At 44.3% G+C, this 52,771-nt stretch overlaps 1 protein-coding gene across 2 annotated transcripts; it reads left to right on the top strand.

Annotated features, from left to right (window-relative positions):
• The first annotated feature begins 32,396 nt into the window (after positions 1–32,396).
• RASGEF1B (RasGEF domain family member 1B) lies at positions 32,397–52,342 on the top strand. 2 transcript variants are annotated; one of them, XM_010215152.2, is made up of 14 exons: positions 32,397–32,517; positions 34,808–34,990; positions 36,375–36,497; positions 37,017–37,154; positions 40,267–40,479; positions 40,578–40,652; positions 41,949–42,044; positions 42,576–42,678; positions 43,410–43,489; positions 44,615–44,710; positions 48,330–48,425; positions 49,653–49,776; positions 50,511–50,583; positions 51,565–52,342. In XM_010215152.2, the coding sequence occupies exons 2-14, from the start codon at positions 34,814–34,816 to the stop codon at positions 51,587–51,589; spliced, it is 1,419 nt and encodes a 472-aa protein (XP_010213454.1). In that variant the 5' UTR covers positions 32,397–32,517; positions 34,808–34,813; the 3' UTR covers positions 51,590–52,342. The 2 variants fall into 2 exon arrangements, with proteins under 2 accessions (XP_010213454.1, XP_088387742.1); XM_088531616.1 differs by lacking the exon at positions 50,511–50,583.
• Positions 52,343–52,771: the final 429 nt, after the last annotated feature.

Genomic DNA, 52,771 nt, shown 5'->3' with positions numbered 1-52,771 from the left:
AGAAATTAGTAATAAAACTCTACTTGGTGCCAGTGGGGCCACTTTTGCCTGTATTTTAGTGACAATGTGAAGAACTGGGGAGAGAAGGAGGGAATTTACTCTTGCCTAGGCAGCATCTTGTACCAAGTGTGTCAACTTGTGCTGCAAGGCAAGTTCCTTGACCCGATGGCTCTGCAGCCAAAAAATGGAGCAAGCCCTGGGGCGCAGTAATGTGTGGAGTTAGGGAGTGCGTGAGAGCTCACATAGCAGATTCATCACAGTTTATTGTAATAGGAAAAGACATGGGAAAAGAAGGGTTTTGGCATGCGAATCAGAAACTTCAACTGCGCACGAGAAGGATTCTAACTTTTGGGCCTAAAGGAGAACCCGCAAGGAAACAGGAAAGATGGATTTTGTTCAGCCTGACAGGCTGACAGGGTTATCGGATCAGTGGTGATGCTGTTAATGTTCTTGTACATAAAAAAGCTGAGCAGAAAAGACAGGAGCCTGGAACCTGCTCTCAGTGCACTGGATAATTTCATAAAAGAACAGGCACCTGAGGTGCTCTATCCTTACAAATGAGTTTTTTAAGGATATACCCATGAACTCCTTCAGCAGCCATCTGGAAAAAAAGCCATTTGTCCCTTTGGAAGGGCAAAAGCAGCTGGACTTGATTGCATCAGGACTGTGAAGAGAGGGGAGTTGGCAGTTACCCAAGAACTGGCAGATCTTGTTCTCTGCCAAGCCCAGTGCTACCTGGAAAAGAGTTCGAGGCTGATCTTCAATAATTAAGTAACCTTGTCCTTTGGAGCGTTGGCAAACACCATAATTTAGTAAAACAGGAAAAGATGATTTGGGACCGACGCTAGGTAAGCTAGCCAGGCAAGTTTTGAGGTTGCTTGCCTTGTTCTTAGCACATACGCGTGGTTTTAGATGAAGCTAGGACTGTATCAAACTTTTCTCCTCCTTTGCTATTTCCAGGAGGAAGTAAACATTTGCAAAACAGACTGAAGGAAGAAACGGGGAGTTTGAATTGCTGTGAACCAGAGGCCTGTGGCACACGGCTGCAATGAAGAGAGTGAACAGGAGAAACTTTAGGATCCTCATTTTTGTCCATTTGTTGGCTTTCTGCAGGCAGAGTGTTCACTGCTTCTGTCTCCACGGAAATCTTCCTCCCTTAATTTCTTCCTGTGGTTGTGAGGGGATTTTCCTTCCTGCTGAAGGCAGTGGCAGAGCCCCGGCTGCAGGAGGACACAGGCTGGGACAGAGCCCCCAGCTTCTTCGGAAGCACCCGCTCAAAAACATCACTCTGGGCATCGCTTCCACAGCCCTCTTTAGGTTTTGGAGATGAGTGACCTTTAATGCAGCGTGGCATCTGAGCATGATGGCAGCTCTGCTGTCACCTGGCAAATGCCAAGCAGTCCTGCTGACGCTAGCCAGAACCCCTGGGAGAAACTATGGGCACAGGTTACAGCTCTTCAGTGCGATGCTCTTGCCATGTATTTATTAACCTTATTTATAAGATGTTTTCCATTAAGGAGAGATGGTTTGCAGTAAATACAGCAAAATGACCAGAATTGCTCTGGAGACAAACTCTGGAGGACTGAGCTTACCAAACTCTTTGCTAGTTCCAGAAATTATGGGATATAAAAACACCGAACGAGCTTTAAATTCCCCTGAGAGCTTTAAAAATTATTAAATGTCAGGGTAGGCTTTTAACTGCTCAGATTTTGGTAGAGTCATTTAAATTGTCTCCTAGCTTATGTCATTCTGTTTGAAAGGTCTCTGCAAATTCTGATTTGAGGATGCGAAGCCTAATGGGTCTTTAAATAATTCGGTACAGGAAAAGAAGAGCAGGGCCCTTTCTGACAAGCTGCATTTGTAACATCCCCAGTGACTGCTGAGGGAAAGATCCTGCGCGGCAGGAACGAGTCTAAAGCCGTCAGCACTGGCACGGCCGACGTGGGTTGTGTTTTTCCACAATGTTGAGTTGTTCCAGCCTCTTGTCAGGAAACTTCAGGGTACGGACTGTATCAGTCAGCTTTATTATTAGCCAGGGGTTACTGCTGGCCATCAAATGCTTACAGAGTCAAGTAAACACATTGCAAAAGAGAACATTGGGGCATAACATTTAATGGGCATGCAATTGAATTTTTTTTCATGGAAGTAGGGGTTTTGGAACACACTGCACCCAGTATGTTAAAGTGTCCGGAGAAGGTGGATACTTCATCCCTTGAGCTACAGTGGACAGGGTTTTAACAGGTAATGAGATGGAGTTCCAGTTTGCTGCATTACAGAAGTGGGTCCCAGGGCATTGCTGCGCTCTGCATGGATTCTGCAGGACCTTCCAGGAGTCTGCAGGAGTGTTTGGGTGTTGAATTCCTAATCTGGGCTCTGCTATAGGGCTCTACTATAGGTAGGGATATCGCCTGGTGTTTTGAAACTTGAAATCCTGCAAACAGGCAGGAACAGCTCAGCTTGAACCAAATCACTGCCGGGGAGATGTTTGGCCTCAGAGATGCTCTTTATATGTGTTCCTTGGTGTCTCAGGGATTTAAGCAAAGGAATTTATTTCAGGGCCAGAAACCTCCCCTGCTTAGTACTGCTCTCTGGAAGGCACTTTTTTAGCTTGTCCCTGGCATTACTGGCTAGCCACCAGATCTGTACTATTACAATGCCAGATCCAGTGAATTGCTTCACTGCAGACTTGTCCCACCGGCTCAGCCCTCAATGTGGTTCAAGGCCTTACCCCTCTGGCCGTGCAATGGATCTTACCTCAAAGCAGATTAAGGTGAAAATACAAATAAAGGTGCTTACTTTAAGAATATATGAGCCATTGGAATAATAATAATAAAAAAATCAAAATAAGAGAAAACCCTTTACTGGTGCAGGGTATTTACTTTACAGCCCTTCTGTCTTTCAGAAGTCTTCCAGGGCTTCCATTCACATTCCCTCTTCTTCCACCAGACCTTATTTACCACTGAAAGGCAGCACTATGGTACTGCTTTGTCAGTGCAGATACGCGAGTGGAAGGTCATATGCTACCTTCCATATGTGGGTGATTTAAGGACTTTCTGGCTCAACAAAGGGATCACTACTCCCATCTTTCACCCCACGCCTTAACTCCTGAGTATGTGCAGACAGCTTGTTATGTCTCTTGAATTGACCAGTATGTTTAACACCCATCTCTACATTGGCTGTCTGACTAGATGCAAGTGTCTAAGCGGAATAAATTCAGCTCACCTGTAGGGTTTCAATGTGGTCAGACATGATGGTGATCAAATGTCTTGCCTGACAGATATCTTGGAAGAAGGGAGCCCCTCAAGATCTATTTTGGATGGATTGTCCTAAGCCTACAGATCTGTCCTTGAATCCTCTTTAAATGTGGTTGAGCTTGTTATATTACAGCTCGAAATATATAGGATCTTATATAATGGGTTATCCATACTACTTTGCTTGTGTCACAGCTTGCATATGCAAGCGTTACGAACCATGCAACTGTTTCCTTTCTTTACAGATCGTCAGAAATATTGCTCAAGATAGAGTCTATTTGGTGAAATTTGAATTTGGGATTCAATTTTCAACTTACATTTCTTCAAAATAAGTATTTCAAAACCCAATACTTCTTTTAAGGCTAGAAAAGTCAGCAAGACAAAAGAAGAAAACCACAAACCAATGATTGCCCAGTGTCAACTCTCAGCAGAGCTAATGTTTGAGTTTTTAGATGATTTTTAAGTATAAATCTAGGAAAAGAGGCATGACAAAGTACCCAAGAAAGTGCAGGTTGCACTTGAGAACTTAGAGGGGAAGTATGAGCGCTGGAGGAAACGGGTTTCATTTCTGAAGGACTTTTGTGCATGTTTCGTTTCTGGCTTTGAATTTGAATGAAACCAAAACCCTTGATACAAAGCTCAGCTGAAACCACTCAGTTCCATCTCTTTTGTGGTCTAGTCATACGAAGTTAGCATATTTCTCATCGTTTTTAGCCAAAAAGAAAATCTAAGTTTCATTTGAAACTTGGTGAGCATTCACTTGGAATTAGGTTCCAGTTTTGAGCTGGTTTCATGAAATCTAGCTGAAATTTCATGTTTATAACTGAACTATAGCAAGTAATGGAACATACCTGATGGGTAAGACTTTACAGGCCAAACCTATAAGTCAGGTAGCGGAGCTGCCTGGCGACACTGCGTGGAATTCTTTCCATATTAAGTGCTCATGTGAAAAGCTGCCTCACATCACCCCTGCAGCCACGTGGTGGAGGACTCAGTGGTCCTTCCAGCCACAGCTCTCCAGGGAAGATGCTGCTCTTAGAGTTATGGGCTGTGTCCACAGTGAGACCTTAATGAAAGCGCTACTGTGATGAGAGCAGCGTGCTCAGAACCATTGCCACTCCCTCCATTTAGGCTGGGATGATAAAAATCATCCTCTGCCAGTGTCATTTTGCTTGAAACATTCTGCCGATGTGGCTGTGTCAGGGGGGGAAAGCAGGGATGTCACCACCCCACATCCTCTGTCATGGGCCATCCTAGCAGGCGGATGTGGAACAGCCGCCCACACTAGGATGCCTGCCAGGCCTTGCTGAGGTGACAGTGGCACTTTGCAGCATACTACATGCAAACACTGCATGCTCAGAGCAGATTGCCCCCACATCTGTGCTGTCTCTGTCGCTGAGGACTTGCTTTCGTATTATCTTGAATCTAGATGTACATGGTTACCAAAAGGAGCAATTCCTCCCATCCCTCTTGCCCTGCAGTTGTGGTCCTGCCTAGTCACTGATGCTCCTGGATGGCTCGAGCAGCTGAGGCAGCACAGCCGTCCCACTGAGAACAACGGCCATGCCTGCCCTTGGTTCCCTTTGCAACCCGGGTTCTGTGCTGAATCAGGCCTGTCATAGCTGCTTCCCATGCCCAAATATAAGGCTGCTTGGTAGGCTGCCTGCAGCACCTCGGTGCCAACGTACTAACGCTGTCCTCAGTGGGGTTAGTTCAGACTTACTTTGGTGTGAGTGCGTGCACGAACCAACAGCCTCGCAAAATGGGATCCTGACAGTCGGGAAGACATAATCTTCATAGGAGGTGAGAGATCTCTCACTAATGACAGGGCCTAATCACCGGCTGGAGGTGTGCATGCATCACTGTCAAACGCTGTCATGGCTTTAGGCAGAAGATATTTTGATGGTTACAAGCTGCTGCTGGTTAAAAATAGTGCAGTGGCACTAAAGAGATGGCACTGGTTAGATGCCCAGAGACACCTTTTAGGAGAAACGGACCTGAATTTTATGTATAAAGGAAAAAAAAGTTGCCACAAAAGGTTGCTTAGTCTGAGCCCCTTATTATTTTTTTTGTCTGTCTTTTTGTGTCTCTTGCATATTGTTGAAGAAAATCCTTCCTTTGCAGTTCAGCATTTAAAAGAAAAATACTATGCCTGCCAAGAAGCAAGACTATTTTTATTAGTGAAATTAATAGGATAAAGATACAGAGCAGAGATGCACATTCTCCCATTCTAATATTAAAGATGTATTTATTTTGTTTTTCTGGACAAAAGCAGAAAAATTTCAGTGCTTGTCTCCAACGCCCACGCATCCTTGCTTAAAATTGGCAAGTTAGTAGAATCTGCATCGATTGACACTAAAGTCCTAGATTTTAGGGCATGGTGAGCCTGTTAGCTCCAAATGTACAGATTTCCCCTTGCTTGGCTGAAGGCAGGAATCTGCTTGTGCAGTAACTGAGGGGATAAGGGAGAAAAAACAGTTTGAGCCTTGAGGATTCTGTGTAAAAGATCATAGGCAGCTCCTGCATGGGCTTCCTTGGCCCTGATATTAAGGCAATACTGTCTGTGGTGATTCCAGCTTGAATTTCCAGGCAGCTTGTGTTTCTCTTGCCATGCTGGAGCCTGGGATCAGAAATCCACATGAGAATCTCAGTTTACATTTTATTTGTTCTGGTTCTCCGAAGCAACAAAGGTGATAAATGTCCAGACTGTTAGCTCTAAGGCATCAGAACCCCGAAAGTGACTACAATAAATCAAAATGGACTCGGTAAGATAGTTGGGTTTGTTTTCTACTAGGCTTTTGCTACTTTGGAGGCTTCCCCGTTGTTTTTGATGAATTGACGGGTACTTTTCCTGGCCTGCTTCCCTTTCTTCTTTGCTATCAGCACCATGAGTAATAGGGTCCTCCATGCCAAGGCTCTGTCAGAGCAGGTCTTCTGTGTCCTGGCCAAGTTCTTTTACGGTGATACAAATATGTGCTCAATGCCTTACTGCAAAGTATATTGCTCCCCTTGTATGAGATACATCTGCAGTGAGTCTGAATATCAGAGCTATTTAGGCCATACCTGTACAAATGGATTACATTCACGAATTTGATCCTGAAGGAAGTGTAAAGAAAAAGGAGGATCTCTTGGGTTCAGGATTTGTGTAGCGAGGCCTGCTTATGGGTAGTGTGTGCACATGGTTTAACTTTTGATACCTCCAGGAGTTTGCAAACCTCTCCCTTCTTTAAAGACTGCATACTTCTAGGTTTAACTATTGAATTTAAGTTCTGGTCTCCAAAATGTCCCAAATTTAGGGTTCCTGGGAGCTTCTCAACACTTTATGTCCACAAGTGTTGTTATAGAGTAACAAGTGGGGAACTAGCTAGTACATCTGCATTCTGCATAGACAGGTACACATACTGCATGGTTATTTCTGAGTAATCTTAGGATTAGTTGATAACACTTCTTAATTTGCTGAAATTTAATGAAATTTAAAACATACTTGAACCTTCTGGTAAGTACTTAGCTTTTCTTGGATATGCAAAGGGAAAAGTTCATATCATGGCTTTATTCCCTAAGAACTAGAACCAGTAGACACACGGATAGATTTGCAATAGTCTCCATAATTTCAGCCAGTGCCAAAGCACCTGCCAGCTTCAGATATATCTGGAGAGGGCTGTTAATAAAATCTTATTAAGGAAAATTAGTAATGGATATTCTGATAGTTCATGTGGAGAATTATAAATGAGAGAGCCTCTGCATTTCAGAGTGCTATCGTATTAAACAAGCTGGCTGCCTTCTGCTTGCATTTCTGAGTGTCCGAGTTGGGAATAATTGACAAAGTACTTCCAGTTTGTGATTCAAAAGCAATGTTCAGCTCCGGTGCCATATCCCAGATCGGTGGTTATGAGACAAGGTGCCTTAGGAGCCAAGCCTGAACACCAGACTGGCCAGGAAGCAAAGAACATCTATCTTCCACATGCCAGTCTTTCAGTGACTTCCTGCAACCAAGCGCTCCAGCCTCTCAGATGCCCTCTGAATACTTGATAGATTGATTGGTTTCTTGTTTATGCAGAAGGATCACAAAAGGAAAAAAAGCTTTCTGGTGTCACCATCCCACATTTGTAATATCTGTGCTACCTTTCAGCACCAGCACTGAAAGCAGTTGAGTGACATTAGTTCTTTTCATTTTTTATGTTTATCTCTACGTATCTACTTCTGCATATTTTTTCTCCTCCTTTCATGTGCTCAGGTCATTGCTGTGACTCAGAGCAGGGCAGCTAAGTGGGATAGAGCTTGGAAGAAGTCAAGGACACTGTGAAATTACTGAGAAGTCCCATGTTTCGGAGGAAGTGTAATTGCATGTTTTTGTGGAACTGAATTATATGCTGGTGCAAGATTAGTCTTAGTACAGTGTTAGCTTGAGTGCGGCCTCAAATTCAACTCTTGCCATGAGGAAAAGCAAAAACAAATAGATCTATTAGGCTTCCTGATGGTTTAGGTTTGAGGCTGGTCATTGATGTGTCTTGGATTATTGGGGCACAGGGAATGTAGCCGCTCTGTGCACCTCAGTAGCAAGGAACACCCTGCCATCAGGGCTAACACTTGAGAGGCTCATGCGCGTGAGCACCTTGGGCTCACACTGGATTGAGGAAGTGCCTTTGAAAACATACAGATACCTTGGGGTTGCAAGATTATATTTCTGTGAAGAGCACCTTGCATGCCAACATTAGATGTGTAGCATTAACTGACACACATTATTTTCTTGCCTCTGAGACATGTCTTATGAATCCTGATGACTTGTCACTTGACACAGCCTTTTAATTACAGCTCCTTGGTGGTGTTGGTTGGGTGTTATGAACTTTCACACTGTGGGACAGTAAGACCTGATCTTTCTTCAAGGAACCAGGTCTGCCTTTTCTCTTAGACATTAACCTCTCCTTGCTGATGTACATGGGTCCTAGCTGTAAAAAAAGCATTCACCAGCATAATGCACAAGTAAATACAAGCCATGGCCACCATTTGAAGAAGAAATATTCTGGAAGTCACATTGCCCAGCTAGCCAGTCCATTTGGAATAACCTGCCCTGAAAGTCATCTGTTTATTATCAGTCATGCCTTCCATTTGGTTACCCTACTGAGTTGGTGTTTAATCCCCAGGATGTAATTGGTGATACAAGCTACAGACATGCAAAGGTCTTTCAGTGGTCTGCTGCTTCATGGTCAACTTGTCATCCAAGCTTGGTTTGGATTTTATAGAACTTAGTTTTTATTTAATTTAGTTTTCTAATATGTTTTGCATTATTTACAATCCGTTCAGTAGCCTGTGCTTAGAGGCAAGAAAAACATCTCTTCTCTGGGAGAATAGATGATACTCGCCTTAGGATTAATATGTGGACCAAAAAAACTGTCTGCCCTGCAGATCTGCTAGGAAACCACAAACTAAGAGAGAGAACTAAGAATACACTTTCTAGACTGGGTTAATTGGATTTGATCACTAAATTTGTACGTCTGTAAGCCAGCTGGGTCTGACAGAGTCAGACAGTCGGGAGGCTTATGTCTTTCTCCCCAGGGTACATTTACCTCGGGTTTGACTCGCTCTTTAGAAGGTGAGGATCTGAGATCTGACTGTGCTCAGCTCGCAGGTCACTGCTGAGGTTTCTCGAGCCTCCTTGGGCACTTTCTCTGAATCTCAGATATAGCTGAGCTCTGACAAGTGAAGTGAGGAGTAAAGAGGGTGAGAGCAGGCTGTTAGACTTTAATCCTAAGCAGCACTGAGTTTGGGATCTGTGCAAAGCAGTTAACTCCTGAATTCACCCTTTACATTTCTGAAAGTGTTATTACACCTTAGAGACCTAGAGGTTGGTAAATGGCTTGAGAAAGAGGTAGCTGCAGTCAGGATTCCAAGGCTTCACAACCCAGAGAGAACTTACGAGCGGACGCAGACACACTTCCCCCTGTCTACCCAGCCGTGGTGAAAGGAATGAGGCCTGCGGAGCCCACTGGGTTTTCCCTGAAGCCCACATGTTACTTGAGGAGGCATCAGAGGCAGCCCCAGCCCTAGCTAGAAGAGACCTTCCTAAAATGTGTCCTGGAAAAATAATACAGGTCTCTGGGAGTGCCGCCTACCTGCCACACCAGCGGCCTTCCTAACGCCAGAAGGAATGTGCTGGTGCTTTTCCTTGCCTGGTAGAATTTTGCACATGGTTTATGCCCTGTCTAGCAGTCTTTTCCTTGACTTTCTATACGCAGATGTATTCGTGACAGGAGGGTTATTTCATCACTTCCCCTTTCTGCTTCAAATAGCAGTGACGGTTACTCGAAGTGAAGGCAGCCGGTGCTGCCTTCATGGTTATGGTGCTGCCACATAGCCAAGGTTAGGAGGAGACAGTCATAGCCTGAAGACTCGCGAGAAGCTGAGCTGGTAGCAAAGAGAGGGCCAGTTCATGGAGGTATAGACATGTACCTTGCCATTAGCAAAGCAGCTTCCCATCTCCTATCCCAAGTGGGGCTGGAAGGTATTGAGACTGAGCCAGAGAGCCCCTCAAAGCCCGTGTTTCTGACAGTTATAGCTACAAAAGCAGGTGCATGTTCATCTCTCAGGTATTGTTCTGTCTCCATGTTGGCCAACCCCTTCTTCACACAAGCAGGAGCTCAACTACAGGCTTTGTGCTGAGGTTGTGTGTAGAGGTTGCGTGTAAAGGCTGCAGATGTGTCAAGTATAAAGGACAGGACCTAGAGCCTTTGAGGCCACCACGTCTCCCATCCTGGGAGCCGACCTCACAGCTGCTGCAGCGTCACAGTGACAAAGTGGCAAATCCAGACTGTGAAGTCTGGATTTTGGTTGCAGGAATGAAACTTTCCCTTTGCGCCAGGATGCAGACAGAGTCTGGGGTATTAATTGAAGGAAGTTAAAGATGGAGAGGGGGAGGGAGGCTTTGAAAGGAAGTGTGCGGTCGGGTGGTAAAACTCGAGCAAAGGAAGTATGTGATATCCAGAAGGGATCAGGACACTGATTGTATCCACATGTCACAACAGAGCATAAAAAGAGACAGAACCAACTCAAACAGGAACAGATTCAGCTGTTGCTTTGAGAGACCCCCAGGAGGTCTCTCACTAAGATCCTCATCCCTCAGAAATGGGACTTAACTCCATTTCTCTAGGAGCTCGCTCTGCCTGTTCTGAAGCCTTCGTTTAACCCCTTAGCCAGAAGCCGTTCCCAAGGTGTTCTGCAGACTGCAGGTCATTTTGGTGGGGGAGAGACAACCAGTTGTTTGTGGCAGATTGTAATTCAGCTTTCAGCTCCCTATTGTTGCTTTTCCTCCTTTTCATCTCTCATTATGTCTGCAGGGCTAAACATCCTCTTAGGAAACAGCTCGAGAGGGTTAACCCATCAGAAGCAGAGGAACCAGCTTTCCTATTCAGTGGTGGGACTTGAGCCAGGAGCTCCAGAGTTCCCTTCCTGCACATCAGAATCAAATGCGAAGGGCACAGGATTACGCTGCAGCCTACACTATAGCTCTATAATGCAATATAAATTTCTGTTGTAACCTCTGAACTTGCATTCCCTGTTTTTTATATTCAAATAGATGGGAAGGCAGGAAGGACTTCGTAAGACTTGCAGCAGGAAAGGGTCGAGACTTGGCGCTTGTTGTGGAGCTTTCTCAAGCAAATTCTAACAAAATCGCTTTGTTGAGACTTACTGACTTGTCAGCCAAATTTTGTTTTTAATGTATGTTAATGAAAAACAACCCAAAGAATGTTGCATTTTGAGCCCTGCACTTGCCCTGGTATAATTGCAGGTGTCAGAGGGGTAGCTGTTACCTTCATTTAGAGCTAGTTAAATGTAGCACATAAGAAGCAAGGTAGAAAGCTGTAATCTCTTCCATTTCACTTGAACAGTTTGAATAGTCTTTTTATCATTTTCTGCATTAACTCTTAAACTCTGAAGCATCAATATAACGTTCAAATTTGTTGCCCTTATTACGATTTTCACCAAAAAATGGAAATATTTGTAAGTATCATCAGTTAAAGAAAGCTTTGAAGAAATACCAGCAAGATTACTTTTTAAAATTAGCTTTGAACAGCTGTTGTGTTTCAAAAAAGTACATTAGGAAGCCCATTACATGCATTTGTACGTATATTTTCTGCAGAGTAAAAAGATCACCCATGTTTGTGAATTGGTAGCTGTCACCTACCTACATCTGAGGCACCTCTCATTGATGTAGCTAGACGTAAGTGATAAAATGCTATTTAAAAGCTATTTTTTCGGTCGCACTTCCCAATACAATACAGAACTAGCAGGAAAGCAGTTTTCAGCAGTGCACTGGTCGCTCATGCACACACATACAATAACGACACGTGCTGATGAGAGAAGGAGGGACAGCGAGGTGTGGTGAGAGAATCCTGTTCTCTACTGTGAGCACTAAACTCACTCCCTGGTTACCATCCAGAACTGGCAATGTCAGATTTGACACACGTGCATGGCAAGCAGAGAAAACTACTTGCAGCTTGGCTTTCTGTGGGAACTAATGCACTATGGATTAGTTGACGACTTGGTAAATCAAAGTATTATTTATTTTTTCCAAAGAGAAATGGAGAAGTGAGCTGGTTAACGTTGTGCTAGGTCTGGGCCCAGCTGAATTATCACCTATTGGCCATTGTCTGAATGTGGCACCTTGGCAAGTGCTGTCCCTTTGCCTCATGCTGGCCTCCAGAGGGGATGAAAATACCTATCTGCCAATTTCACAGAGGCTTTATAAGAAGAAGTGTTTGTGAGGCCTTGAAGAGGAAGGATGCATTGATGTACTGGCATGTGATAGTCTCTTTATTTTCCCTGGTGAACACTTGTGCTTGAGTAAAGATACTGAAAAATTTTAGGGACATCAGTATTAGTACCTGTGCCCCTCAGAGGATTTTGTTGCTTTTGCTGAATGAAACAAAACCCTGGAAGCTTTTGGGTTGCTTGTGCTGAGTCTGATAGCATGTTTAAAGGCCAGTGCTGCCTGATCCTAAGGTGAGCAGGGCAGACAGGAATGTTGTCCTGAGCCACAGAGGACAGAAAAGCCACCTCTGCCGTGGGTGGGGATCGGAGCCTGGCCTGGTCGGCTCAGTTACACTGAGCCCTGATCTTCTGGATCATAGTTTTGGGTTTCCTGCTTATAGCAGAAGAACACACAAGAAGTCTCGTAGTAACTAGGACCAGCTGTGGGAGCCATGAACTCTTCCGAAGGGCTTTCTGGCAGCCACGTTACTCTTTTCAGTTCACGTATCAGCTCTCTGAAGTAATTTTTCTATCACCAGCTCTGCGGATAGATGATATGTTACAGCATTGGCCACCATTCAAAGTTGTGTTTGTTCCTTGCTGTAATTTCCAGGTGATGCCACAGAGATGTGGCCTATTCCTTCATTAGAAAGAACGTTTAGGTGCCAAAAGTGCTGCCAAGTCCTGGACAGCTGGGGTATCAGAAAGGCAGCTCAGGGGCTTTGAGGAAAGCAGGAGCCTTTACTTGGGTTGGGAACTTGAAGTTGCTTTTTACGTGCTTCAGGGACCTTCCGAAAGCCTTATTTAAAGTTTCTGTTCTCTAGGCGCATGCGGTGGTTGGCCAAGTATTACAGTTTTTAGTTTTTAAAGCTTTGCGGAAGCTGCACTTTCAACCGGCAGTGAATCAGATCCGATCAGGTGCTAGAAATCAGATGAGGAGAAAGGGAGTTTCACTGACCAACTCCTTGAGACTAAGTAGAGTTGAGCCATCAAAAGCCTTCAGAAACTTGATTGAACAAGTTTTGAAGATTGAACATCATCTCAAGACGATGCCTCAGATGTCTTACTCAGCTGGTAAGACTCACAGCAGTTTTACCAAGCATTGACACATTTTTTGCTATATTGGAAGTCAACAGAATAAATAAAAATATTCTGGTTGTTTGTAAGTTGAGGAAACCATGTCAGAGTTGCATAGAAGTCAATAGATAAAGTTATGTTACATTTTTAAGCCCTGTACAGGGGAGTAAAACACCCACAGCACTTGAGGACTGGGCACAAGAGGAGGCAATGAGAAGATGATGGGCATTTGCAGTCCTGTAAGGTGCTGCCCAGGGCAGTGACTCAGCTGCTGTTGGGAGCTTAGTCAGGGCAACATTACTTAGCTGTATGTTTGTCCAAAGATTTCAAGTGGCTGCTGTTCAGGAAAATGAAATATTTTCACATGTTCGAATCTGTCACTCTGGCTTTTTAGGCTAATCTGTCATTCTGGCTTTTTAGCCTATATGTTTGAGCTCACTCTGGATGCCCACAGCCATGTGCCTTTTCTTGCACTGTTCAAGCCTACAGACACCCAGGCTTTCGCTTCTGCACTTAAGAGCTTCATCCTCCAGATGAACAGATGAAGGGAAGCAGAGGCACGGAGAGGAAATAAGGCACGCACAGCCACAGAAAGCAGCAGACAGAAGCAGGGACACATTGCTCCTTCCTTTCAGTTCCTCAGGGCTACCACTATCCACTGGCAGCAGTGACTTCAAGATTTCTCAGAATACTTTCTTCCTTTTTCCATGCTGCCAGACATACGTCCATCAATTTTGTGTTCCAGTAGCTCTGACATCCCACTTTGAGGGTCAGAAAGGGGCCTGTGAGGTTTCTAAAAGTGGAAAACTTTTTTTTTTTTTTTTTTTTAACATAGATTATCCTCAGCAATCTGTACTTTGGCAGTCAAAGTACTCTGCACTGGAGAGTGAACTGTACAAGCCATACTTGGAGCGAGGACAGTAACTTGTGCTAAATTCTCAGAAATACTTAGAGCTCTGCTGATTTATACCAGCTGCCTATTTGATCAATGGGTAAAAAATGTTTTATTGAAATTTGCCAGTAATGTAAAAATATTTTGGGACACTGCTGTATTCACTTTGAAAAGTGAAACAGAAATCCTCGTTTTAATTTTCATAAAATTCTTTTCCTGCATGATCCAAGGGAAAAGGGACTAAATGTGTCCTGTATTTGTCATCTCTGCTTTCCTGTGTCTGAAAACCAGGACCCTGTAAGCAGTGAGACATATGGGAGAGCCAGAGATAATGTACCCAGCCTCCCTCTCTGCCTGTTCCTTCTCCCAAACAGTTGAGAGAGTAGGTGAACAATCTTAATACAAAAATGGGATTGCCTTTATTTGTCATCTGCTTTTTCTAGCCCTAGCCTTGGGTCATATATACAAGCTGCTCTCTGTTGCCATTAAACTGATGTAAAACCAAACAAAGAAAAGGAAAACAGATTATTTCACCTACTAGGATTTATTTGGATGTAAAGGAGGAAAATATCACTAAGATTTCTGATAAACTCTTATGAGTTGGCCAGTCAAACTGAATTGCTGAAAAATGACAGGCTAATTCTATTTTTTGCTGCACTATGAAAGGTGAGTACCTCCCCCCATAACCCAGAAAACTGGAAAAAGTGGACATTTCCAGCAACTTGTTTTCATCTCCTTTTAGCATCACTTCTGCTCTTAACTTACTGTGGTGTTTTTGCATTCTGGTGCTGCCTGTGCCATTGCTTAGGCACAAGGGAGTTCATTAAAACAGCATATCAAACTGTAAACCTGCATTTATCTCTATTCTTTTAATTAGTCTCCTGATGTCATTCTCTTAATTGCCTCTCACAGTGATATTCATCCCAACGTTAGAGTGAAAGGCACTGAGAAACATCTCACGTGGTTGTGGTCGTGCTCTCGTAGAGCAGTACAGCTCTCCTAAGTATACAGCAGCCGCAAGGCAATAATATTTGGACACTATTGTAAAGAAAGGGAGAAATTAGACCCTCCAGTGTAACGATCCTTCCTTTAGGCCTCTTGCCCATGTATCCACGCTCCTGTGTCCACTCTGAGGTGTGTAAATGTTTCATGAGACCCTCTCTTGGCTCAGCCCCTGTTCATGTGAGGTGTGTGCACAACAGTTTGCAGAAGGTGAATCTGTCTCTGGCAGGGTGCCTTTTGGTTTTATTATATTGCAAGAGGCAAAAAAAGAAAAAGAAAGAAAAAATGCCACTGAAAGCTAGTAAACTGACACGGCAGACAAGAGTTGCAGCCCCTCAGGAGTGTAAGTATGTCTGCAAAACCATATTTAGACAAGTATTTAAGCATACACTATTTATTCCATTAGGAGACTGTCTGTTTTGAAGGGATTTCTGTTGGGTAAAGTAACCTTTAGAACAGTTTTTAAACAAGTCTGACTTGCTTTAGAAAATGAAACAGTGAAAAGACAAATACTGTCAGCGTGAGCTACTAATCCGATGCTGTTTCATGTATGATGTTGTTGGATTCATTTTCTGCCCATTAAAAATACTGAATACATGGCCAGCCTTTGCAGGCGCAGAGAACCACAGGGGAAAAGACAGTGGTACCGGTGACTATTCCTTCTACCCTACTGTTTTTCCAGCAGATTTGTGCAGGAGGAGATGCCTCCATGCGCTGCCCGGGCTGGTACCTAGAGATGGAGAACGCTTGGGTTTGGGAAGGCTTCTTTTGAAGGCTTGGAGCCAGCTGCTGTTCTTGCTTTGGGTGCAGAGGCAGCTCCGTTTTCTGTGTGTGTGTGTGTGCGCGTGTGCACATGGCGGGGGCCTCGAGAAGCTTTTTGTGACGCTGGAAGGGGACAGCTGGCTCCTCAGCAGGCAGCCTCTCAAATAAGAGGAGGGGGAGGCAGTTCTCTGGTGGCGTTTTATTCCCTCTTGACCAAGCAAGCTGGCAAAAAAAACAGGAAAAAAAAGAAAAAAGGGCACTTGTTTTCAAAAACAATCTGAAAATCTCCAGGGGAGAAACAAATTCAGTTTTCCGTCTGAAACACATCTGGGATGTCTGTTCATGAACATGGATTTCGGGGGGCTGATTTTGGACTTCTCATTCTTCTTTGGGGAGGGCTCTCGGTGTTTCTGCAAGTGAAATCCTCGCAGAAGAGGAGGGCTGGTCCCCATGTAGCCGGTGATGACAGTTTTGAAACCGTGGCCGTCTTCCTTTGAACGAGAAAGAGGTCTCAAATTCCTTTCCTGTAAGCCATGAAACTACTTTCAGCCATAATAAATCTTCCGGGTTCAGCACTGGGCTGCAATTAAGTTATCACCTGAAATGCACCTAAAGCTGCTTCTCTTATGTTTCAGGGCTTCTCTTTGCTCACACCGTCTGTTCTGCTGAAGTCTTCTGCAGCACATAACAGGGGGAAATATCCCATCCGCCTTCACAGGACAGCAAGCCCAGAGAAATCCATGTGCATGTCTTATCCGCACTTGAAAACAAAAGTTGTGGTTTGTGAATCCTTTGAATCCTTTGCGCGCTGATTGTGGGCCAGGCTGATTGAACTCAATCCAAAGACTTCAACGGGGCACAGTTCTCTGTCAAACATCTGGGTGGCCCAGCAGGTTTCCTGCAAGTCATCTGGTGCGGATGCCTCTTGGCTAACTGTTGCTTCGAGGTTTTGTCTAGGAGCTGTCGCTGCTGCAGGTTAAAAGGATGAAGTTCCTCTGTGAAATAGTCAGGCGGGGTTGGCATGGTTGGAAGCAAGGGAAGGGAATGTCTTTTAAGCCAATTTGTTGTTTATCCTGTCAGCCTCTCAGAGTGGCTTCATGCTAAGCGCACACATGAGAGAAGGAAGTCATGTCTTCATATAAGCTATGGCTTGAATCACGCATAACTGGATGACTTTCTGGTTTTGATAGGCTATTAAAATTGAGAATATTTTGTCCTCATGATACCAGTAGTGGAGTAAAGCTCCCCTCTTCCAGTTCAGCAGTTCAGGAAGAGTTTAGGGATATTACCTAACACAGAAAAAAGGGGTCAGTTGTGGCTTTGGGAGAAGGCTCATTTGTTTTTTGTTTGTTCCTTTTCAGAAAAACTTCCTTTGTTTCTGTTTGCTCTTCCCTGCAATTTCCAAACCCAAGGGTCTGTTTTTCATTGCCCCCATCCCAGGCCTATTGCAGCGAACAAGAAGACAGTCAGGGGCTCCCTGGTTATGGATGAGGCCTCGCTGTCTGGAATGACAAAAGAGGGGGCAGTTCCCCAAGCAGATCATCTGCTGCTGCCCTCACCCCTAGAGCAGCCCCACGGATGGCAAAGCTTAGGGAACCAGGGGCTTTTTGGCTGCCTGTACATGCAGTGGGTCCTACAGCGCATTGTTATTCAAGCCCTTAAACCTGTGCCAGACTGTTAATGTCTTAATGCGTATTCAAGTGTCAGGGAGGGCTGGCAGATGTCAGAGTAAATGGGAGGCTGTCTGCAAGGAAATGGCTCCCCATTCAGCGGGCAATCACCAGGGCTGTGAGGTAACCAGGCCCAAAGGAGGAGGGGGCAAGAGAAGGTGGGGTCGGAAATGGTGCTGGGTGCTGGGGATATGGGGGAAAGCCTCCAGCAATAGCAACCTTAGATGAGGAATTAAACAGAAATAGACCCCCAAATCCTGTTTTTGAAATGCTACTAAATAAGGGGCTTTGGGCGGTGGGTAAAGCATCAGGAGCGTGGCATGGATGCGGTCGGAACCATTGGCAGTTATCCAGCAGCAACCCAAGTCAGCTCACGTTCAGCAGTATTCCCATTTCCCCTGCATCTCTGCCTCACACATACGCTGTCAGTAGGAACTTTTGTCCACAGATTGAAAAAAAATACTTGGCAAGGCATTTTACTTCATCTCTGTAGCCTGCTTTGCCATTAGGAATAACTCCCAGGAGAACCATTCCTGGCAGCCAAAGGCGACTTGTGGATCGGGATTCACTTCTCTTGGTGCTGGATGTTCGGTTATACATATTGCACTCTGAAAGTGCCTCAGTTTTTTGCATCTTGAAGACAAGGCTGAATGTGTCAAATTTGCAGGCAGTTGTAAGGCTTTATTTATCAGACACTTTGGGGCATTTTATATAAGTAGGAAATCTAATTATCCCACTCTCTAGAGTTTCTTCATTTGGGTTCAGTCAAGTAGAGGCCACCAAGAATGCAAGTGTTTGCAGTGAATAAAGAGCTTTTCCTCTTAAGAATAAAAACCGTGATTAAGCCCTACTGAACTGATATCACCTTTACTCACTTCATCTGCCTGTGTGTAAGGGTCATCAGAAACAAGTGAAACTTATGCCCTGAGCTGTACTTGCTTGGATTATTTTGAGCTTTGTAAAGCATCTTAAACAGTTCTGTCAGTTATCACAGAATCACAGAATGCACACGCAGGGTCACCTAGAGCACGTGGCACAGGGTGGCATCCAGGCAGGCTTTGAACATCTCCAGAGAAGGAGACTCCACAACCTCTCTGGGCAGCCTGTTCCAGCGCTCTGTTGCCCTCACAGTAAAGAAGTTCTTTCTTGTATGGAGGTGGAACTTCCTGTGTTTCCACTTAACACTCGTTACCCCTTGTCCTGTCACTGGCCACCATGGAGAAGAGCTTGGCCACATCCTTCTTACAATCACACCTCAGATACTTGAACATGTTGATCAAATCTCCTCTCAGCCTTCTTTTCTCCAGACTAAACAGGCCCAGCTCGCTTAGTCTTTCCTCATACGACAAATGCTCCAGTCCCTTAATCATCTTTGTGGCCCTATGCTGCACCCTCTTTAGAAGCTCAATATCCTTCTTGTACTGAGGAGCCCAGAACTGCCCCCAGTACTCCAGGTGCGGCCTCACCAGAGCTGAGCAGAGGGGCAGGATCCCCTCCCTCGACCTGCTGGCATGTTCACATGGGAGGGCACAGAGGGGGCCATTTCCTCATTGCATATATCCATGCATAAATAATCTATAGTATATTTACAAATACGTTAGTATAGGCAAAATCCTGACGTCGTTCATCACAGCGAGTGTTTCCGCACTGCGTTAACATGCAAGAATTCAGTAAGACCTTTACGAAGTGGTTTATAAATTGCCTTAAAGGAAGGTGTTGCTGCTTGTGCTTGAGAGCTGACGTTTCTTCTCCCACATAATTTCAGCCTTATCTGCTTTTAGTCACAGATACCTCACTCTGGCACTGACCAGTACCGGGGAAAGGTCAAGAAGATCAGCAGCTAGATAGGGTGAAAGAGAGCGCAAAGCTGGTTGTTCGTTCACCTTAGGCCGGAGTTGTGTTGTTACAAGCCATTCAGTGTTGTCATCTTCAGTGCTTGCCTCACACGGAGGTTTCACAGGAAAGAGCAGGACTGAGTGATGCCTCACATGAGAAGGCCTCGGGATACATGACCCACAGCTCAGATATGTTTCCTCCGTCATTTTGTAGAGAAAATTACCATTATTCAAGGATGTCGATCTTTTCCCCTCTGGTCCCCACTCAAGGCAACAGTGAGGCTCAAAGCTGAATAGTTTTCAAGAATTGATCTTCCATGTTAGGCAGAGGTTGTGACAAAGTTAAATGACAGAAGTACCATGCCAGGCTCCGAGGTGGGGAAAAAAAATGATTTGGATCCCTCTTTATTCCAGTTGCCTTGCAGCCTGTGCAGGATCAGTGTATGGGCTGTCCACAGCTTTGTGACAGATTATCTTCCTTCAAAAGGTAACTGTAACAAAAAAACAAACAAACAAACAGAAACCCCAAAACAACAAAAAAGGCAGTAATAAACACAGAAAGAGAAGCAAAATGATGGATTTTTATCTACCAGCATTTCAGGAGAGGATAACACATTCGAGCTGAAATCTGCATTCAGTCTGTAGTTGGGCATCTGCGATGGACAATTTTAGCTCAGATTGTTCATGTTTTGACAAAGCTGTTAACAGCAAACCCCCTAAGTCTTATTGCACAAAAAACAAAAAACTGCATCTTAGTTTCTGCCCATAACTTGAGCTGTGTGCTCAAGTGTTCTGCGTGTTGCCCATCTCTTAATCACCCACCCACATGCACTGGCACTGCTCCCCCACTCTCTTTGCCTCTTTCCGAGCGTGCTTGAATCCTCCTTTGTCAAATCACTGAAGCATCTGCTTCATTTCAAGCCTGCCGTGAAGGCCACGTTTGTGATCCGCTGAGCGGAGGCCCCTAATCTAACTGCTTACTTGGTGAATTGTGTCATCTTGCAGATGATGCTATACTGGCTGGAGTGGCCGACACTCCAGAGTGCTGCACAGCGGGACCTAGACAGGATGGAGAGTTGGGCAGAGAGGAACCTCATGAGGTTCAACAAGGACAAGTGCAGGGTCCTGCATTTAGGGAGGAATAACCCCAGAAACCAGTACAGATTAGGGGTTGACCTGCTGGAAAGCAGCTCCGTGGAGAGGGATTTGGGAGTCCTGGTTGACAACAAGTTAACCATGAGGCAGCAGTGTGCCCTCGTGGCCAAGAAGGCCAATGGGATCCTGGCCTGTGTCAGGAGGAGCGTTGCCAGCAGGGCAAGGGGGGGGATCCTGCCTCTCTCCTCAGCTCTGGTGAGGCCGCACCTGGAGTATTGGGAGCAGTTCTGGGCTCCTCAGTACAAGAAGGATATTGAGCTTCTAGAGAGGGTGCAGCATAGGGCCACAAAGATGATTACAGGACTGGAGCATTTGTCATATGAGGAAAGACTAAGTGAGCTGCGCCTGTTTAATCTGGAGAAAAGAAGGCTGAGAGGAGATTTGATCAACATGTTCAAGTACCTGGGGGGTGAATGTAGGGAGGATTGGGCCAAGCTCTTCTCTGTGGTGATTGGTGACAGGACAAAGGGTAACGGGTGTAAATTGAAACATAGGAAATTTAATCTCCATATGAGGAAGAACTTCTTTACTGTGAGGGCGACAGAGCCCTGGCACAGGCTGTCCAGAGAAGTTGTGGAGTCTCCTTCTCTGGAGATCTTCAAACCCACCTGGATGCCACCCTGTGCCACGTGCTCTGGGTGTCCCTGCTGGAGCAGGGGTTTGGACTAGATGATCTCTAGAGGTCCCTTCCAACCTCAACCCTTCTGTGATTCTGTGATTCTGTGAATTGAATCTGAAGCAATTTCTTGAAAAGCTAAAGAAGCTGTAGGTTCTGGTATCTAGTTCTGCAAATGCTGCCACTTCTGCAGGTGTCCCAGTGATTTCAGCAAGAGCTCTGTGTACGAAATGAAATAGGTGTGCAGGTATTGCCAGCCTAATGCCTTAGTTTTGAATTGATGACCCATTTGACTTTAAATCCTTTCATCCGCCTGTATCAAGAATATGCTTTGCATGTGGGATTTTTTTATGAGTACTTTATGAAATGGCAAATACATTATGCACTCTCTATTTAAAATACCTTTTTTACGGTGAATTAAGTGCTACTTTTCATTTACTTTGACCTTCCCCCTGTTTAAAACCACAGGTTAGTTTTGGCAAGCCTTAACAGCTCTTAAATGATTTGTAATCTGTTTGTAATATGGTCCTAGTTAAGGTTCCATATGAATAAACATAGGACTTAAATGAAACCTGATGTCTTCCTGCTTTATGCAGTTGAGTGCTACAAACCACAGGGTAAGGGTTTATATATTTACCCATCAGCAAATATTAGAAAACTGCTCTCAGTCATTTCCTCCCAATTTTCCTTCTTTGATGGTTCCTATGGAAACTATGGCGTTTCGGCAGCTAGATACGAGCTAGCTAAGCTGATGGTTTGCCATTGCTCTAGCAGAGAACTGTCCAGACAGTTGCTTGCTGAAAGAAAACAGAATATTCTGTTTGCATGCTTACCTTCAACATCCTTTACTTGTTTTATCAGCACGGCCTCTGTGCTCCAACCAGCATGAGGTTCCTGGGGAAACTGAGGCAAGTGATTTCTAGTTTACAACTTGGAAAACGGAGTTTGCCTGGGGCACGTAGCACAAGCAATGCTGGATGGATCAGGATTAACCTGGTATGTAACTGCATAGTAATCAATGCAGGTGCGGTGTCATGCATACACTCACCTTCAATGGGAATCAGCAAGTTATCATCCATGAGTAGTATAGCACCAGTAGATGTTTTTTGTCGTAGATAAAATGTATTTTCAAACAAAGAGCGGCAGTGGAAGCATGAAATGGGTCCATGTTCTGAGCTCCACATAGGTAAGCCAGAAATGGTTGAAATTTTTGAACAGACAGAGGAATGGGTTGTGTTAGCTGTAAAGAGATTTTCAGTCAGAGATTTTTCATTTATTGTCAATGTTCCCAAGTCCAGTGACTCTTCTAAAGCCTCACTTCCTCAAGTGATTTGATGACATGAAGTACTAAGCTTACTTTCATTCTCTGTAACTTATAATCCCTGCATTTTGGAGGATGACTGGATAGCATGAATATGCTAATACAAAGCTTAAAGGCTCAGCTACTCATCATCAAAAAAGTAACCCAAATTACCTTGAAAAATACCTGCCCATTCTCTGTCAATATTGAGATTTTGGGAGTTAGCCTCCTTTTTCAGCAGTTGGCATTTGCATTTCAAGTTGCTTTTTCTAGAATTGATGTGAAAGCCCAGGAGCCTTGCTACAATTCACTTTAGCTGTAATTTTGTCTGTATGTATTGGCTCAGAGGTTTCTAGCGACTGCTATATACAAGGATGTTTTGTCTCCAGAAGTGCAGTTGGTTGGGCAGTAAAGCATTCATCTGAACGTGAAAAATGGGAAATACGTTTGCAGTCCAAGGGACCAGTCTGTATCTCTACCGCAGTGGAAAGTGCTGTGTTAGAGCTCAACCTCGATGCCAGTTTTCATGCCAGCAAGTCCAGCCGTGGGACTCAGGTCTGCATTTTTGGGGAGTGTTACCTGCCTAGAACTGGTGGTTTGTGAGCAGCAGTCTAAGTGGATTAATCAGTCTCCCTTTTTTTTTCTTTGCTTAACTCCCTTAATCGATGTTGTTACTGCCACCGTATCAAAATGGGAGGAATAAATAAGCAAAGCATATGAGCAATGCATATTGGGCATACCCTGCTTTAGAAATGTTGACTCACAGCTGTCTCTCTCCTGCCTCCTTACAGTTTTGGATCTCCTCTGAACTCTTGCCAAATTACTCATAACTGCTTGTGTTCTTCCAAAGCAGTCCTGAGCCCGGCCAAGCGCAGCAGGCAAATTAGTTTTCTTGCTTAACGTGATACTTGTGTCAGTGCAGCCCCGTGAGCGGCAGCGCTTGCCAGGCTTGCAGTCGTGCAGCAGTGCTGATTCATAGGCAGCATGTTGTTGACTGTGCCAGCCCGGCTCTCTCTGCCAGCAAAGCCACATTTGGGCTCTGCCCTCATCAACTTGGACCACAATAAGCCAAGATGAATGTGTCCATGTGTGCAGTTACTGCAATAATCACGTCTGAAAATACATGGCAATCATCAGATTTGTGTTCAGAGATAAGGGAGGGAAGCAAAAGGAAAAGGGGGAAATTCTTGCTCTCTGGATGAAGTCTAAGCCTCTTTCAATCAGATTTTATATAGGTATGGCAACAAGAACTGTCTTGTGAAGAGTTTAAGGGATAAAGGAAATGCGAGCAAGAAGATTCATATGCAGAGTTGGTTCTTAAGAAGTTTATTGTGTTGGAAAATCTTTTAGAGCCAGGAAGAGGAGCTAGAACCATTCCTGAGCAGAGTCCGCGGAAAACACGTAGGACCGTCCCCTGACATAATTCACCCACGCTGGAAAAGGCCTAAGGTCCTTGTGTAAGGGCTGCAACCGCTGTGTCCATTTGGCAATGTGCCATGTTCCTTCGGAAGCCACGTTGCGACGTAACTTCATTATATTGTACTGTGATGCTGCGCAAAGGGGCAATGCAGGCGTTTATGAAAACGCAGCATCGTTTGGATGACTTGCGAGCTACCTCTCGGCTCCTCAGCGAGCTCGCACCTGCATGTATTGCGGGTCCACAAAGGGAACTGCGTGGGCAAAGGGTGCTTGCAGGGGGTGCTGTTTACCAGTCACCTCGCCTGGTGAATTATTTTAAAAACAGACTTTAATGTGTTCCCTTTTACAAGCTGAATTTAGAGAAACTGAAATGCTGGGGGGCAAGACAGTGCGAGTGGCGCCCAAACCCAACCTGCCCAAAGCAACGTGGGCTCCTGCACTCCTCTGTGAGCAAAGAGTCGCCAGGAGCCCCGTCTTGCCAACGCCGAGCTCTTCCGAGGCATTTTACCTCCCTCATGGAACACCAGCTCCACGCGGCCGTGCCCCCTTCTCCCGTCCTCGCCCCCACGGGGCATCACTCAACCCCACGGCTGGCAGGAAGGCCGGGCTGCTCCTGGCGCCTCCCGCCTGCCTCACGCGCCTCCCGCGGCGGAGCCGGGGCCGGGGGCGGGCCGGGTGGGCCGGGCCGGGCTGGGGGCGGGCCGGGCCGGGCCGGGCCAGGGCGGAGATCGGCGCGTCCCGGCGAGGCGGCGCGGAGGGAGCCGCCGAGCGGAGCCCCGGTCGGCGGGACGGACAGCGGCGCTGCGGGGAGCGGCTGCGGCGCCTCAGGTACCTCGGGGGCCTCCGCGTGCCCCCTCCGTGCGAGCGCGCCCGCGGGGCTCCCTCCTCCCGCGCTTCCCTCCTCGGTCTCGTTCTCTCGGCTCGCGAACTCGAGCTGTTCCCCTCGCAGGGGAGAGGAGGGAATAAAACCGCTTGGCCGCGGGCGGTTGGGGGCTGCCGCAGCCCCCTTCCCTGGGTTCAAAGGGGAGGGGGGTCCTGGTGCTGGGTGGTGTCAGCCTTCTCCAGGGGTGGCACCCCGAGGTGCTCACACTGTTTTCCTAAAAATCTCCCTGCTCCGCTGCTTTGGGTGCTGCTTTGGGTGCTCCTGAGCCGCGTCGTTATCGTAGGGCTGCATAGATGGGGGCCGCGGGTAGCACAGGTTGGGGGTGCTGAGCTCAAAGCTTGCTCACAGCCTTCCGTTTTTCTGGGTATCCGCTAGGTACGAGCGACATAAAACTTCGAGTCCGTGTGCTAAGCAAGGCGGGAACGGGGGGTGACAGCAGCTGGGGGCAGGAGGGAGAGCAGCAGTTCTTAAATGGCCCGCGAGCAACGCGTTGCCCGTCAGGTATGTGCAGTATGCTGGGCTTGGGCCAGCCTGGACGCTCGGGCAGCCATAACAACGCGCGATGCCTTCCTGTCTGCGGGCGCTCAGAGCTAAATATAGTGCCCAGAGCTAAATATAGCGCCGAGGGGCGAGGGAAACTGTCGGGAGGAGATCCCCGAAGGGAGCGGAAGAGGGCTGGATCCCCTCAAAGCAGCAGAATAGACCGGGAAATCGGAACGCGGCGGTGAGCAGAGTTACTCTGCGCCTGGAGAGCTGTCCATCCATGCACCGATAGCTGCGACTTGGTCTGGTTTTGAAGCAGGGATGAGGAAATCGCGCTGTTAACCAGGCAGGACTGAAATGATCCCCTCTGGGTTTTCTTAATCTTTTGCAAAAGAGTAAAGAAAGTAGTAGTTTATCATGGATTAATCCAGCAGCAGCACCACACGCAGATTAAAATGTTTTTTTTTACATGGTACAACAAATCGCTGTTTGTTCATGCTCTTAATAGCCTTTTTCTAGTGAGCTTCTGAGGGGAGGTACAGCATGTTACTCGTTTTATGGGCTTTCTAAATGCTCTCCTGGCAAGGCAGTAAGACATGTCACCTGTTCTGCAGATCGGTGGCCAAGCTGCTCTTTACCCCATTGCAAAATAACCAGCACAGTTGGAGGTTTGGGTCCCGTCAGCAAAGGAATGAAAACATGGGAGCCTGTTTGTGCATCCTGGAGCAGCTGGAAAAATGTTTTGTCTTGCGTGGGACCCTGGGACTGCCGTATCAGGGGTGTGTTGTGGCGCTGAGCATTTCTGGATATCAAGCGCTAGGTGTCGCAAAGAGAGGAGCTGTAGGAAGCGCCGCATGGTTGAGCCTCCAGAGCTTTGCTTTCCAAATCAGAAGGCTTAGCAACTTTTCTTGCTGTGCAGGTTTGCAGCCAGCTTACGCTGGGAAGCTGGAACGGTGTTGATTTTACTGGAGTGCTGATTTTACCAGAGCATCATTACACGTGGACAGCTGCTGGGAGTTCTTGTCAAATGACTTGGGAATGGGGGAACTCATGGTACTCCCTAGTCCTTGTGCATCCTTGGTGTGGACGTGCTGTTTTTTTTGCAGCTCTGTTCCTGGTCATTCTGTAGAGCTCCATGCATTAGCGGTGATCCGTCTCTCCCACTTGAGCAGGGGAAATGTGCCCCTGCTCTCCCAGGACATCTCCTGGGACAACAGGCCATGCAAGCACTGACAAATGCCTTTTGCTTGGCACAGGTTTGTGGGAGGGATCTGTATCATCTCATGAGCTGTTGGCTGGAAAATTAGCTTGCAAACACCAGTTCCAGAGTGCACTTTGCAGCTGCACTGGGAGCCTTACATTATTTGCCAACAGAAGGCAAAGAATCTACCTCTAGTTAAAAGCTACTGTTAATTTTTCCTTTAGTATAGCTGCTGTGGGAAGTAATATTAAAAAAAAAAAAGGCCTGAATTACTGTCATGAGGAACACGCAGGGGTGACTCTCTGTATATTTAATTAGAAAATGGGCAGGACCATGGAAGCAACACAGCTTTGTCTTTCTAGATGGCCCTAGAGAAGCACTGTGTGACTCAGATTCACATATTCTGATTGTTTTGCTTTTGATTCGTTAAACAGCATCTTCTCCCTAGACTGAGATGTTCCTCCTCAGGTTACCCCAGGGTCCGATGTTCCGCTTGCCTCTCATCCTTTCTGAAAGCAGGGCCTGAAAAACCAGACTGCAGTAAAGCGAGGAGCCCGGGAAGCTGTGACTCTGCGCTGACCGGCCTCCTGAGACATTCAGATTTGTAATTAATAAGGGCAGGGGACAAATAGGCTTGAATCAGACTGGGGAGGGGGATATTTTCGAAGGGATAATTGCTTTCGTTGGTGCAAGCTAGATGCTTTCTATGCTGAAGCAATATGCTGACCTGGCAGTACCTGTCCATCAGGGCTGGGAGTTGATCCTCCCCTTAAACATCCTGCAGAGATTTTGCATTTGTTTATGATGATCCTTTTACAACCCAAGTGGAATGTGCTTGTTAAATACCTTTCCTGCTGGGTATTTACTTAATAGGTGCAATGGTTGGCGAGGTGAGAAGACTTTGACCCCTCAGTCGGGGAGCCCAGGGGTCCACTATGATGAGCATGGGAGGTGCTGTCAAGTGTTAAACCTGGCAGATGCGTTGGTGAAAGAGATTTGTGCTGTGGCCCTGCTTCAGCTAGGGAAAACAGCCCTTTAAGTCAGCACAGGTACCCGGTTCTCCTTGGGGCTCCCGAGGGATCCAGTCTAGCTCATGGGAGCCAGCTCCTTTACAGGTCCATCGCAGCTCTAGCTCAACTCCTGTGTGGAATCCACTAGCTGATATTCAGCCCTGGTATAAACAGATGTTATACAAGTACTACTGATGTGCACAGAGAGCTGTGGGTGCCTTCCTTACTGCCAAAATGGAAGTAAGGAATGTGCTTCAGTCTAAGCACATTACTTGTACGCTTTTCATACATGTTTTCCTGTTTTGCTTTAATCAGAAATATTTCTACTGCAAAGCCTATCACTGTGAATGGCTTTCAACCAGCTGTGTGTCTGTGTCAGTAAAAAGGTTGTTATATTCTGTACCATTGGTGGCAAAGGAAGTTACTCCTGAAGCCAAAACCAGAGACTGCACCGCGGGTTTCCCCAAAGGATGACGTGTGAAGGCCAGGAAGGAGCAATGGCTTCTGCTTCTGCATCCACAGAGATGAGGATCTCGTTTTGATGAGGCTGGAGAGGTAGCTGCACCATGTAGGCTAGTGCTGTGCTTCTGGCGTTAATATACTGGCTTGCACCTTCTTTTCCCCTTTTAAAATACCTCTTGGAACTTAATGAAGGGAAATATCCCTGCCCTAATCCCTCTTTGTACTGTTAAGGGGAGGAATGCAGTAATGAGAAACTGACTTGACTAATGCCAGGTGAGAAGTTCCTAACAGTCGGAAGCAGTACCAGACCTTTCTAGGTGCCAGCTCTAAGCTCTGAGTTGATCCTTTTTCTGTTGGCCATGGATGCCCATGTGAAGGTTCATGTCCTGCTGGCACGAAGTGGGTCCCATTCCCTGGGATTAGCAGGAGCCTGTACTGTGCTGTGGGCAGTGATACTCTTGTGATGGTCCCGTGGGGCAAGCTGCTCCCGCCCACATGGGCCACATAAGCTTTCTGTTTCTTCAGCCGTATGAAAAACGGAGCAAAGGCCGTGTTTGAAGCGCACGGGACATGTGAGATGTGCTACGGAAGTGTCAGTCAGGGTGCTGATTCACTCGCGAGGCTGGCATGGCGCGGATGGCACTGCTGCTCCCTCCGTCCTCCCCACCCTGCTCCTGGACAGCTGAGCCGCCGTGAATCAGCTGCTGAATCACCCCCTTGACAGCGTGACGTCTGAAAGGCCATCGGCCCTGCCTGGCGTTCGCCTTGAAGCTCCAGCCTGCGACCCGCAGCGCTCCTCCGCGGCCCGCTCGGCACCGCGGCTCTCCGGAGGCGGTGGCCGGACCATCCTCTCCTCCGCGCTGCGCGGGAGCCCTGAGCGCGACGGGCTGCGCTGAGAGGTGGGCAGCGTGAGTGCTCCTCCCTGCGCCGCCTTACGGCCCTTTGCTTGCGGGTCCTCGGCAGGACAAACGCCCAAATTCTTTGGTGCTTTTGTAGGTGCAGCTGGGGGAATGCTGTTTTATTCTATCCCCCCTCCCTGCTTCAGGAGCTTAGAGAAAACATAAGGGTTTACTAGTGTGCTTATGTTTTTTTGGCCTTTTAATATGCTTGCTTTCTTATTTCAGGATTTTGCCATGAGTAGTTCCAGCTTGATGCTTTGCATTGCCATGAGTAGTTCCAGTTAGTAAACGATGTTTTCACCATTAAATTGGACTGTGAATTAAATGTAACACTGAGAAGTGAGGAGCTCATGCTCAGCTTGTGCTTTCATTGTGTTTTAAATAAGATGGCTAGAGGAAAGCCCATTTAGGAATTTTTCTAAAGGGAAATATATCCTAGGAGATGACAGAGAGTGGCTTGCTAATACAATCCTTGTGTCAGTTGGCTTCTGAGCAGTTGTCCGCTGCCTTGCTTTCACTCCAGTTCTCTTCCCTTAAATTTTGATAGGAAAGAGCAGTTTCTCTGGTCTGCTTTGGCTGGTCTGAGGCCTTTGTGCTTGTCTGTGCATTGAATCCATTGTGTCAATCACTGGAGCTTTGTGGGATTCCCTACGGAACGTGCAGTGGACTCAACTTTTCCGGCGTCTTAGAGGCTTGTACCCTATGCTGTGCTAATCCATCATGTCACTGATAACGAATGCTTATCTTGGGTGGCTCATGTTCTAAACCTATTAATCGGGAAAGAAATACGATGTCGGACTATCAAAGAGACTTGCAAGGTGAAACAAACACATTTCTAGGAGGACAGCTCTGCCTGTGATTTAAAAGTGCATAACAGGTGTTAGCTTGAAGGGGCACTGTCAAGATGAAGAAAGTGTCAATAAATTAAAAAATGTTCTTGCAACTGCAAAGATTTGTCAAACCTTTACTCTTTATCGGTGATATCTACTCCTTGTGCCTTGTCTTTTGGGTTTATAATTCTGGCTCTGTTGCTTTCCCTTTGTAGCTACAATCTCAGCTGTGTTGTGTTCATAAGCTACACGGGTCCTGAGGAATCTAGCTCAGCATGCGAGGAATTTAACCCTAGTCCGGAGTGAGTCAGGACCTGCTTAATTCCTGTGCCAATGCTCTCATGTCAGAGGCGGTGCCAGTCTTCAGCTGCGTCTATTTATACCAAGAATGACAAAAGAGTTTCCTTCCGCATTGAAGAGAAAGAAGCCTTTGATTGAAAAGCCATCTTGCCATCTTTTCTTTGCTCACTTGGGGTTTTCATTTGCCTTTGCAGGCTATTGTTGCCTGGCTAATTTATGGAGAACTGTATAAAATTCTTCATCCTCTGCCGTTTGGTGCAAACGAAGCGGCTCCAGACCCCGTCGGGCTTGGCCTGGGTGCGTTGGGTCTTTGCTTGTCCTGCCAGAGATGTGGAGCCACCAGTCTCTGCGGGCTGCGAGATGTGTTTGTCGCAGCCACGTCGCTGCCTAGCAGTATTGCCCACAGAAAGCTTTAGCCTTCTTACTATTATATATGGTGGGTTGCTTCCAAGTTATTATCTTGCCATTATATTCCATTTATTGTATTATCTATATAATTATATTATCCATTATGTGTGTGTGTGTATATATATATATAGTAATATTAATTCTATTATAGTCCATTTCAGCCAAGAAAAAGCTCACGTCACTTCCCTTTCCAAGTCCCGTCCAATGACAAAAGCCATTTCTAGCCCTCTGCCTCTTACAAAATAAAAGCAGTAAGAATTATTTTCTCAAGCTTTCCTAGAAAAGATGATATAGATGAAGAAACTGTGAATGAGAGGTAGGGCAAAAGTCATACTGACGGAATTATGTGGCAAGAGAAGTTAAATCATACGAGCATGGCAAGGAGGAAAACCTCAGGTGTGATAGTTTGCATGCTGAGTTTCTGCAGCTAAGCCACCTGAAGCACCGATTTGGGAGATTACAGCTCTAGGTGCTGTGAAGATAAGAAATCTGAAAAATGTCACTTCACCTTTCAGCGCCAAACCCAAAGGCTTTGTAAACAAAGTCAGTGCTCCCAGCTGAAAGGAATGCAGAGGCTGGGCTCTGTGCCTCGGATGCCTTGCTCTGGGTAGCCTGGATCATGATATAAAACGCTCTACACTTTCCACAGACACCTCAGAAACACTTGAGATAAGGCTGGACTTTGCTGGTAAGCATCTAGTTCTTAACTTCCTTTCTATATGTTACAGCCAGGGCCCATTCGGGCTTGTTCACACTTTCCCAACTCGGCACAAGCTGTTAGGATTCGTCCTTGTTTCCCCCAGCAGTCTGGATTTCCCTAAACCCCGGTTTTATTTACAGCAGCCTGTGTAGCAGGGAGGATGCCTGTTCCCTAAACGTGGCTCAGAGTTTGCATTGTGAAGCAACCCAGACTTCAGGTTTGCATCCTCTACGAGGAGATGCGTTTTGGGCTTCCTAACAAACTTGGTCGCGGTTCCTCTGGCTGCAGGAACAACCTGGGGTGTCTGGGAACGATCCTCATGTATCAGAAGAGATGAAGAAATTGGATAATGGCTTTGAAGGTGCCTTTGAGGATGGGAAACAAGCTACCCATCCTACCCATCTAGTTGGATGGCTCTTACAGGCCTGATGTGCGGGCAGAATTCTTAAGGATAAATGAAGAGAGACCAGAGCAACGTAATCTTCTACTGTTGCCAGTAGAAAACTCCTTATTGCTTTCGTCACAGAAAACAGCAGTAGCAGAGCCAGGAGAAGATCTCAGTGTCCTTTCCTTATAGTCAGTCCTTCAACCTAAAAAAAACCCCACTCTTCTCCTTTTTTTTTTTTTTTTTTAAAGTCACGGCTTAAAAAGAGAGAGAGAGGTGTCTTGCATTTTCTTTATAGCCAAATGTTTTCAGAGTCCAATGTACAAGTTCCAGTTTTAACTCTCAGGATATTTTTCACCTGAATCATTTTTTGTGTCTCCTTTTTCCCTGCTTTGGAGAATGTTGTATCGCTGCAGTTTAGCACTAGTTTTAGGGCCCCACACACCTCTGCTCTAGCCTTTGTGGACCAGATCCTGCTTCATGACCAGCATTTCAGCTCCCCTGGAGTTATTTTGAAGGCAGAGCTTGGTGTTGTGTATTTAACTCCTGTGCTAGTTAGAATAAAGTGATGCTGCTTTTTATCTGCCTTTCCTTATGAAACACAGCAACAGAGTCAAGGCCAAGGTGATGGAGGAGCTCTGCTGGAAAAGCACATGTGTTGATTGTGCTGTGTTTATTTCCCTCACACTTTGACACCATCCCTTTTCATCGCATGGGCAACGTGTTCCGTGTCCCCTTTCCTTGTGAGTGAAATTCCCGTGGCTGCACGTGCAGCGTGTAGAGCTTCTCTTAAACCCAACCATCGCTGCCAAGGGATTGCCATCAGCGCGCAGCCAACAAGTGAACCTGTATATCCTTTTCAGGATCCGAGTTTGGGGGTTTTATTGTGTTGTTATCAGTGTATTTGTGATTAATCTCATGTTTTTTTTTTCCCTCCTCGATTCAGATGTCTTACATTTAGTTCTGGTTCAAAAACTGATATGAGCAGTTGTGGAGGTAGTTTGCTGTGCTGAGAGCTAATGGGCTGCAAGACTTTCAAGAGATCTCATTCCCTTTGCGAGTTAGTAATGAGAATTTCTGGAATTTCTGGTTTCAAATCAACTCTTTTTTTTTTTTTTTTTTTTTTTTTACAGTGCCAGACGTGGTATCAAGTGGTTCTGCAGGACCAAACTAGTCTTTTTCACCTTCCTTGTGGAGTATTACCTTGAAGGCCCCAGGGCTACAAATGTTAGGTGAGTGCCAGTGCTATTTGCCAAGTATCCACTATTATTCACCTTTCAGCTGAAGAAACTTTCCTTACAGCAGCTGAAATGACTTCTGAATTTTGGTAAAAACATTTTGGAATTGTTCAAGTCTGTCTTGCAATTAAAGCATGGTGACCTTTACGCCATATGAAAGCCCAGGAAATATTGCAGAAGTGCCCTGCCAGCTCCTTATTAATACTTTGCTTCTGAACTTTGCTAGCCTTGTGAAGAGTCTGAAAGATTTTTTCTTTCTCTGGTGGGAGGCTTTATCATTGTGCAGCGCTCACTGTGTCTCACCTGCCCAGCATCTCTTCTGCTAGAACCTGTTTTCATTCAGTCCTGCACATTGTGCACATACTCCGTGGCACGTGTGTGCATTTGATTCATCTCCCCTTGCAATTCATTGGGCTGGAAGGAGTTGAATCCCTGGTTGAACAGCTGCACAAAGTGACTAATGTGACTTTTCAGACATGGAGACTCCTCACTCTTTCCCATTTTGATGCAAATATCTTCTGGCATCTCAAAAAGCAGATTAGTGCAGGTCATGCAGCCTGGGAGGCTCTGTTCACTGTCCTTCTCCATCTTTGCAGTGGAGTTTAGCTTTCTCTTATTGTTTACTTTCTGAATCCTTTAGTCTTGTGCTGGTTTGAATGCCTCCATTATTCAGACATACTGCCAGAAGCAGAGAGTCTTTGGCTGTGTATGAAGTGCTTTAGGTCCCCAGGAATCCAGCTAATAACTTAATAGCTTCTAGTCGCTACTGGGATCCTGGTGAAAAGTGCTTTGTTTGGAGCTGCAGAGCACACAGATGGCCGCATGCTCCGTATCTCCAGGCTGTCACATTACTAGTTGTTCTCAGAATCGGGCGCCTTCACAGACCGGTGTTCACCAAGGACTGGCTTTAAAGAGCCTTTTTGCAAATAGGGTTGGATACAATGGGGAGAAAAGCAACAGCATCTGCACTTACAATGATGGCTCAGAGGCATTAAAGCTTTTTCTCAGGCACATGCACACACTCTGCCAAGCCAAGCATAGCAACCTGTGAAACTTGTCTTCAGAATGTGATCTCCCTTAGCTCCTAGTTGTGGAGGGCAGTGGGAACGGGGTGCCATTCCCTGCCGATGGAACTTGCGGCTCCCTGAATGCGGCTGCGTCGTTGGTACCCATGGTTGGAGTAACTCTGGTAGTGGAGATATAAGTAAAGAAATAAAAGCACGTGCTTGTGGTTAAAAGCAGACAGAAGCCCGGCAATCAGAAAAGGCTATAGCCCCTGATTTCTTTAACAAACTGCCAAGACCTGGAGCAACCAGAAGGCAGAGGAGAGGGAAGAAGGGCAGAACTCGCCTTCCAGGCAAGCAGAGACATTATCTTTCGGCCTTTGCACATCCTGCATCTCCCAAAGAGCTCTTGGGTGGTCGTTGCCCCCTCTCCACCTACTTGCTAATTTGGGTGAATGCACATCAGATTTCTCTTGATAAAGCATTCTTATTCCACAGGCCCTGAGATACTGGTTGATGAGTAGGGTGGTTTTTTTTTTTCCCTCTCTAATTCTAAGCTCATCTGAGGCTGGAAAACACAGGGCTGGATTTTTCACCTTCTCTCCCAAAACAGAGGGAGGGTTTAGCAGAGGTCCAGTTCTCCTTACAGTGCTGGTAATCAGCTGTACGCTGACATCCCAGGTTTCTGGGGAGCTGCAGAGAATCAGGGAAGACAGATGCTCTTAGGTGGGAAGTTTTGGCTTGGGTCAGTCCTGTTCCAGTGTTATTGGGAAAACCCACAGGTGATGTAACCATGGTGTCTTTGACTGCAGTTAAATGGCTCTCCTGTCACCATATATGACCTCTTTATGGTTTTATTTTACCTTCTATCCCTCTACATTTGATTAGGTCTGCGTGTGCCCCATAGAAACTTGAAAATGCCTCCGCATCGCATTCTCGCTCTCATGTAGATGCTGTCAGGACTTTGCCCAGACTCATCAATACATGCTATGGATTTGAGTTCCAAAATCTCTGCCAAGATCCTTGCACACTCCTTCTCACTCTTAACTTCCATCCCTTACCTGTAATTTAACAAAAAGCGCCAAGATGCAGACGAAGGGCGCAGTAGTCGCAACAGATTGGTGGCCTTCCCCGAGAAACCTGCACAGGTTGAATGATGATGTGGGCGTGAGGCTGATTTTCCTAGCGTGGTGCTGTGATACCAGATCTGAGTTTGGAATGCCTCATGTGTTATGCCTTTGGATAATGTTCCTGTCTCTCTCTCGTGTGTGTTTCCTCAGGAAAGGATGCCACAGACACCTCCCTTCACAGCGATGTTTGACAGCAGTGGATACAACAGGAACGTCTATCAGTCAAAAGAGGACAACTGTGGAGGACTCAATTACCACGACAACAACCTGCTGTCAGGGTCTCTGGAAGCTCTGATCCAGCACTTAGTACCCAATGTGGATTACTACCCTGATGTAAGTCTCTAGACCTTGCAAACTATCAGATGTGCAGCTAAAACAGTGTGTGACACATCTGATTGCTAGAAAAGGGCTCCAAGTGCCTGACCAGCAGTGATCCAATAGAAACTGTTGTGTTCCATGTGAGTTTGCAGCACTCAAGTGACTTTAGAAGTCTTAATTCCTTGTTAGTGCTGCTGTTAAGCATACAATCTTGGTGATTCACTTTTGAAGTAAGTACCTAGTGTGGCTTAGGTTGATGGTTGCACCACTGACCATGAAAAATCAGATAAGAAAGACAAGGCTTCAGGAGACAGGCTGAGGAGAAAGGATGACCAGCATGACTTGGTGGGTATATTTAGTTTCAAGATAATTGGGTTTTAAAACATTTCCTCCCAGTTACGTTTCCTCAGGTTGACATGCATCTTGCAGCTAGCAACTCAAATGTTGAATTGGCACCATGGTTTTGGAAAAAATTAAAAAATGAATATTGCTTAAATGCTCTTTGGTCAAGCAGGTTATTTATTTCAAGTCACTAGAACTGTCATGTTGTAGTCTTTTTTTGTGGGTATTTTGAGTAGTCATCTCACAATGAGTTAAAATCCTAATTCGTGGGGGGAAAGAATCCGTTTAAGGACCTTCCTCTTGTACTTCCAGAATGAGTTACTAAGTGCTAATCTCTAAAATTAAACTGTATTTCCCTCCCCTTCCCTTTGGGAGACGGTCAATACTGTGAGAGATGAGCAGCGTTTGGGGCTGCTTGTACAAAGTACGAGATCATAGTGTGTGGTCTCCTGAAGTCAGGCCGAATCAGCACAGAAAAGATGGGGAACGTGATAAAATCAGGAGAGTTCAGTGACCTGGCAAACTGGCACTGGGGCAACTTTTTTCCTTTTGTCTTCTGAGGCCTGTTTACTTGAACCAGACATGTAGAAGCAGACAGGAGTCTATATTGTCAATCTATATTATGAGTAGCTTGGGCTTGCAGCGTGAATTAGATTCCACTGTTGGGCTAGAAGGAGTTACATAACCTGGTAATTGCCCTTGCAAAAAGGTTTACTACAGAGCGAGGCACGATGAGCTGAAATGGTATTCTGAGTAATTTCAGGTACTGAGCTTGTTGGAACAGTGTGTACAAAAGGAGAACTAAACCTGCCCTGCCTTGTTTTGGTTTAATCTTGCATAACTCGGCTGGAGCACGAATGTATAATACCCATTCTGGAGCTCTGACAAGTTACAATTAAAAGCTTATTGCTATGGTATTAGCACTTTGCACAGCCAAATAAACACACGTGTTCTGTGGACTGTGAAGTTTCAGGAACCGATATGTCTGAAATGTATTTTGAGAGAAGATGAAGCTGGCAGTGATTCATTCCTTTCTCTGTGTTGTGCTTGTGTGCAGAGGACGTATATCTTCACCTTCCTCCTCAGTTCACGGCTCTTCATGCATCCGTACGAGCTGATGGCCAGGGTTTGCCATCTGTGCACCGAGCAGCAGAGACTAAGCGAACCTGGCCTGGACAAGGTAGGACCTTGCAGCGTGAAGGACTCCTCCTCTCCCGCTCAAATGTCTCTGCTCTGCCTAGAGCAAAAGGTTGCTGCTCAAGACAGTCCTCAGCAATAGCAGACAGACTGGAAACCTGACTAATTCTACTGATTTCTCACTGTGTGATGTGGTGAGAATACCTTGGGAGAACTGAAGCTTATCACTTTCATAGCTGGTAGTTAGCCACAGGTTATGGAAATACTGGGATGTCTTGCATATATCCCTCTGGATAACAAAGGGCAAAACACGGATATAAATCCAAAATTGTCAAATTACCTGGGGCCCAATTTCTAGCTCAGTTAAGCCAATGACAATCTTTTCATTGGCTTCAGTGACCGAGAATGTGGTGCAGAATTAAATTAGGATTGAATATTTAACTGAGCTTCATATCCTTATGCTCCACAGTATCCTACTAGGTAGGAATTGCATTTCTTTTGGGTTTAATACACACTGTATTGCTGTTCCACGTAACGTTCCTCCTTACTATTTTTCAAGTAGAACCGGACACGAAAAATTGCACCCAAAATCCTACAGCTTTTGACCGAATGGACAGAGACTTTTCCTTACGATTTCCGAGATGAAAGAATGATGAGGAATTTAAAGGAATTGGCACAACGAATAGCCAGTGGCGACGAGGTCAGTTGTCTGTGCACAGCGTTGTTGGATATAAAGTTATTACTTTAATGCTTTGGTTTCTTGTTGGTAATAGTGTGGAAGGGCTGTGGGTGGTTAAGCTAATTTACTAAGAAGGTGCTTAGAGCAAAAAGTTCTGTCTGGCTTAGGAAAAACACGTGCAGCATAAACAGATCCTTTTGAAAGCACTGGATTTATCTTATCCCTAACCCCATAAAATAATTTCATATTGATTGTGCAGATGAAAATCACTTTGTAGATGGTTATGTTTTCCATTTTTAGTGTTTTTTGTTAAGAAGAAGCTAGATATGAAGGTGGAAACCACTGCATTTCTCAGAAATTCATGTCTATGTTGATAACTGCTTTGATTTGCATGAGCAACATTTGTTAGAATCAGGCCTCTGATCTGTGCAGTCTATGGAAGAGTCATAGCGGGTCTGAGAAAATATAGGAAAAAGTGGACCAGACCAAATTTTCTTGAGCTTAAAGCATGCATGATGGGTTCAGAGAATGGCAGTTGTGCTCCTTCCTTTAAAGGGTGCACATAAAGAATTACTTAATCTTACTAAGTCCCACTTCTCAGATAGAAATAATGTTTCATGGAGCTCTTTTGGGATATTCTGATGCTTAACTGTTGCCTGACTTGAGAAAGAATTCAACCAAACACCAGGGCTTATATTCACATGGTGAAGAGACAATCAGAAGGGTTCAACAAACAGATAGATGATGTCTAACTAGCATAGGAAAATTACAAAAGATACTGGAGTGTCATTTGGAAGAACTATAAACACAAAGAGCAATTGCTAAATGGCATAATGTTCGCTGAGGGCTTGGTGTTCCTTGTATAAGCTTTTGAATAATAATGTGGATGAGGCAGCAACCAGCATGTTAACAAGCTTTGGTAGGTGAGCTTCGCTGGGAGGAGTTAAGAGTTGCTGCCAGGGGCCTGGAAAGCCCTTAAGAAGCTATAAACAAGGGTGGAAAAGAACAAACCTAAATTAAATTTGGAAGCTGAAATACATTTCTGTCTTCTGAAAAGGGAAAGGAACAAAAGAAGAGGGGAGAAGGGAGTGAGCTGTGGCATGGGATACAAACCAAAATGATACCACATTTAATGGTCAGACTTGGAATTGCTGAATGAGAGCTACAGGGAGCTCTTGACTGTGGGCTTTCCTTTGCAGACCAAGGTTGGTCTTTGCCTTGGGGGAGCCAGGAGGCAGCTTTCCCTGCAGTGCTCCCACAGAGCTGCTCTGTTTGAATAGGAAGATAAGGAACTAAAGTTCAGTTGGTGGAGGAATTGAGGAATTGAGGAGGAATTGAGATTGAGGACTCATACCCACTTGAAAAATTGTGCCACTTGCACAAACAAGAAGAAAAAACGAGGAACAAATAAAGTGTTTCAGCTGGGGAAGGTTGGGTTGATGGAAGTAAAAGCAGGGTGAAATGACAACCAGGAAAGAGTTTCTGGCCGTTCAGCAAATCTGCACAGTGAATCTGTCATCTGTTGAGGAGAAAGGATGGACAAACTGCTAGGCAATGAGGTGGATGGAACCGTCTCACTCTGACAGGGAATTAGAGATCGTTCTTAGCTAGACCTCGAGGTGACTTTGGAGTTTCTTTTAGGCAACCAAAGAGAAAGCAAGGTGCCACAGTAAAATTACTCCTGTTACTGACTGGTGAATTGCTGGGGCAGCAAATGGCAACTTCCTTGACCTTGTTTTGCTGCAGATTGCTTGGATTTATTTGTGTGAGTCATTGCCTTGAAGGATACAAAAACACAGACTTCCCTGTTCATGTTCACCACGGCCCTATTATTTACAGCTTCTTACTGCACATTCAGAATGCTTTTGCTCCACACTATTCAGAGCTGTCAGCGTCGAGTAAAGACTGTTCATCACCTTAGCAGATCAGCCCATCAAAAACGCAGTCTTTGAGCCTTGGGTCTTTTTTTTTCCCTCTATCTCTCAACTTCATTCCATTCCTTATGTGTCTTTCTTCCTGTTTCCCCAGAGGTCATTGTCATGAGATATTTCTAGATGGTTCTGGTTCCTTTTATCACTTACTGACGTGTGTCTCAGGGTATGTTTTCTGAATCTTTTTGTGTTGTCCATTGCCTCCCATCTTCTGATTAGTTCCCTCTAAATATTTGCCAGTCTCTTCTGCAAAACAGGTGATAAGTATATATGGAGTCACACCAAAGCCATGCTCTGCGTCATGATCCCAAATGCACCCAAACACAGTTGAAAGATCTTTTTCATTTTTCTTTTTTTTTGTTTTTGTCTGCTGAATCATGTGGAATGGATTGACTGTGGAAACTCATTTAAAATATGCTGCCCAGCATCTAGCAGGTGGCAATGGCTCACAGTCCCTGTCCATGGAGGACAGACACAGAGAGGTGACCGTCAGCTGAAAAGGGTCCTGCGACTCTCTCTACTCCCTCTCTCTGCTCTCTAGTCCTTAGGATTTTTTTTTTTTACAAGAGTGTCTAGGTGTGGTACAGAAATAGAGGGGCATACTCACAGTGCCTGTTAAATTTAAAATAGAGAATAGCAGATGGAAGGTCTAGGAGTGATAAATTGATCTTGTTTTTACAGCTCAGGTTGCTGCATGGATGAAGGAGCTAGTAGACAGATATACTGTAAGATTTAATTCAGCAGGCAAGCGAAACTAGTTTTGACTGACTCCTGAGAGAAGTAAGATCCATTTTCACCACTGAATAACCATGTGTTGCTCTTTCTTGCTGTCTTAAGCAGTAGGAGACAGAGTATTTTCATTTCAGATGTACTTAAGTCCCACAGTACTCCAGATATAGTTACTGTATGAAATGAAGTGTTTACTTTTTATAACTTGGGCTAACCAGGACACGACTGAATCCCTGATACAATCAGTATTTAAACGCTCATTTGGATTCCTCTCACTTTCGTTAAATGACAATGCTACAAACTCACATACATAAAGTGCATCTCATCTTCATATCTTACGCTATGTGTAACTCATATTGTTGAGCATTGACAACAAAGAGGTTTCAGCATCAGTCTATTTTGGGGTCATTCAGACTTTAATGCAATCCTCTTGTGTTTTGGGAGTGTTTTCTGACTGCTCCATGTCATGACAGATGTATCGGAAGAATGTACAGCAGCTCCTCCAGAACCTGATTCGGAAACTTGCCACTGTCAGCCAGTATGAGGAAGTACTTGCAAAAATCAGTGCCACGGCCACAGATCGACTCACAGTGCTAAAGACCAAGCCCCAGTCCGTGCAGAGGGACATAATCACAGTCTGCAATGATCCCTACACATTAGCTCAGCAGCTGACGCACATAGAGCTGGTAAGTTTTTAGCTTTCAGCTACAATTTCTTCCTGCCTCTCCTCTGGAAATGAAGAGTAACATTGAATGTGACTTGCTTGCTTGTGTGCTTTCTTCAGGAGCGACTGAATTACATTGGGCCAGAAGAATTTGTCCAGGCCTTTGTACAAAAGGATCCTTTGGATAACGACAAGGTAATCGGGGTGGAGCTGGTGCGGTTCTGAAATATAGCACTTGGATGCTGAAGATAAGGGGATCAGTGAGCAGGAAATTCCAGCAACAACTGAGGACCAGTAGAAATGGGCTTGGAAGTGAGATGTTCTAATGTTCCTATTCCTCTTAAAAATTCTTTTTTTTTTTTTTTCTTGTGATGCTCTTTCTTACTGGAGGAGAACTCCAGGAGCTCCAAAGCTTAGCACGCATTCTGGCCTTGCAGTGGCATCAAATCCATTCAGTTTAAGGCATCTCATATTTCTTCTGGTTTAAACTACTGCATAACCTAATCCTGGGAATGATTCTTCCTGGCCATCTATATGGCCTATAGCCTCAAAAATCTAGTTAAGCTTTGGCTTTTGCATCACTCATTTTCAATATGTATTCTTCCTTTTAGGAAACAGACCTTTTTTGCAGCAAACTTACAAGAGGGGAAATTTGCACATAGAGCATATGTTACAAAAAATGGGCAGTGAGCTCCAAATCCACATGAGATGAAGGGAGAAGACTCATTGTTTTTAACACTCTATGTTGGAGCTGTTATCTCTTGGAGTGTTGTGTTCAAGATAACTCATGCTGTAAATTAACTGTGCCAAAATCAGACAGTTAACATTGGAATTACTATCTCCCTAAAACTGGGAAACAGGACAGAACAGAATGAGTCACAGTTCTAATTTGTAGCTCAGTCAGAGTCTCAGAATGGTTTTATAGGTAGACACCACTGAAACTTCTGCCTGCCTTTTTTCAGGCAGATGTAGTATAGGAATCACTGCAAGGCACTAAAAAATAGGGCAGCAAAAGGAGCAGCAAATCAAAACTATTGATCTGATCTGCAGAAGTTAGGATGCGGTATTTTAATTGAGTACAAACAACTGAATTTAAGGTGCCCAAGGGATGGACTTGGTTGTATTTTTGCAGAGGGTGTGAAGTTATCACTAACACCCAGGCAGGATAGGAGTTGGGATTAAAGCAATGCTCGTATGCAAGGAAGCACTTAAGCAGGTATTTAGCTTTGATTATTTGCATAAGTCTATCCCTGTTCCTCAAAGCATCCTGGCAGGACTTGCAGCTGGAATATGGAGCTGGCACCTCTGGAAGAGGTGGTGCGTGCCCGAGCTGTCACTGTTGCTCTCCTTCTCACCTTTTGACACTTTGGGTAGTTGAGGTAACCCAACTGGGTTAACAGTTAACTGGGGATAGCAAGGTAGGAGGCCAAGGATCTCTCAGGGCAAAACTGAAGATTACAGTGAGAGCTGCAATTTTTCCTCTGCCTGCAGAGCTGCTACGGAGATCGAAAGAAGACCCGTAACCTGGAAGCCTATGTAGAATGGTTTAACAGGCTCAGCTACTTGGTTGCAACAGAAATCTGTATGGTGAGCAAGCACTTTTTTTGCTAAAACATTTTGCTTTGTGCCGGTGGCAAAACTGTGGAACCTCCTTAGCTTCGTTGTCCCCTTCCCTGAGCCCTTTGCGTTTTCGTTCTCTGAGCCTGGAGCTCTTCTGTGTGGATATGTTATGAGCACAGGACTGAAGAGCAAACATGTTGCCCGTTTTGCGTGTCATATTTGTGATGCAGGGGCCATAGTGTGCTGCATGGCCCACCCACGTGGGGATGCATCTGCCCCTTCCTCATCCCCCCTTGCCTGTTGTGAGTGGAGACATCTTTTCCTTCTGTGCTGACTGCTTTTTCTTCCCTTCCTTTCCTTGTATCCGTCTTTGCAAAGCATCTTAACCTCTCCTTCTTGGCCTTTACTTGCCTCATTGTCTAGTTGGTCTTTTCTGTCCTGCGGGCTTTCAAACACAATTATATGGTTTGATCTATTTGTAAATCACAGCGTAGGGATAGGATAATATGGAGAAGAATTTGAACAGTTGAAGCAACGTTTCAATGGCATCTCTTGCAGCCTGTGAAGAAGAAGCACAGAGCCCGAGTGATAGAATATTTCACTGACGTAGCCCGGGAATGTTTCAACATTGGCAACTTTAACTCCTTAATGGCTATTATTTGTAAGTATATGGCCTGAGAATTTTTGTCTCTGACTGCATCTGAGTAAAGGAAGAGCAGTGCTTTCTGTGGAAGTCGTTTTCCTGCTTAGCATATTCAGCAGTGTGAAGCTGGGAGAAGAAATGGTGGATAATTACTGTCTTTTTTAGTATTACATATGTAAAAAAAGATTTTCTGTTGTAGTTTAAGTTACAGTAAGAAGTAAGCTTTTATTGCAACTGTTCAGAAATCTAAATCCCCAATTTTAAAAATAAACTTTAATCCTAAGTTGGAATAAAAACATTTCAGATAACAGAGAACTGATGTATTCCATTATTTCTACTGCATGATGAAGTGGATTAAAATATCTACACTATTTTTTATATCTAACTTTCCTATTTCAGTAAGAAGATATTCCTTTTTTTGTATTAAAGTTTCATGGCCAAGTTTAGCCTTCAGTTAAATCTGTAGGTATTGAGATGAATCGTTTTGGTCTTCTTACATATGGTTCATGCTTATTAAAACCACATGAAATCATGTTATAGTGCTTTTTTAGAGCTTTCATTCTGTAAGAAATGCTGATTTTTATGCTTTCAAATTTTCCTTTTAAAAGCGGAATTTCAAGCAACTGAAAAGTCTGCCTTCCGAGTAGCTCCATTTTGTTATTTTTAGTAACTCCTTTAGAAATGCTTACAAGCCTTACTTATCATAAATATGTTTAAATCTTCAAACAATTTCTCTCTCTTAAATCAAGCTGGCATGAACATGAGCCCTGTCTCTCGATTAAAGAAAACTTGGGCAAAAGTGAAGACAGCCAAATTTGATATCCTTGAGGTAAGTTTGGCCAGTATTGGACATAGGGCTGTCAGCAGTGCGTCGCTTTGCGTCGCTTTTGGTCCTAAAGTACAAGTTTGGCTTCCCTGAGATATGTTTTGTTTAGTATGTGTCTGTGCCTACTGAAAATTTCAGAAGTTGTCGTGAGAATCTTTCAGCAAACTTATGCTTTGCTGATTTAGAAGAAGAAAATTGAACGAATTGTTATTTTTAATGGAAGAACAATTTTTAAAAAACCCTGTAAGTAACCACTTGAAAGGTAGATGTAGTTGAGATAGATGGTGTGGATTGACCTAATGTAGTTTTGGTTTTGAGAATTCCATTAAGCTCTACATCGGCTGCTTTGTTCAGAGAAATTTGTCTTGAATTAATTGATTGACAGTGACTTTCAGGTAGTTCAGATCTTTGTCAAAGATGATGAAGGTGCAGCACCCTATGAATTTGTGATTTGCCTTACGGCTTCTTTACCAACAAGTTAATTATCCTGTTTCAAATGGCTATTTATGAGCAATATAGAGATCCACTCTGCTGTTTATGCCCTGGAGAGCTGCAGCCACCTTGCAATTTCTGCCCCCAGGCTTGGATGGGGCCAAGCTGGTTTTGCGTTGGGGTTGGCTGCAAAGCTCTGGGAGCAGCTCTTTCAATTACAGCCCCATTTAATTCAAACTTACTCTGCAGGCTGAATTTTGCTGGTTAAGGGCTGACTTCTTGAGCCATTCAGTCATCTTAGCCAGGGGCTGCAGCAGTCTGTGTTGGGGCACTAAGGGAGAAGGATGGGGAAGGCACTAACAGTTTTAGCTATTTAATTTTAGCCTGTTGCTGCAGCTGAATCAGTTCTGAGAAATCCACATATGCAGGAGGGGCAGAATACTATTGATAAGGTCCTTTGTACATCTGAGTTCAGAGTTTTGGCTTTCAGATTATTTTCCCCATTTTTGGTTGGGAGATTAAAAAGAAAGTCCATTAAGGCAGCCTTTGCTTTTCTGCCTGGGCTTGTATTGCGTTCTTGGTTGTGCTGAGTGAACATTCTTTTAAGCAAAGTTTCTCTTTGTTTTTAAAAACGTGCCGTGGGTGAGTAGTGACACTGGTGAGCAGTGACATTATTTCTGTTCTTCTTGCCTGCAGCATCAGATGGACCCTTCTAGTAATTTTTATAATTACCGAACTGCTCTGCGTGGAGCTGCTCAGAGGTCCTTGACAGCTCACAGCAACAGAGAGAAGGTACGTTTAAAAATCACTTGGCATGGGCAGAAATGAAATGTACTTGTTAAGCTGCAGGAAAAGATTTGTCTCATTTATGGTTCTCAGGAATTATAAGTAGGAGCCTTTAAATAATAGTGATCATCATGAACCTCAAAATTGAATCCATCTTTATTCAGAATCTCTAGCTATTAGTTGTAAAATAGTAAGCAAGTAAATAGAATATTTCGGGAAGCTAGGTTGCCAGTTAAAATCCAGTCCAGCTTGGTACTGACCAAAAGCTGCAAACATTAAGTGACTGCTTTGATGATTTAAATATGATACATTGCCTCCGTTCAGTTGACAGAGAACTCTACTCCCAAACCAAAAGCATTTGACCTCCTTGTCCACCATACAAATGGAAAACCCAAGGATTGAAAGGAGGTCACTAGAGGAATTTATCATCCTTGTAATTGCTACATGTAAGCAGGAGCTGAGGAGCACTGGTAGGACAGCTAACAAATTATTTTAGTTTATGCTATTTCTGTAACTTGCCATTATGTTCAGGAGAGTTCATGACTGTCGTCACACATTCACATGATTTTTGAGTGTGTGCCCTGCATAAAGCTCCCAAGTGACTTCCTTCCCTTCAGCACCTCCATTCACAGTATTAACTCCATTGAAAAATGAGGAAGAAGGCACTGGGGAGAGTACATTTTAGAGTTTTTGTGCTCAAAGGAGAGATCAGCTGGCCTCACTGTGGGTGATGAAAGTTCAGAGGTGGCTAATTTGGGGAAGCGGTTCAGTTCTTCAGGGGCTGAAAGTTATTTGTGAGTATTTCTGGTTCTGTGTGTTTATTTTATGGATGATGATATTTGCTTGTGGAATTAGCAAAAGGGCAGGTTCTTGTTAATATAGGCAGGATAAGGAAGAAAAATCTTCATAAGCGTCTCAGAGCATATACTAAATATTGAAGGAATGGCTTCAAAGGACAGTGGGCATCTCTCACTTTTTAAGTGCTTTGTTTCTTTAAAAAAAAAAAAAGGTTTTGGTGGAAAAGCTTTAAAATCCATTCAGAAAGTTAAGCCTCAACATGCACACAGAACTGCTGGTGCTTTTTAATTTCCTTTTCCTCCATCTTTCAGGATTGATTTTTTGTGAGATTCTCTGTGGCAAAAAAAAGACTGTAAAAAGGGCAGCAATTTATTGGACACTGACCATTTAAAATGAAGGGGCTTAAAGAGAAGAGCAGAATGTAATTCTCACCTAGTCTTGGGGCCTGTGTGGTGGGAAAGACAGGACCTCCTGGCAGTGTCACCAGCTTCCCTAGTTTCTTATGCTCTGCAATAGTCACTCTGCTGGCGTGGAGCAGTTGGCCAGAATAGCTGGTGTGAACAAAGCTGGAACCAAGAGGAGTCTTGAGGAACAGCCAAGGTCTAAGGTTACTAGTGGCAGAACAAGGCCTGTACATTTTCATTCTAGGCTAATGCCAGGCATGGCAAAATGCAGGAAAGCATCATTCCTTATTTGTGCTTATATCTACAGAGTTAAACTACGGGGAGAAGAGCAATCCCCTTCTTGCTGGGAGGGGATTATTCTGTAAAGGTTCCTCCAGTTCTAATACTGGGTTCAGCTTTTGGCAAACACAGGCATTTGTAGAGTGTCTAGATTGGCATTTATGCTTCTTGTGCTATATATTCCATGAGACAGGGAATACAAGCACCAACGTAGACAGAACTTTCCAGTTCTGCAGAGTTCCTTTCCTGTACAGCCTCTGCCAGATGAGCTTGTAATATTTCCTAAGGGAAAAAGCTTCTTACTGGAAAAGGTGAGATGAGTCAGATGTCCATGTAATACAGCATGTTAAAGACTCCCCTTGCTAATTGTAGCTTTAAATTTTGCATCAACAGAGGGGGTATCTTTATTTACCCCATCAAAAGAAACTGGCTTTTGAGAAGTAATTTGGATTCAGTTACACATTAATGCAGAAGCTTAACTGTAGTTCTTGTGGAGAGAAGCCAAATGGCTTGCTAGTTTTAATCCACTTAGAAACAGCTGCTCAACAACTTCTTGTAATATTTGCACTTTATACTAGGTTTAAAAAACCTGATTCTGGTGCTTATAGAATAAATTAAACTGCCAGGCAGGACAAGGCTAATCTATATGCAGTCTGCTTGTTTATACTGATGCTTCGCACTGAAAGTAAAATACTGGGTTTTTCTGAGTCCCAAGGATCTGTTTGCTGATGTTTAGATGTAGAATGCTGAATTCTTTTCAGAGAAAAGTGACTTTTAAAACTCCAAAGTATTTCTATATATTGAAATGATGCAGAAAAATATTTCATGGAAATAGCGATGCACTGTTTCTTGTTTGTTTAAAACCCAGTTGCAAAAAGGATGTGTAGCTCTGAAAAGTAAAAAAACAGTCTCTTTAGAAATGTTGGAACTTCGGCATTCTCCAAAGACAAATACTTTGGAGAATACAGGAAATACAAATACAGGAATTGCTTCCATCCGAGTCAGCCGAGTTCAGTTTCTCACATGAGCTCAGGGAGCTGTAGTTCAAAAGCCATTCAGCGTACTGGACTGCTAGCCCTGGGCTTCCCATGCTGTTCCTTAACATCCATGTCTGCTCATCCAGCAAACAAATCCCTGTCAGGAGGCAGATGGGTGCTCTTGGAGATACCCTGCAGGAACCCGGGCATGTGTGGAGGTGAACAGAGACTTTTGGGAAGACAGTGCAGCATCACTGCTTGCTGGACGAAAACTATCTCCGCTGAACTGATCCCATGTTTTCCTGTCTTCATTTTTGTGTGAATAACCATTCCAAAAACTATTTTCCGTGATCATCTATTTACTCAGCTCTTACTGAAATTAGTAAAGCCGGGAGATTTTATGCTTCTCTGGTTCAATTGCTCCCCTTGCTTTAAGGAGGTTGATGCCTCTTCACACAGTTGCGTTGCCTGCTCTGATTACAATGTGTTACGCTCCTGCTCCCTCAACTTCCAGCTCTGGTCTGCTAGCCCTGGAGGCACATGCAGCTCAGGCAAGGGTGGAAACAAATAAAGTTTGAAGGGAGTGAAAGGGCTCCAGGAGGAGCCTGGCAGATGACAGGACAGCATCAGCTCTTGCCTTCAGGCTTTATCTTTGGTCATGATTTCTGCAGCTCCCCACAAAATCTTCGCTCAGCTATCAGCAGCTCCAGAGATGTTAGTAAAGCCTGAGCAAGAAGCAGCCACCTCCAAATTTTGCACTCCCGAATCCTCAAGGAAGCGTGATGAAAAGCCAGAGTATGTCAGGGGCATCACGTACAAATGAAACAAGTTAGGAGGCAGATTGCTGTTGTAACCAGACCTCCTGGCCATAACTGATGAGCAGTGGTAATAACAGACCTTGTAATGGTGACCCTGAAAGAGTGACGTACCAAGAGGTCAGGGTTATGGAAGCACTTTGAGGCAAAGCTGACAACGAAGCTGTAGGGACTAGCTCACCGTGTGAGGGAGGACTTTCTTTACAGACAAACATTACGTTTTACACAGGTCTCAGTCCTTCACAGTGTTTTGTGTCGCTTGTTGTACTGTGTGGCCTCCTTGTATTTCTCTCTGTAGAGCGTTACGTTGTGGTATAGTACCAAACTGACAAAAATCTTGCTCTTTCCTTAGATCGTGATCCCTTTCTTCAGCCTCTTGATCAAAGATATTTACTTCCTCAATGAGGGCTGTGCCAATCGTCTTCCGAATGGCCACATCAATTTTGAAGTAAGTAGATCACTGTGGCACTGTGAGTGGGGCATTTTACACGTCATCACCTCCTCGAAGGGAACACTGAAGGCAGATCATGGCTGAGCCCGTGTTGGATTGTGAGAGGGAAAAATTAGACTGTAATTTGAGTGTACCTATTACCACAGGAGCTAGGAGAAAGCCAGGAAAATAGAGTTTGGTGAGCTGGGATGTTTATACAAATTGTTTCACCATTAACAGTTTTTAGTGCAAGAAGTTAGAACTCCTTCACAGTGCTCACACTCATCTAAACATTCCAATTCAGATATTTTCTTAATTAAGAAAATAAAAAATAATATTTTCTATATACAAAACACCAGTTTGTATGTCCAAAACAAAATCTGGGGGCTTCTCCTTGAATTTGGGTTTGATCTTGGTCATAATATATGCACAGTATTTTCATCCATGTAAGTCCCAGATTATCTCTGAGGAAATGTATGATACAGCATCAGTGCGTCCCTTCCGCTGGTCAGATTTCCTGCTAGTTACCTGACAGTATGAGGATTTGTTTTCAGGTATTTTCATTTTTTAAAATGCCTGGACAAAATTACTGTAATTCTTGCTTGCTCTAATCAGCCTTTGTAGCCTGTTTCTCAGTTTACATTGTGTGATGACCTGGAATATCCTTTTCTTCAAGAGAGTTAAGTGTGTGTGAGGCATGTCAAAGCTGAATTGAAAGATTTTATCTGGAAATGGTATCAGGGCAAGGAGAATGTTTATTTTTAGCATCAATTTCCATCAGGAAAGCTGAGTGTTTCAGATTAGCTACTAAAACAGAATTTCTGAACTTAGAAACGTCAGCATTAAACATCTAGAGACTTTTGAAGTGAGAATTAAAAACTGCACTGTGCAAAGCACATAAAAATAAGCATCATCACTTTAGAAGTGGGATATAGTACTGTTATTAGCTCTTTGAAAGAAAACTGAGTATAGATGATGATTTGCTATTTCTATTCAGAAGTAATGACAATTTTACAAGGGTGGAGGAGTGTGAAGTCATTCCAGTTTGAAATAGAAACACAAAAGTTAGAAGCAGAGTTCTGCAGTCGTTCACATTCAGTTTTAGATTAAAAACCGTGGAAGATCCAAGCCTTGGGTTGAAACCTAGACCTCTCTGTTGCCTCCCTGCCCCTTTTCTTTTTAATGTTCTGGTAAAAGGCTGTCTGCTACATAACCTTTATTTCATTTTTTATTCTATTCTGACAGAAATTTTGGGAGCTGGCAAAACAAGTGAGTGAATTTATGACATGGAAGCAAGTGGAGTGTCCATTCGAAAGGGATCGCAAGATCCTGCAGTACTTGCTCACTGTCCCAGTCTTCAGTGATGATGGTAAGGAGCTCTAAACTTCCTGTGGGGCAGGTAGCACTTGCTATTTTTCAGTCTCTATCCTTGTTAAGTTATTGCTTTTATAAAGAAAGTCTTTGTTTCGGTATATTTCTGTCTGGGAAACTACAAAATGCTTCTGTTTTACAAATAAGGGAGAGAATAGGAGCTTTTTCTCATTGGGCATGTGGTCTGTGAAAAGTGACTTTGTCCTTTTTTTCTGAAATGGAATGAAAAACCCTTATGGGCATGTAGATACCATATCTGGGTAGATACCATAAATACCATCTGAGGTACATATATATGAGTGTTTGTGTATATATATATATATACATATATATATATATGTGTGTATGAACGTCCAAGATGCTTTTTACACTAAAGGGTGCTGCTTGAGAGAGAAGACTGGGGCTTAGCTGTTTGCTTAGAAAGCACTAGAACCATGGCCCTGGGCTCATTTTTTTTTTCCTTTGAGAAGGTTTTCTTCCACTCTCAGGCTTTTTAGCTTTTCACTAGCTCTTTTTCCCCCCTTAGGGCAGTCTTTGTTCTCACGCACTCTTTGTTAATATTGTCTGGGTGTAATTATAAGCAGGGCTATACTTCTGAATGGGGTTCTGAAGCCCTAACCTGAGGGATGGATAATGTAGGTCTGCTTCATTTAACTCCAGCCTACTTCAGAGGGAGAGCAAATTTTAAAATGCCAGCAGGCCTAAACATACTGTATTTGTTTTCGATTGCAGCACTTTACTTGGCTTCCTATGAGAGCGAAAGTCCTGAGAATCACATTGAAAAGGACAGATGGAAGACTCTGAGGTTTGTGTCAAAGGTTATTCACATCAATAAATAAAGAGAATGGGATGCAGAGCTAGCATCAGACAGTTAAAACCAAATGGCAGCCTACATGCTTCAACAGATGGGGCACAGCCCCAGTGTGAATTTCCCCTCTGTTACTAGACTCCTGGAAAAAACGAGCACAGTCGGTTCTTCTTTATCTTAAACCCTCTCAGCCCTCCTCTCCCTCAGGGGGTAGGAGATTAATTTCTTGTGTCATTCAGTATCAGAAAAACATTTTCTAAACTTCAAAGAAGTCTCTCTTTCCTCACAACGATTACAGAGCACTTGAGTTTTCAGGCAGACATTTCCTCAGCTATTGCGTCCCTTCTGGCATGTCTCTTCAGGCAAGCACGAGTTTTGCACTAAGATAACTCTAGGGCAAATCTGTTTGTGAAAGCAGGTAACATAATTCAGAGTTCCAGCTGGCAAAAACAAATTTAAGCAAATCCCTTTCTTGGCTCTTTTTTTCTACTGCAGGCTGAACACAGCCCAGTCACCTCTTTCATTTTACTAATTATGAAAAATACATGAATAGGCAGGGCAGCGCCTCAGCTGTTGCTTTGCCAATTAAATCCAAAAAATGTGAATTTGTGGCAGCAGAGAAAGCTGATCAGGCACATGGATGGAGATAAAGAGATAGGTATGTGGATAGTCTGTATTTTTACCGCCAAAACGTGCTTCCACTGCTTCAAAATACTGATATCCCAGGAAGAGTCAATTCTATCTGACTAATTCCAGTTCTTTTGGGGAAGGGAGGGAAAGGGAGAGCTCCTCACATCGAGATACAGCCACTGCTAACACGCAGAGGCAAGATGGACAGAGGAAGACTTCAGGCTTGCAAAACTGTGATAACACTAACCTCAGTTTCACGGAATGCTTGTCTGGGTGCTCTGAACCTATCTGAAAAGATGTACAGCATTCAAACGATTGTCTTTACTTACCTATTTTTCTCTTTTTCAGGTCTACGCTCCTGGGCAGAGTCTGATACATGAGCTGGCTGCTGCTTCTGCTGTTGCTGCATTATGTGGATTATTAAGGGGCAAGGCTTGGTTTATTTCTTTCTGTGCACCAAGCGGCATTCAGAGTAATGAGAACTGTGCATCAGTCAAGATATCGTGTCAGCAGAGATGAAACAAGTCAATAAACAGGACAAGCAGGCAGCTTCTCACAGCTGACAGCTGAGATGAAATCACAGCCCACTCGGTTGAAGTATCGACTGAAGACGGTGCTGACAGAAGGCTTTGAAGAGCTTGAATGCTGCCTATGAATCATTTCACACCTGGATGGAATATTTCCCTGTTCCTTATACTGGAGCTTGATGCTGCTAGGACTCCAGAGCTGATACTAGGTCGCAGAGGGAAAAAAAAAATCGCCATTCCTCTCACTGAAACCCAAGTCTGAATTGAAGAACTTCAATTCCTAATAAGCTGAATATAGCCAGGAACTTTGTCTGAATCAGGATTGCTAAGAAGGGAAAGGACTGGACACAACAAGTAGGCTGCTGGGGAGAGTTTCTCCCCACCACTGTAATGGTGTCTATTTTTTTTTCTTTTTCCATTATGTTTTTGAGTTGGCTGCTGGCAGGCAAACTCGTTATTATTATTATTATTATTGTTATTATAAGTTATTTAAAAATATATAGTAATAAAAATGAAGACTGTGATAGAAAACGCACCTGCTAGAAAAATACAGTAGCAATATAGCTTGAACTATTTTATGCCTTGTAGGGAGTTTTTTTTCTTTCTTTTAATTGTTTACAACTAATCACTATATGCTACAGATGTTCTTATTTTTACTATACTGTTTTGTTACTCTGATTTTCCATAACTTTTGACTTTCTTCTTACATCAGGTTGAAAAAGTTGACTTTTCTAGAATGGTCTTTGAGAAACTGATGTACAAACTATGTTCAAATATGAAAGTATGTTTTTATTAAGTCATTTTTATAATTGGATTTTTTTGAAGGGGTAACAATGTAGAGAACATAATCCAACTTGACTGAAACTGCAAAAAAAAAAAGAGGTTTCTTTTCAACTACATCTGCAAGCAAAAATCTCCCTTTGTGTTTATTTTATGGATTGTCATTATGACTGTGAAGTAGTTCAGTATGTTACACACCTGATAAGTTTGTAATAGCGCTGCATACTTAGCCACTCTATCCTAGGAAA

The sequence above is a fragment of the Tinamus guttatus genome, unplaced genomic scaffold (genome assembly GCF_059628265.1).
Source record: "Tinamus guttatus ecotype Peru unplaced genomic scaffold, ASM5962826v1 Tinamus_guttatus_pri_ptg000423l, whole genome shotgun sequence".
Taxonomy (NCBI): domain Eukaryota; kingdom Metazoa; phylum Chordata; class Aves; order Tinamiformes; family Tinamidae; genus Tinamus; species Tinamus guttatus.
This window is presented reverse-complemented; position numbering and strand designations above follow the sequence as displayed.

Bases quoted from the DNA above. Each gene is read 5' to 3' on its own strand.
- RASGEF1B (XM_010215152.2), top strand. From the start codon at position 34,814: ATGCCACAGACACCTCCCTTCACAGCGATGTTTGACAGCAGTGGATAC. The intron at 40,480-40,577 runs GTAAGTTTTTAG...TGCTTTCTTCAG, and splicing joins AGCTGACGCACATAGAGCTG to GAGCGACTGAATTACATTGG. The intron at 48,426-49,652 runs GTAAGTAGATCA...CTATTCTGACAG, and splicing joins ATGGCCACATCAATTTTGAA to AAATTTTGGGAGCTGGCAAA.